The sequence below is a fragment of the Tenrec ecaudatus genome, chromosome 13, assembly GCF_050624435.1.
Source record: "Tenrec ecaudatus isolate mTenEca1 chromosome 13, mTenEca1.hap1, whole genome shotgun sequence".
In the NCBI taxonomy this organism is placed as follows: domain Eukaryota; kingdom Metazoa; phylum Chordata; class Mammalia; order Afrosoricida; family Tenrecidae; genus Tenrec; species Tenrec ecaudatus.
Window position 1 is genome coordinate 55,187,253 of NC_134542.1, and position 66,025 is coordinate 55,253,277.

Here is a 66,025-nt window from a genome sequence, read left to right on the forward strand (position 1 = left end):
CATAAGGCAGTAGTTCCACTCTGTCCTATCAGGCTACTACCAGTCAGATTCAGTTTAACAAGGATTTTTGTTTAGTTGAGCAGAATTCAAAGGGCACTATATAATGTAATTAGGAAATGGTTATGCATCCTCATGGTGGGCAGTTCAAAATCACCAGCAGTTCCTTGGGAGAAAAACTGGGCTTTCTACTGCCATAGACATTTACAGCTTCAGAAACCCCCAAGGAGTTGCTATTGAGCATTGACTCGATGGCAGTGAGGTGAGGGGATATAATATAATAAGGAAGGACTCCTGGTGGCATGGTGGTTACCATTTGGACTGTGATCTGGAAGGTCTACAGTTTGGATCCGGGAGAGAGGCTGGGCTTTCCACTCCCATAAAGAGTGGCAGTCTGATTAACTCACAGGGCAGTTCCACCGTCACCTATAGTCACTGGGAGCAGACATGGATTCGACGGCAGTGAGACTATGATGACCACTAGACTCAGCCAAGAACAAGTGTGTAAGGCTAAAGATGCTTTGAAAACTGAGGGATTCTGGTTTTTTTGTAGTTCCAGAATTGATGGTCTCCAGATCCACAGGCTCTAAAGCACTCAGAGAACTTTGCTTTTAGGACTGACTAGGATTAATCCATAACTGTTAGTGCCTCCCTACTGCCTGATTAAAACTCTCTACCCACAAGTAAGTCTAAGTACCAGCCTGAGTGGAGTGATTGGAAATGGAGTGACTCTTTCAAGCATATGGTTTATGAATAAAATCCATTCCTTCGTCTTCTAAGAATCTGTAGGTCAGTCACTCCAAAACCAAAAAGAAACTCACTGCCGTGGAGCCAATGCTGACTCACAGAGGCCGCCTGGGGGTTTCCAAGACTGTACCTGTTTCCAGGAGCAGAAAGCCATGCCGCTCACAGCCCAACGCATAGCCTCTACACCACAGGGGGCCTACGCAGGCTCGGTGCATACATTTCTTATTTTGCCTTACTTCATTTAATTTAAAAGCTGCAAGTGCAGCAAGTAAAGGTAATTGCAATGAAAACATTGTAGTGATTAAAGTTTGGTTCAATAGTTTCAAAGTGAGGCTATGTTTAAATAACATTAAAGGACAAGTAAGTTCTGAGCCAGACACTCGTAACTCAAGGGCTACCTTTATGTCAAGGTTTACCCAATTCACTAATGAAATCACTGCTTGAAGACTGACCCATTTCCCAAGTTATGTTAAGATGTTGTTTTGAATGTTGTCTTGTTAGGGACCAACTCACAGCACCCCTATGTCCACTAGACCAGAGCGCTGTCCAGTCCGGGGCCATCCCTACAAACGTTATTTTTGAGTCCATTATTGGAGGCACCGTATCAACCCATCTCTTCGAAGGCCTTTCCCTTTTTCACTGACCCTCTACTTTACCAAGCATGATGTTATTGTCCAGGGATGATCCCATTGGATAGCATATCCAAAGTACATTGAATGAAGTACCGTATAGACTCAAGTATAAGCTGACCTGAATATCAGCCATGGTATCTAATTTTGCCACAAAAACCACAATTAAAAAAGTGCTGAAAAACTCGGCTTATACACAAGTATATATGGTACTTGCTTCTATGGAGCATTCTGGTCATACTTCCAAGACATATTTGTTCATTTCTCTGAAAGTCCACGACACACTGACATTCTTTGCCAACACCGTAATTCAAAGGCATCAATTCTTCATTAGTCTTGCTTATTCCTTACCCAGCTCTCCCATGCATATGAGAAGACTGACAATATCATAGCTTGAGTCAGGCACACTTAGTCGTCAAAATGATATTTTTGCTTTTTAAAACTTCAATAAGGTCTTTTGCAGACTTGCAGCAGACTTGCAAAATGTGATAGGTCGCTTGATTTCTTCAATGCTACTTCTGTGAGCATCGACTGTGAATTTAAGTAAAACGAAATATTTGCCATCTTCAAATATTTGCCAACTTCATTTATTGCAATGTTGCCTATCAGCCCATTTGTGAAGATCTTTTCTTCTTTATGTCTGGGCGGTATAAGGGCGTCAAGCCCTGTTCAGTTTCAGCAAACTTGGTTGTGTTTTCTTCCTTCCTCATCTCCTACTGCACTCTTCTGCATATAGTCTGGTTTCTTGGATTATTTGCTTAGCATACATAACAAATAAGTAGGCTGTGTTCTCTAGAGAAATTAGACTAGTGAGATAGATAGATATTGAAATATAACATATATACATATGTATATATATTCAAGAGAGAAATATAAATTTATATCAAGAAAATGGGTGACACAGTTGTAGAAGTGGGTGAGCTCAGTCCAATTTCAAGTACACAGAAATTAAGCTGAAGGCTTCTCCCAACTCCAGCAGCTTCAGGGGCTGATAAATCCAGTATCCATGGGACCTCACAGGCTACCAAAGTAGATGAATCCAAGATTTAAGTCAAAAAAAGCAGAGGTTGATGAGACGGATGCAGGATCCACACCCAGAAAAAAATTCAGCAAGATTTCCAGAGCATCCATGTATAGAAGGTCACACACCAAGGAAAACTCTTTCCAATTGCATCAGAGCTGTGAGCTGAATGAGAGTTACACTCCGCCCTCATCTACAAGTCCGTGCTTGCTCACAGCAGATCCCATCATCGAGTTGATTACATTATGTCAGATGACATCATAGGGGGTTTCTAAGCCTCAATTGCCAAACAACTGAAAATCCTGACCGGGCCAAGTTGACCCAAAACATAGCTATCATATATGGTGAAGAGATTCAACTCTGGCATATACCTTTCCTGATTTTAAAGCATAACTGTATCTCTCTGTTCCATCTGAACTGCCTCTTGGTCTATAAAAGAACATCTGTTATAATTTCCCATTAGTAACAAGAAGTTTTTATTTCACATTAGAAATAACTTTCTTAATGCTTATGTAATAACTGGTGTACATTAGGCACCATTCTAAGCATTTTGTATACATTACTCACTTAATATCTTAAGTAGTCCTTTGTGGTAATTGCTATTATTTCCCATGACATATAGCTAGTGGGGGACAGGGCCTGCCTTCAGAGTCCACCCTCAGAATCACTGAACTTGCTCATCTCCCTGAGAGACACATCACTTGAAGCTTCCCGGAACAGAATGCCTTCTTATAGCAGTAGGTGATCAAAAGTAGAATGCGGGAGAGATATGCCTTTAGAAGGGAACATGACCTTTCCTCACCACATAATTTGAATATAATTACCTGAACATAATTACATGAAAATCGCTGTACTCATTTTTAGTGTGTGTGTATAAAGATAGATAGATACATGCATATATATACTGATTGATTTTTAATGTAAACGTATTTTGGGCAACTAAATTTAGACTTGGACCCTGTGCCAATTACCTATTTCCACAATATTGGTGCATAATCAAGTATCCCAAAATTTACTTTTAAAACAATAATTTCCTTCTCCTGAGTCCATAAGAGATCAGGACAGGCTCAGCTTGCCTCACTCATACCTCTGCAACTAACAGAGGGTCGAGCAGGCAGCTCTGCTAATCTGAGCCAGGTTAAAACAAACACCCACTACCACTGAGTCACTTAAAACTCCTAGTGATCCTGTACCCCAAACTCACTACTATCTAGTCAATTCAACTCAGAGTGACCTTAAAAGACAGTAGAACTGTCCCCACGAGTTTCCAAGACTATAAATGTAGAAAGTTTCACCCCTGAAGTGGTTTTGAACAGCTGACCTGGTGGTTGGCAGCCCAACACATAATCACTATGCCACCATGACTCCTCTACTGACCCTATCAATAGGGCCGAGTAAAATGATCCTTTTAGGTTTCCAAGGCTATAAATATTTAGAGAAGCAGAAAGCGGCATCTTTCTCTCATGAAATTACTAACTGGTGGATTTGAACTGCCCATCACATAGCCCACTCTGGAGTGCCTCCTCTGAGCCAGGCTTCAAGAGTCACTGCCACCCAGTGAATGCTGCTGCCTGAGAAGACCTGACAATACTAACCAGTCACATGATCGTGATTTCAATCAAGGGCACAGGTACGCGAGGTCTAGATTTGGACGTGTACACGGTCATCCACCAGCTCAGAAGCAAGAGGTGGGGAAACGGATCCCATTTTATAATGTAAGAAGTTCCAAAATTACATTGCTAAGGATGTGACTCAAGGGGAATACATGGGCTCAATCCAATATTGCACATTGTATTATTCTGACACATACTAATATATGGTCAATTCCCAACTAATTCAAAGTGAACATGGAACATACAAGATAAGACCATATTCTAGGCACACGACCATCCCTAAAAATTTTAAAGCAATTGAAATAATAAAAAGTACTTTTTCTTTTTTTTTAAATCATTATATTGGGAGCTCGTACAATTCTTATCACAATCCATCCATCCATTGTGTTAATCACATTTGTACATTTGTTGCCATCATCATCATTCTCAAAACGTTTTCTTTCTAAAAAAGTATATTCTTTTAAAAAAAAGTGCATTCTTAAACCATACCGGAAGCCAATAATAGGCAAATGCCTAGAAAAACCTCAAATACCTGAAATTAAGCAACAAATTCCTAAATTATCCCTGGAGCAAAGAGGAAGCCTCCAAAAGAAGTCTACAAATATCTTTAACTAAATGGGAAAAATATAATCATTAAACTTTCTCATCTTCTTGTTATATATATATTTCAAAATTTGTATAATACATCTAAAACAGTGCTTAAAGGAAAATTTTTAGCATTACATGTTAAGAAAGAAGGTCTAAAATCAATATAAAGTTTCCTCTTTAAACTAGAAAAAGGAAAGCAAATTAAGTCAAAGTAAACAGGAGAGAAATAATTATTACAACAGAAATTAAAAACACAAATACGATTAAGAAAAGTCAATAAAAGCTGGCTCACACTAAATGAAGTTGAAATGTTAGAATTTCTATGATTTATAAGATGTTGTTTTTCATTTTTCAGTCTTAGAAAAATTTTACATTGTCTTTAAAGAACTCCAGAGAGTTTTTGTTTATGAGTCATATCTACCTATATTTGCCATGTTAAATTTTTGATTGAGAAATGTTTAAAGCACAAGAATGCACAAGCACATATTCCATTAGCCTTCACAGACATCTTAACATCATATATCATGGACCCTAGAATATTCATTTCCCAATTGAGTAAAAATAAGAGTGCACACGTGGACAATAAGAGTGGTTGTCAGAAGGAAGAAAAACTCTGTTGGAAAGTGTATACTCTAAATGCTCCATAGAAGAATGGCCAGCCTCTGTCTCACACGCTCCGGCCATGGTAGCAGGAGGCATCAGTGCCTGGGACAGGGCATCACACTTGGTACAGGATTATCCTAAAAGAGGAAGACTCTCAGGAGAAGGACTGCTACAGTAGCTCTAACAATGGACTTAAACACATCAATTGTAAGGACGTCCCAGGAAAGGCCAGCGATTTGTTCTGTTGTATATAGGGTAACTGTGATTTCTGACTTGACAGCATTTAGTAACTTTTTTGGGAAAAATGAAAGGCTTTTAGGGATGCCTAGCTGTCCCCAAATATTTTTGAGAGTCTGAAGAGCAAGTTATCCAAAGGTTTAGGTAGATCGACATGTTGAGTTAATTTATCATAGCAAATTTGCTCGGCACTCTCAGATCTAGATCCCCCTGAGGCCAAGAGAACGCTCTTACCAGGCTGTCTGATCTACCTTCTAGAGGGGGTGCCCACATCCTTAAGTATCTGTGGTAGAGACTCTCTGCAAGACACGAAACAGAGCCAGATTGCTGCCCTCAAACTATAAAACTCCTTACCAAGTTCTCATCTGCTTCTCTCCATATCCTGCAACATACAAGGCACTTCCCAAAGTTTGTGGAATTATCCCATTTTCTTTTAATTCCATTTTCCCAAAAACTTTTTGAAGGCCCCTCATGTTGAAGGGGCAGAGGAACAAGAATGTCCGTGTGGTAATTAGAGACCATGTCAACTAGACGCTACTGGCTAGGGGTGGAACTCAGCCTCTGAAACAAGTGGAAACTTGATTGAGTGACCTTTTCTATAAAAGCAAGATTGAACAGAGAGGATTTCTCCCCCATTTCACTTTTCTCCTTGCTAGGATTACACCGGAACTGTATCTGTCTCCAGGGTCAACCCCATGTGGGCCACCAAACCCTGAGGGTTGGCCTAACCCTGCCCTGCTTCCACCAACCTTCGACCCACCTGACTATGTTCGCTGGCCTTGTTATCTCCTGGCTTCCGGCTTCACCTGTCCTCTCATCGGCCACCAGCTCCCAGACTCGGAAAAGGAGCCCCACTAGCATTGAACTTACGGACTTAAGTTAGACTGGCTGGGGTACCTTCTTAATGTATACTTGCTTCTTGATATAAAGTACTTTCTTTTTTGTTTGTTTGTTTGAATTGGACTTTTTTATCATTTTATTGGGGGCTCGTACAATTCTTATCACAATCCATACATACAACCTTTGTGTCAAGCACATTTGTATATTTGTTGCCATAATCATTCTCAAAACATTGCTTTCTACTTGAGTCCTTAATATCAGCTCCTCATTCCACCCCCTCCCTCTCCACTCCCCCCTGCCTCATGAACCCTTGATAATTTATAAATTATTATTTTGTCATATCCAACACTGTCCAACGTCTCCATTCACCCACTTGTCTGTTGTCCGTCCCCCAAGGAGGAGGTTATATGAAGATCCTTGTAATCGGTTCTCCCTTTTTACCCCACCTTCCCTCCACCCTCCCAGTATCACCACTCTGACCACTGGTCATGAAGGGATTATCTGTCCTGGATTGCCTGTTTCCAGTTCGTATCTGTACCAATGTACATCCTCTGGTCTAGCCAGATTTGTAAGGTAGAATTGGGATCATGATAGTGGGAGGAGGAGGCATTTAAGTGGAGGAAAGTTGTGTGTTTCATCGTTGCTACCCTGCACCCTGACTAGCTCGTCTGCTCCCTGCAACCCTTCAGTAAGGGGGTGTCCAGTTGCCTACAGATGGATTTTGGGTCTCCACTCTACACTCACCCATTTACAATATGATTTTTTGTTCTTTGATGCCTGATACCTGATCCCTTCGACACCTCATGGTGAACCAGGCTGGTGTGCTTCTTCCATGTGGGCTTTGTTGCTTCTGAGCTAGATGGCTGCTTGTTTATCTTCAAGCCTTTAAGACCCCAGATGCTATATCTTTTGATAGCCGGGCACTATCAGCTTTCTTCACATTTGCTTATGCACCCATTTGTCTTCATTTATCATATCAGGAAGGTGGGCACCCAGATATGATTTTTTGTTCTTTGATGCCTGATACCTGGTCCCTTCTACACCTCATGATCACACAAGTTGGTGTGCTTCTTCCATGTGGGCTTTGTTGCTTCTGAAGTAGGTGGCTGCTTGTTTACCTACAAGGCTTTAAGACTCCAGACACTATATCTTTTGATAGCCGAGCACCATCAGCTTTCTTCACCATGTTTGCTATGCACACATTTGTCTTCAGCGATCGTGTCGGGTAGGTGTGCATCATGGAATGCCAATTTAATAGACAAAATGTTCTTGCACTGAGGAAGTACTTGAGTGGAGGTCCAATGTCCATCTGCTGCCTTAATACTAAACCTATAAATATACGCACATAGATCTATTTCTCCACTATCCTACATAAATATATTTACATTAATATATTTACATGCCTATATTTAGACCTCTATAAATACCCTTTGCCTCCTAGTTCTTTCCTCTATTTTCTTTTACTTTCCTCTTATTCCACAATCATGCTCAACCTTCATTTGGTTTTCAGTAATTTCTCTGTTACATTCCGCTTGCTGAATCTCTACCAGGCCCCTCACACCCTCCTTGCCACTAATTTTGGATCACTTGTTGCTCCCTTGTCCCTGGGTTGGTCAACAGCACCTCCTTACCCCCGCCTCCCCTTCTCCCATGTCCCCCAGAACCATCGGTACCGTTGTTTTCTCCTCCAGACTGTTCATCCAGCCTATCTTATCTAGACAGATCTGCAGAGATAATGTGCACCCAAAAAAGAGGCATAACTAGACAAAGCAACAAAAGACAACACATCGATGACAACAAAAAAGAAAACCAATGACCTATAAAAGAATAAATTAATTTTTTTAAGTTTTAAAAATCTTAAAAAGAACAAAAAACCTGTAAATAGATCAAGGTCTGATTTTTGACCTCTAGGCATGTCCTCCATCAAGTCCAATGGGGTGCCACAATCTGGCCCCTAAGTCTACCCTTTGCACTCCCTGGGAGCTCCCTCTCTGCTCCCCCCGTTGCTCTACCCAGCCACATGGTCCACTCTGTGCACTGGTTGTTCAGAATTGGGATATCGTCCTCCAGGCCTGGTGGGCCAGGGTGTGCTCCACTCTCTCTTCCTCCCCCTCCATTTACTCCTGTGTGCTCTGATCAGATATGTCCTTCTCCCTGAGCTGCAGCTTCAGTACTGTCCTCTGAAAAAAATTCTTCTGGGGGAAGGGGCAAGGAAAGCACTACATTTTGAAACCATAATAAGATATGCAGATCCAGTGCCATCCTCTAAAAAAGAAAACCTAAAGTAAATTCTTTTGTCCTCTAAAATAAATTCTTCTGGGGGCAGGGACGATTGTGCATATAGCTGGTTAAAGTCCATTGTTGTACATAAATGTGTGTCATGGTTTGTTTCTCTAGACATCCCAGGCTAACACAGGCCTGTTGCAATCAAGTGGATTCTGGCTTTTTTAAAGCATAGAACTTCCCACACAGGGTTTCCAAGTTCATATGCTTCAAGAGAGCAGTTTTTCCCACAGTCTCTAGAAGAGCAAGTGGGTCAAGTGACCAAACTTTTAAGTTAGAAGCTGAGCATGTAATCACAGGATCCCCTAAAAAATAGCAAGGATATATTAGGTAAGTCAGAAAAAGGTTTCAACCTCACACGTTTATTCCAAACAAACCATGATTAATCGGATGTCTGCCATTGGTAGATAACTGCAGCCAAGTTTTCTCAGTAAGACACTGCTCTTATTAGGGGTGAAATAGTGATTACGCCTTGGGCTGCTAATCACAAGATCAGCAGTTTGAAAGCACCAGGTGCTCCATTGGAGATAGATGAGGCTTTCTACTCCCACAGAGAATTATAGTCTCAGACACTCAGTAGGGCAGTTCTACCCTGTTTGATAGGGTCACCAGGAATAGGTATTGACTCAATGGCATTGAGTTTTGTTTGGGTTCAAAATAAAAGTGGCTTCAGAGGTTCAAAACAGTGGCTTCAGAGGGAATCAGCTGGGCCAGGTAAGCTCAAAGGAGAAGCCAGCTCAGAGGGCCATTGTGATTGATTTCTCAGGATTCCAACAAGGTAAACATCATAGATTTTTCACAAAAGACATAAGACAATCATGGGGGCTTATTATGAAAAAGTTTTAAGAAAATTGAATTGACGGTGTGTGGGGGGAGCCTGAAAGAGTAATGCTGAAGAGATATTGCTCATCAAAACAATACACCTGCTAATTTCCACAGATAGCAAAGTCAGTCCTACAAGAATTTAATCGGGAAACCTTATCCTGCCCACCCGACAGGGCCTGATCAAGCCTTTGCAGAATTCTTGTTCCCAAACTCCAAAGGAAATTTAAAAGAAATATTATTTGAGTCACTTGAGAATGCCAAAACGTACGGGTGTAAATCGAAGAATGCACTCTTCCTTGGGGAAGGGTTAGAAGATGAAAGCCTCGCCTTCAGAAGCATATAGACCTGGTAGGAGCACATGTCGCGACAGTCGTTTCACATTTTGACATCTTTGTTTAATAAACATGTCTATGATCTCATAGCATTTATTCTCATGTATAAAAATTCTACATATTGGAGTTCTGGGGTTTTGGAATACAGAATATAGTCGTGAAGAAAAGATAAATGCATATATACTGTAAAGCACTGGAATATGGAACTGAAGGTAAAAGCAAAATCTCACTGCCATCACGCCCATTCCAACTCCTAGTGGCTCTAGGAGGCAGAGTAGAGCTGTGCCTGTGGGTTTCTTTCTTAATAGATTGTTTTGTTGCCCTGTGGATTTCTAAGACTGTAAATCTTTATGAGAATAGTCTCATCTTTCTCCCTTGGAACGACTGGTGGTTTCAAACCACTGACCTTGTGGTTATGCAACCAGGACTCCAAGTAAGGGCAGAATCATAGAATCTTGGCCAGGATTGTACCAGGAGAGAGTGCCTGACTTGACATTGTCAAATAAGGCTTCATCGAGAAAGTGGAAGAACAACGCATCTTTAAAAAATTCCTTTTGTTTTATTTCTCCATCCCCTCTCTTTAAATCTCCACTGAATAGACATTTGAAGTTTTTTGTTGTCTTCTGTTCACAAGTTAGGCTGATAACCAGCATATGTCTTAGTGCCTTCATCAATACTCCTGGTTGTGAACTACAGAAGTCAATTTGCAAAGAAATAGAAGGTACTCATGATGCCAGGGAGTCCCCAGAACCCATGTGCAGAGTCTGGCCCTGTCTCAAGCGGGATTGGCGTGAGAACATGAAAGTCTGCCAGAGATACAGCTCCTCTTTGCACATCTGCTCGATCCTTCTCACTGGGCAGCAGGAATTTGAGCTTTTCTCAGCACATAAAATAACATGGCTTCCCCCAAGTCCAACATTTATGGATCATTGTAGCTGCCTCCTAGACCTGTTTTCAAACTCTCACAGATAAAGTGGCCAAGTTTAAGTCAGGTACCAGCTGACTAGAATTCAGTCAGCTATGCTGGGAGGAGGGAGGCACTGCCTAAACCAAACTTCTGAGGGCAGTAAATGCAGAGGACTGGACAAATACTTCAAAATACATCTAAAAACCTGAGAACCACAACTGAGAAAGGAGAACAAATATGAGAAAACTTCAAAATAGCAGGTCTGTCATGACAAGGACAAAGGGACCCATTTTTCTTACTCACCAGTTCGCCTTTGGACTCTATGGACTTTCTACATGGACTTGGTTCAACCCACATACTCAACAGCCTCGAGGAAAGGGACACAGTGGAGAAGGCTGCTTAGGTGGTGCCATTTAAGAATGCTCTGGCAGGTGCTCCGTTCCCTCTTCCCGAGATAATTCATCACTGTGGCTTAGTCATCGGCCTTGGCACTGATGGTGTCGAAAAGCTCCCCGGGCGATTGTAATGTGCAGCCGTACTAGAGAACCACTGCACGAGCAGAGAATGGGAAGGGTAATAAAGAAGTTATTGCAGAAGGGTGTGTATGCCACTGATGCGCTTCTCCTACCTCAGGGTTCACATGAGCACTCACTGATTTATTTGGCAAGTATTTGAAGTGCTTTCTGTGCTCTCCAACAATGGTGACTACGGTAAGCTTAGCTCTTAGATGTCCTTAGAGATTCTCTAGTGACAGACAAACAATCTCCTTGGGTGCTGGGAAAGTACACAGAACGGGTACATAGTCTAATGAGGGCTGAGGCAGTTAAGAGTCTTACAGAAAGAAATACCAAATGGGTCATTCTTAATTGTTTTAATTCTTGATAGAGATCTCAACATGCCAATTTTTTTAGCCCATCTATCCATAGTGATTTTAAAATATTTTTTCCTCTTTAAGGTGACTCATGTTCTCCACGTTGCATGCGAGTTGCAAATTCTTTCCTCGGTGATTTTACATGAGCATTTCTATATTGGAGCTGTCAAAAACCAATCTGTTATCTTCCAGGAAGTTGAGTTTATTGAACACAGCAAAATAAAACTACGCTTTATTTCAATTCATAGTTCTTCGAAAGCAGAAATTTAAATGGATGAGCCCCTCACTCAGTCTTTAGCAACAAATCTCAAAGAAACATTATAGAATTTCCCCTTCAGGGGAGTGCGTGATGGGGAACCAATGCCCATCTGTAGACAGCTGGACATCCCTTGCAGAGGGGTAGTGGGGAGGAGATGAGTCACTCAGGGTTCAGTGTAGCAACAATGAAACTCAAAACCGTCCTCTGGTTCCTGAATGCTTCCTCCCCTCCTGATTATCATGACCCCAATTCTACCTTGTGTACTTGGTTATACCAGAGGATGTACAGCGGTGCAGTAGGGATCTGGAAACACAGGGAATCTAGGACGGACGAACCCCTCAACACCAGCGGTGGGAATGGCGACACCGGGAGGGAAGGGGGTGTAGAAAGGGAGAACAGATCTTGCAAATCTATGTGTAACCTCTCTGGGAGATGGGCAATGGGAAGCTGGGTGAGGGGAGACACCGGGAAATGTAAGATAAAATAATAATTTATAAACTATTAAGGGAGCAGGGAGGGAGAAAAAAGGAAACCGAGCTGATTCCAGGAACCCAAGTGGAAGGCAAATTTTGAAAATGACGAGGGTAACAAATGTATAAGGGTGCTTTGCTCAATTGATGTATGGATTGTGATAAGAGTTGTATGAGCCAAAAAAAAAAAAAAGAGTTGTATGAGCCCCAATATTTTTTTTAAAAAGAATTTCCCCTTCAACACCATTTTATTCACTCTTAGACAATTATATAATTCTGGCACCTTTTTCTAATGAGGTGTTTATTTTTAACAGTTCAGTTGTTAATTTTGCTGAGAAATGTAACAGAAAATATTGTCACTGAATTTTCCTGTAGAAATGTGTGGCTAGATTTCCTGTGATGGTTTACAACCATCTACCCTCTGACCAATTTGCAATGGAATTGATGGAGCTGTTATTGCGAGGTGCTGTTGATTCAGTTCCTTAAGTACAAGAGACAACATATCGCCAGGGCTTGGCCCATGCCCAGTCATTGCTCTCGAGCCCGTTGCTGCAGGCACTGTGGTAATCCGTCTCTGAGGGCCCTCGCCTTCACTAACTCCATATTTCACTACGCATTATCTGCCCTTCCCCAAGGACTGGTCCCTCTTGAGAACGTTTCCAAAGGACAGGGGCCAGTCCCACCATTTCTCTTCTGCCTGTTCTTCCAGAATAGGTTCATGCGACAAATTTAGGTGCCAGTTATTTTTCCCTAGCTGAATTAAATTACTTTTAGGCTCATTTGACTGTTCCAGGTCATATTAATTTCAATTTCTTGACAATAGAAATGACATATACATTAATTTTGAAATCCACACATGTAGAAATTTTGTTTGTTTTGTTTTTTAACCGCCCCTGGGAACAGGTGAGGACGAGGGACCAGGTGCTGGCTCAGCCTCGGCAAGTGGCTCTAGGCTCTAGGCTCAAGCCTTTGTGCTGGGCCCTGGGTGGCCACCTCTAGACCTCATCCCCGGCAGGGGAGGTAGGTTCCTGGGACAGGGCAAGGCGGGGAGGGCCCAGGCTCCAGGCACCATGCTGTAGTCTGGCAGGGCTGCCGCTTAGGCCCTGGCTCCCCAGATCCTCGAGGGGCCTGCGCCCCAGCCTCCATCACCTACCTCCATGAAGCCGATCCCATGCAGAAAGTTTTTGAAACTGTCAAAATGTAGTGTCTAATGTAAAGGCTGTCCATTACTCAGCTTCTTACTGCCGAAGATGAAAGTTAGTGAGAGAATAATTGGAAAAGGCACTTGTACTGTCAAAAAAGTCATAGAATGTGACTTGTTAAAAGAACTATCTTACCATGGTGTTCCTCTAGCCAGTATCCAACTCCTGGTTTCACTCAAAACGAGTTAGTTTTCCATTACTGCCCAACAAATTACCACAAGCGTGGAGGTTTAAAACAAAGTAAATTTATTCTCTTACTGTCTCCCTAGGTGTGTTAGTCTGGGTAGACTAGAGAAACAAATTCATAGACACTCATATGTGTATAAGAAAGAGCAATTGTATATAAAGAAGACATTCCAGCTCAGTCCAGATCAAGTCCATATAAGTCCAATATGAGCCCATATGTCGGATACCAGTCTATAAATTCCTCTTCAGATTCACGCAGCAATGCAATGGCACTGAATGCAGGAAGATCATGTGCCAGTGGATAAAATGTTGTGGATCCAGTGGTGGTGGAAGTATCTCAGTGCCGGCATGGGTCTGTAGTGGCTCCTTGAGCTCCAGGGCTCTGGTTCCATCAGTTTAGCTCCATGTATATTGTCAGCAAGAAGACGAAGCAGTGTCTCCCACCTCCAGGGAGGAAGACAGGAATTACCAGAATCTTCAGGTCATGCTCACACAGAGGCATAATTAGCTATACCTGACTGACAGGCTAGACTCCACCCCTAACCTATTTAACAAGATAACATGAAATTATATAACTCCCACACCAGGTTAAGGTTGGTAAGCTTAGACTCACTAGGTGGAGTCAAGGTGTTATCAGAGAACTGATGCTTTTCAAAGTGGTGGTGGCTTAGTGGGAAAGGTGCTGAGCAGGTTTCAGGGAAGCATCCAGGCTGACAGACTAGGGCAGTCTGGCTATTGGCCAATGAAGGTACCTAGCAGAGAGCAGAGTTTCCTTCTTCAGTAATGCTGACAGAAGTCTATTCTGTTTCTTCACTGGCTCTCAATTGACAGCCACTCTGCCTTTAGAGGCCAGGCCACCCTTACCTCAAAGTTCCTGTCATCCTTCCTGAAAGGAAGTACAGCAGATCTAGCGCCTCTCATACTTCAAGTGTGCCCTATATATAACCTTAGCTGAATTGGGCTATAGGCTGCTGTTTAAAATACTGAAATCACATTTCCCTAATTATTACTAATTTGTAAAACCAATAGCATTTCAATTCACCAGGGTCAATACTTTATGACTAGAAAAAACCCTTGACAAGGAAAAATGATATAACTATATTTAACTATTTCCCTAGAGGATGCCCAGTGGTCTTGTCAAGTTAAGGACTAAACTGCCAAGATTGGTGATTCAGACCCACCACTCACTCCGCTACAGTAAAACCTTAGAGTACAGACCCTAGGGTCTGTCTTATAGGTATTGGTCAATGGCAGTGGATGAGTTTTCTGATTTATTCCTCCCCAAAATAGTTTTGGTCCCACATCATACAAGTAAATACAAACGGGTATCAAAAAACCCTTGAAACTGCGCTGGGCAGAGAGGACTTTCGTAGTACATATTTTTCCCACCAGGCGAGCATCAAGCAACTCGCTCTGATTGAGTGCATCCAGTGGTGTTGCCTGAGGTTCTCTCTGGTCACAGTGAATTTTTTCGTAAAAGCAGTTTCACTCAAACCTCATTTTTTGTGATGCCCAATTTAAGAGAACAGCAAGTGTCAGTGAAATTTTGTTTCCTACTTGGGAAAAATGCCGTAGAAACTGCTGTGATGTTGAACATAGCTTACAAGGACATTGCTATGGGTAAAACTCAAGTGTATGAGTGATTTTGTTAATGACAAATCACAGTTTGGATGTCTATCAACTTCCCAACTACACAAAAGGTTGACTAGTAGCACATTTGGAGATCATTCCACCAGGTCAGGCTGTTAATCAAACTTTCTATCTAGAGGTTCTGAAAAGATTTCCTAACAGTGTGTGACCAGAAAGGCCTGCTTTGTGGCAGACGGGGGACAGGTTATGCCACCATGACAATGCACCTGTTCACACAGCCATCTTAGTGCACGTCTTGGGGCAAAAAAACAGCATGCCTCTCTTGCTCCACGCACCTTACTCACCTGACCTTGCTCCATGTGACTTCTTTTTGTTTCTGTGAATAAAGAGGGACATGAAAGGACAGTGATTTGACAGCATAGAGGAGCTGAAGGGAAAAAGGGGGATGAGTTTGAAAAATGTTTCCAAGAATGGAATCACAGATTTGACAAATGTATTAAGTGTAATGGAGAATACTTTGAAGGTGATAGATAAGGTTTTGTAAAAAACTTTAAAACATGACTTTAAAAAGAAAATCAGTGGGGTTTTTTGGGTACCCTCTATGTACAAGAAAACTTACTACAAGCCTCAAAAAGGACAGAAAGGTACAGATATGAAAAATAACTTGCCAATATCTTCAAATGCAAATACATCATTTTCTTTTTATCTCAAACACTACAGTTTCTGTTGATTTTACTCTAAAACCTTTTATAATGGACACTTCTGTTGATTCACCACAAGATGGAGACACATCACATGAATTTGAATTTTGTTTCCAATAAAACATGATTTAAATGCACTTTGAAATGATAGCAGGAGCATCTGCTTATGCAAGACTTAAAAACTATAAGCAGCATCCAGGAAAAGATAAAGGTTTAGATTTACAAAATAACTTCCAATGGTTAGGCAATAAGTAACTGACACATTAGCACGTGACACAGACACCAAAAAAATCTTTCGTTGATCTACTTTAAAAGAAAGTTGAGTTCTACCAAGTGTCACCTTCTAGCCCTTTGTCCTATGGTGCCTGCCAGCTTGCAGAAAACTAGACCAAACGAACACATATGTACTATTGCATTCAAAATAAAGAAACCAGCAAATTCAAATGACATTCAACTATTCCCAGTTAGGAAATAGATCCAGTGATTTCTGTTGTGATCATCCTTTATAGATTGGCAACTTCTAGTTAACTCTGTATGACTAAAATAGCTTTACTTGGCCTTATATTCCTCTGAAAATACTTTTTATTTTCCTCTGCAAATACTTTGTCAGTTTTTTCAGTAGAATACATTCTAGACAGGGCTTCAACCCGATGCTACGAATTTGCCATTCCACTGAATCAGAGTTTTCAAGCTTAGCAGAAAATGTAATAGATTACTTACCATATATACTCGAGTATAAGCCGACCCAAATATCAGCCAAGGCACCTAATTTTACCACAAAAAGCATTAAAAATGTGCTGAAAAATTCGGCTTATACATGAGTACATACAATATGTTACTATTAAATCTCATCATCACAAACTGTAAAAATTATTTAGAGATGGGGGTGCATAAATGGTATAGAAAGGATGCTTTACCCTAATGAACCATCCATGCAAAAATCCTTAACAAAATACTAGCCAACAGAATACAAAAGTATATAAAACAAATAATGCATCATGACCAAGTGGGATTCATACCAGGGATGCAGGGATGGTTCAACATACAAAAGACGATCAGTATTATTCGTCACATTGACATAGTCAATGGAGAAAAGACTAACACAAAAAAGGGGACCAGGCAAGTATGCCCTTTGTCCCCCCTCTTACTTAATATCGTGCTGGAGGTTTTAGCTAACAGCATAAGGCAAAGAAGTGACATCAAAGGTATTTGGTGAAGGAAGAGGTGAAACTAGCGTTATTTGCAAATGATATGATTTCATATATGGAAAATCCCAAAAGTTCCACAAGGGGAGTACTGGAAGCAATAGAGGAGGTTCGGCAGAGTGGCAGGATACAAGATCAACAAACACAAGTCCAACGGACTGTTATACACATCGGATAAGACCACAGAAGAGATAACAAAGGTAGTACCCTTCACAATAGACAAATACAAACTGAAATATCTAGGGATATACCTGACTAAAAGAACAAAAGATCTATATGGGGAAAACTACACAACATTATTACAAGAAACCAAGAGTGAGCTCAACAAATGGAAGAATATCCCATGTTCATGGATTAGAAGACTCAATATAGTCAAGATGTCAGTTCTGCCAAAGGCATCATATAAGTTTAATGCAATCCCGACACAATTACCCTCATCGTTCTTCAAAGACATGGAAAGAATGATGACCAAGTTCATATGGAGAGGGAAGAAGCCCAGAATTAGCAGAGAACTCCTTAAGGACACAGTGGGAGGGCTTGCTTTACCTGACTTTAGCCCATATTATACAGTCACAGTTGTCAAAACCGCATGGTATTGGTACAATGACAGATACTCAGACCAATGGAAAAGAACTGAAAACCCAGAAATAAAATCTACAGCATACAGACAACTGATCTTTGATAAGGGCCCCACAAATGTCAAATGGGAAGCAGATGCCCTCTTTTAATAAGTGGTGCTGGAAAAAATGGACATTTACCTGCAGAAAAATGAAGCAAGACCCTTTTCTCACTCCATGCACAAGAATAAACTCAAGGTGGATCACAGACCTTGAAGTTAAACCCCAAACTATTATGGCCATCAATGAGGGAATGGGGACCAACTTGAGAACTTTGGAACAGGGAATACATAGGTTATCAGAAATAGGGAAGGACACACACACAGAGGCACAAATAGACAAATGGGATATACTGAAGATAAAACACCTGTGTACATCGAAAGAATTCACCAAGAAAGTAATAACAGAGTCCATGGACTGGAACAACATCTCTAGCAATGGCACATCAGACAAAGGCCTTGTTACTAAAATCTACAATACTCTGCTAGCTTTCAAAAAGAAAAAAAACTAATTGCCCACTTGAGAGGTGGCCAAAGGACTTGAACAGAAGTTTCACAGGGGCAGAAATCTGAATGGCCAACAAACATATCAGAAAATGTTCCCAATCTTTAGCCATAAGAGAAATGCAAAGCAAAACAACAATGAGGTACCACCTAACACCCTCAAAGGTAGCCCATTCAAAAAATCAGAAAGCAACACGTGTTGGAGGGGCTGTGGGGAAACAGGAACTCTCATCCACTGCTGGTGGACTTGTAAGTATGTATGACCACTATGTAAATCGATCTAGCAATAGCTAAAACAATTGGAAATCAAGTTACCATACGATCCAGCAATCCCCCTATTAGGCATATACCCAGAAGAGGCAAGAAACAAACCAAGACCAGACATCTGTGCTCCAATGTTCATTGAGGCACAGTTCACAATTGCAAGGAGTTGGAAGCAACCCAAATTTCCATCAACTTGGGTCAGTCAGGGTGCAAGGTAGTACCGACGAAGAGCACAGCTTTCCCCCAGATCCTGGATGCTTCCTCCCCCCAACTACCATGATCCGAATACTACCTTGCAGGGCTGGATAGGGCAGAGGTTGTACACTGGTACGTATGAGGGCTGGAGGCACAGGGAATCCAGGGTAGATGATACCTTCAGGACCAAGGGTGTGAGGGACGATGCTGGGAGAGTGGAGGGTGAGTGGGTTGGAAAGGAGGAACTGATTACAGGGATCCACATGTGACCTCCTCCCTGGGAGAGGGACGGCAGAGAAGAGGGGGAAGGGAGACTCCGGATAAAGCAAGATATGACAAAGTAACGATGTATAAATTACAAAGGGCACATGAGGGAGGGGGGAGCAGGGAGGGAGGGGGAAAAAAAAGAGGACCTGATGCAAAGGGCTTAAGTGGAGAGCAAATGCTTTGAGAATGATTGGGGCGGGGAATGTATGGATATGCTTTATACAATTGATGTATGTATATGTATGGATTGTGATAAGAGTTGTATGAGTCCCTAATAAAATGTAAAAGAAGAAAAGGGAAAAAAAAAGAAAGAAAGAAAAGAAAATGATTAGGGCAAAGAATGTACAGATGTGCTTTGTACAATTGATGTATGTATATGTATGAACTGTGATAAGAGTTGTATGAGCCCCTAATAAAACGTTTAAAAAATTTTTTCCATCAACTGATGAGTGAATTAAAAAACTGGCACATACATACAATGGAATACTACACATCACTAAAACACAGTGAGGAACATAAGGAGCACATCGCAGCATGGGAAGAACTGGAGGAAATCATGCGGCACAATAGAACAAGTACATGAGTCTGCTGAGGTAAGCGTTTAAAAAACATGCAAAAGGGGCATAGGGAAACAGCTACTGTATATATTCTTGGTGTGAGGACCGTGTAGTATGGCAGGGACCAGATCAAATGCATGAACATGGTAGACAACAGTGGAGGTGAGGAAAGGAAAAAAAAATATGAAAAACAGGAAGAAATGTGTAGTGGGGGCACAGGGTGCTAACCCACACAAGGGTAGGGTATTGTTTATATCTCCACAGGGAAAGAGGGACCAGACTTCAACCCAATGCCCCAAGGTGTGAATGCAACATTCCAGTGTGGAGTGGGGAACCAGTGGAGAGGTCTGGGGGGCTGGCCCCAGTACCAAAAATTAAGTGAACACCTGTCCCTCCAACCAGAAGAATTTATTTCAAAGGAGGCATTGAATCTGCAGCTCCGGGAGAGGGACATATCTGATCGGAACACACGGGAGCAGATGAAGGGGGAGTAGAAGAGAGTGGAGCACATCCTGGCCCACCAGGCCTTGAGGATGATGACCCCAATTAGAGCAACCAGTCTAAAGAGAGGACCATATGGCCAGACCCACTGAGACATGACACCCCTCACTGACCCATGGCCCCAAGGAGCACGATGCTGGAGACACAGTGTGGGAATTGCTCCTGACCTGATCCCACCACACCGAGGCAAAGCACTGGAAGAGTGCAGCGGAACAGCAAGGGAATGGAGCAGCAAGGTCCGCAGGGAATGCTGAAGGTGGACTTTGGGGCCAGGGCGTGGTGCCCAACAGACTGGGCTGCAAAAAACTCCTAAAGGCCAACAAATGATCCTTGAACTAACTACACGCTTTTCTTTCTTGTTGTGTTTTGTTTTGTTCTTTGTCAGTGGTTTGTTTTTGCTGTTGTTTTGTTGTATATTGTTGCTTGGTTTTGCTGTCTTGTTTTTGCTGTCTTACTTACACAGGTCTGTGTAAATATGATAGGCTGGATGAACAATCTGGAGGAGAAAAAACGGGACTGACAGTTCCGAGTGGACATGGGATAAGGGAAGGTGTGGGGAAAGGAAGTGGTGTTAACAAACTCAGGGACAAGGGAAGAATAAGTGATCCAAATTGGTGGTGAGGTGAGTGTGGAAGGCCTGGTAGGGCATGATCAAGGATCAAGGTTAATGTAAGGAAGAGGTATTGCTGAAACCCAGGTGGGGACTGAGCATGATAGTGGGACAAGAGGACAGTCAAGGGAAATAGAGGAAAGAGCTGAGAGGCAAAGGGCATTTGTCTAGATAAAGACATGTACATATGCAAATATATTTATACATGAGGATGGGGAAATAGATCTATTTGCCTAAATTTATAGGCTTAGTATTAAGTAGCAGAAGGACATTGGGCCTCCAGTCAAGTACTCCCTCAATGCAAGACTACTTTCATCTATTACATTGGCATTCTATGATGTTCACCTTCCCGACATAACTGCTGAAGACAAAGCAGGCGAGTAAGCTAATGTGGTGAAGAATGCTGATGGTGACCACGAGGTGCCGAAGGGATCAGTTATCAGGCATCAAAGAACAAAAAAATCATATCATTGGGTGCATACCACCATGATAAGATCACTTAGGACAAATGGGTGCATAAGCAAATGTGGCAAAGAAAGCTGATGGTGCCCAGCTATCAAAAGAGATAGGGTCTGGGGTCTTAAAGGCTTGAAGGTAAACAAGCAACCATCTAGCTCAGAAGCAACAAAGCCCACATGGAAGAAGCACACCAGCCTGTGTGATCATGAGGTATTGAAGGGATCGGGTATAAGGCATCATCAGAACAAAAAACTCTTACCATAATGAATAAGGCGGGGAGTGCAGGGTGGAGACCCAAAGCCTATTTGTTGATCACTGGAGATCCCTTGCAGAGGGGTCTAGGGAAGGAGACGAGCCAGTCAAGGTGCGATGTAGCACCGATAAAAAAATGCAAATTTCCTCTAGTTCCTAAATGCTTCCCCCCCCCCCCATCATGATCTAAATTCTACCTTGCAAGTCTGGCTAGACCAGAGGATGTACCCTGGTACAGATAGGAGCTGAAGGCACAGGGAATCCAGGGTGGATGACACCTTCAGGATCAATGGTGTGAGTGGCGATACTGGGAGGGTAGAGGGAAAGTGGGTTGGAAAGAGGGAACTGATTACAAGGATCTACATGTGACCTCCTCCCTGGGGGACGGACAAAAGAAAAGTGGGTGAAAGGAGACATCACGCAGGGGAAAAAATGAGGACCTGATGCCAAGGGCTTAAGTGGAGAGCAAATGTTTTGAGAATGATGAGGGCAATGAATGTAAAGATGTTCTTTACATAATTGATGTATGTAGGGATTGTGATAAGTTATATGAGCCCCTAATGAAATGATTTTTTTAAAAGATGCTTTAAATGGCCCTTTAAAAATAAATTTAACTCCTTTTCTTAATTGTTTTAAATGCATTACCATGGGCTAAATCAATGACACTATGAAGAGCACTTTATATTCCAGGGAGATGATTGCTAATGTTATCTAACATACGATAAGAAAGGTGTTTCTAGGTAAACCTCTGGTAATTTCCCTCTGGCCACAATCAAGGGATGAGAATAGCCTGGTTATCCAAGTACAATAGACTATAGATTTTAAAACATTTGATTTGAATGGCTAATATGTAACAGTTGACTTGATCCTTTTTGACACAAACAGTACTAACAGTTTTTTTTTTAAAAGGCAAAAGTGAAGGGGAAATACATCTGGATGAAACCTCCAGCCAAATCCCTCTGAACATGGACCAGATTTGTGAAGGGTCCTGTTATTATACAGAACACATTGCAAAGTGGATTGTGTCTGATGAAACTAAGTCAAAATCCAGTGCCTTGCCATTTCATCTGTTTTGACACATTGGATTTGCCCTAATTTATAACATTTGTTTTCTTTCAACCTGAGTTTATCTCTGTTGTATTTTGTCATTGTTGACAACCTTCTTAACTCTCCATTATGTGTTTTTCTAGCATTTTCAGTATGTGAAACCCAGGATCGGTGAATCTATTACTGGGTGTATGGGAGAGGAAGCTGGGGAAAATGGAGAGCTAATAGCAAAGAATACAAGAAGGAAAAAAATGGTCTGAAACTGATTGTGGTAGCAATATCACTTCTTGATATGACTGAAATAATGAATTATATATCTGGTTTGCGTCCTCAAAAAATGATGTGTGTGTGTGTGTGTGTGTGTGTGTGTGTATTCAAGATAAAGGGACAAATATTGAAGATTTGGACAAAAAAAGATTCAATATGTGAAATACATGAGCTCCTGGAAAAAAACAAACTGTAGAGCAGTGAAAATAATTCAAGAAAACGTTCATGAAATTTAAAGTAAATGAAGATTTTCAGTGACATATGAAGAGTTGTTAGATCTGAATAATTATAGTACTGAGAGTCTTAGTAAAATTTTCAGGTACAACACCGTAGTGTCTAGAGCATGACATAGTCTAGGAAAAAATTACTAAATTTAAAATTTTACTTTTGCACCTAAGTAAAATTAGCAAGTTACTCATAAGGAAAATTAAATTTTTTCCAGGTTTTTCTATGATAATACTACCTCCCACAAAAAGAAGAAAAATGGAATTACATATAGAGGTATATAAGGGAAAAAATTTACCCAATGTAAAAAATTCAGGAAACACAAAAAGTTTGTGGAAAATGAAATTGATGAAATTAAAAGATAATGGGCTTTTTCATGGAACTTAAAAAAAAAAAACCTTATATTTTTTCCATTAATTCCTGGCAGAAATCCTGTGTGTGGCTCAGGTTAAATGTTAACTGTATATTAAAGTTGATCATAGCTGGAATGTCTACTACAGAGATTAAAATGCGTAATTTCTTAAGAATTACAGGCCTACAATATAAAACAACAAATTTTATGCAAAACAGTGTACAAAATTACTGACATAATTAGACCGCCAGGGACATTAAGCATTTCTTGGGGAATGTACTAAAAATGTACTAAATGTACTAAAAAATTAGTTTCAGTAACCAACACGAGCACTTCCATATAATAGTTGTTGAGCAATAAATGCATACTTACTTGTACAAATAAGTTAAACATTTTTTAAGTAAAAAGGGATAGTATTTTAATAATGGTCAAATACTCAAGGTAAATATATAACAAAAAATGCAAGGTAGGGGAGATAGGAAGAACAATTGAAAGCATATATTCAACAAAATTATACAAATTAATAGTTTAGCATTGCTATTCTGATACTGATGTATGAGAGATAAAGTAAATGCTTAATAATGGCATTTTATTATCTCTTTAACAAACAAAAGTATAGGAGATAATAATGAAGATAATGTTATTTGAAAATAAAATAAACATGCTAATGAATCTAGATCAAATAGTCTGAACTCATAAAATACATAACATATAACAACTCAGGAACAACAAGCAACTCCAAGCACCCAAAAGACACTACTGAAAAGCTATTTTCCCCAAAAGGGCAAGGCTTCTCAGAGAAAGAAAAGAAATGGATGATCTCTGCTATAGGACAGAAAATATAAGATGACCCTAAATTATCTTATCATAGAAAATGTTAAAGAAATGATCAAAGACCAAAAGGACGTGGGAGCCAATGATAGAAGATTTGAGCACCCGTGTTTAATAATTACAATGAACTGAAACCATCTAAATTCTAAGAGTTCATAATTAAACAAAATTAATTCATTAGTCACCTTCAGAAACTGAAGACTAATCCTTTATCTTGAAACCTGGTAATTAAATACATATTCTGCTTTTTCTGATTATACTTTTAGCTACATATATACTACAGAAGAGTAAGTGTCTTTTTATCAAAAACCTTCAAATCGAAAATAATGAAACTGAAATAGCACCCTTTCGTAAGCCCCAATAACATCACGGATCCTAGGTGGAAGAACACCTGTAACCTCGTCAATAAGGTCAAGCCTGAATCTGATCAAGCTCTAGAGGCCGCAACAATTTAAAATACAGAGAACAAAAGCATGCAAAGAGCGGAGGGGGGGGGGGGCGGAAACTAACTTTTCAGCATAACATAAACAATAAATCACTCTTTCAAAAATGTTCGGTGCATAAAATTAACAAAGTTTATTATCAAGAAACTTGAGTACTTTAGTGAATTTTTAAAAAGACTGTTTCCATTTTAAAACACGAAAAGATGACAATTCACAATAGAAAGGACACATATAAGCACAGATAATGCAAATATTAAATGCTATTAAAAGTTCATAATTCAAACTGCTAATTACAATGTTGTGTCCTGGTAGGAGCAGCTGTGCAGTTCCACTTCATCAAATTCATCCCCAGTTCTCAAGGAGACCAAGAAGCCTCATGAAAGATGCAATCTTATAATATACAGTAATCAATGCTGACTTGCTGTGCTTACTCATGCACTATCACAGAAAGCACAACATCGTATTTACAGAGATCTTTAGTTTCTTAAAAACATATCTCAAGCATCTTTTAAAGTGCCAGCTACAGATATGCTGTTCCCTTAGCTTCTAAAACAAGTATGAGATCCCATCCCAACATTGCCCAGAGTGGTTATATAACTAACCGAGAGGAACTGGCAGTATGTGGCTGCTTTAGTGTAGCCTGGAGCAGCCTTCGTCTTGTAGAGTTGAGCTTGGCTTTCATTGTACTACCAGCCGAACATATACTCCATTGCTTTGGATACAAGACTTTCATCTTTTTTGGGCGTTTGTCTGTCAGAAACAACCTATTTAAAAACAGACATACCAAAAAATTGTTAGATTATGATTACATCATACCATAATTAATCAAGAGCTAACATAAATGATCTAAACTAAAAAAATGCACTTATATCATTGAACTATATATTCAAAATCTTAAAATGTGGTTTTAGAATCACCCAATTGTCTAAAATGACAACATCTTTTTCTTTTGGCAAGACAAATTATACTTTCTCCTTAAATGAGAAAAACAAGAACACAAAAGCTGTCAGAGAAGAGGGCTTCAAAACAGCAGGACAGTAACAGCTCTAGAAAGATCTCTAAAATCTAGGAGAAATCAAAAAAGTGCCACCAAGTGTCCTACTAAGGCACAGGTGTTTATTTCCTGAGCGTACAGTGAGGCAAGTTCAGAACTACTAGATAAGTAGGGGCCCAAAATATATTCAAGAACCCTCACAATTTTTTGGAAATAAGAATTTTCCTAGGGGAGCGGGGAGGGAGGGGAAAAAAGAGGACTTGATGCCAAGGGCTTAAGTGGAGAGCAAATTCTTTGAAAATGATTAGGGCAAAGAATGTACAGATGTGCTTTATACAATTGATGTATGTATATGTTTGGATTATGATAAGAGTTGTATGAGTCCCTAATAAAATGTTAAAAAAAGAAAAAGAAAAAATTATGGTCACAAATGTACAAATGTGCTTGACGTATGTATGTATGTGTGTGTGTGTATGTATGTATGTATGTATGTATGTATTATATGAGCCCCCAATAAAATGATTTTTTTAAAAAAAGAAGAAAAACCAAGAAAAAAAGAATTTTCCTCTTCGAATAATAGGAGCCAGTCCAAGTGTTCTTTTGATAATCAAAGCTGAAGTTCTTCATTTGTGATAGCATCGGATTTAATCAGGCACTTATAGGGTTCTATACCCTTGTGCTAGAAATGTTCCTAAGACAAACTTTTTATCACTTGATCAAATGCTTTATTTTTTTAAATCATTTTATTAGGGGCTCATACAACTCTCATCACAATCCATACATTCATACATACATACCACATTTGCACATTTGTTGCCATCATCATTCTCAAAACATCTGCTTTCCACTTGAGCTCCTGGTATCAGATCCTCATTTTCCCCTCCCTTCCCCCCAAGACTCATTTTTTTACTTCAAGAAACTTTCCAATTCTGGTAAGGTAGTGGCATAAACCTATCATTCTGACAATACCCCACAAACACAACAACAAATAAAAGGAAATGGTACTCAGCTTTGAAAGACTCAAATGGGGGGGGGGGGGGGGCCTGAACTGGGAATGGTACCAAGCAGTGGGGAAAGAAGACACGTTAGAATCCACAAATCACTGAGTTGTACACAGTAGATAAATCACTTCTATAACCAACCCTGTATCCTCCAGTTACAAGAGCTGCCACGTGTTGTGAACTGGGGTAAAAAGCCCAGAACAAGAGTATATTTCCCTAGCCACCACAGCTCCTAAGTATTCAGAGAAGACCGCAAACTTTTGGTTTAAATCAACAGGCAGACCTCTCGGGGTCTATTTGAAGTGTGCCAGCAACACTGCCACCCAGATACTATCGGTTGCCAGCCTACTGAGAACTGCAAACAGCCCATTCAGTGGACCCTGTCCCCATAATCAGCACTCTGCCTGCCTCCCTGTATACTCGCCCTATAGTTCATGCCTCTGAAATCAACAGGACAGAACTCCCTGGTGATAGGTCTGGGTCCACCTGCTCAGTGTTACATTAAGCACTTAGGATGAACCGCTACTGCTTTGTGGCACAAACTACAGATCCTAAGTGGAGGCCATACCCACAGTCAATATACTATGGTGAGGGCTTGATACCAACCAAGTTTTCTTGAGGGTCAGTTCAAAATTGTGACCATCTCCCCCAACCTTCTGCTGAATTGATAGGATGTCCTAAAGAAGGTTCCATACAGTGGACACAGAAAATCGGTCCCCTAAGTAAATAGGCACTCTTTCCTAAACCATCAAAGGGACCATGAGGCAGTTTATTGTGCCAAACTAGGCGATGAACACATGTGGAATTAAGTGAAGGGCGGAGAGATAAATGGCTCTGTGAGCCTCGCCTTTCTAGTTCTCGTCTCGTGCTTTGTGATGGTCGGACCAGGGTACAGCTGCAGTAGCCAGTTCCCTGCTTCAGCTTGGAAGGCTGACTTCCTGCAAGACATCCCCAAGAAGCTGCATGGACCTACCCCAATGCAGCCCTGGGAGCTGGAGCTGTGTGGAGAGCCCTGCCAGCACTGAGATGCTTACACATTCACTGGTTCAGCTTTCCTCCTGCAGTTGGCATCTTTACATGTGTTTTGTGAGCTGGAGGAGGACTCTGTGGATTAGTGTCAGATGGGCTAATGCTGGACTTGTGTGCTTGGGTAGCACTGGGTTGGGATGTTTTCTTGAGGTGCACTTAACCTTTATATAAAACTCTCTCTTATACATTAGTTTCTGTGGATTTGTTTCTCTAAAGTACCCAGACTAACACAGGCCACAAAGGTCCTAAAGCCAATAAGACAAATCTCCTGAAGTGCCTCCGTCTTCTGAAATGTAAGTAAGTTCCCCCTAAATGCCAACTCAAATATAAACAACCCCTCAAAGCAGAGAAGGAAATCTTGGGCAGAAGCAGGAGCAATATTCAGGCCCCAAAGTGGCTCACAGACAGGTCTTCAACTAAATGAGCATGACTGCAGAAACAAGCGGATACATTATCGTCCTGAGTGGTGGAGGCTGCTGCAACAGCATGTTCGCTTGTGTATTTTAAGACAGACTGAGGCTTACAAAACAACATCTCAATTTTCAATTCCTAATTAATCCAGGAAGGTAGAAGGAGCTATCCCAGATAGGAAAACAGTAAGAAGGTGACACTAACTTAAATAGGGTTTCCAAGACTACATCTTTATGGGAGCAGCTAACCTTGTCATGGTCTATGGGGCAGCTGGTGAATTTGAATTACCAACCTGTGTAACACAGGTCCCCTATAAGGAAAGTAACCACATAAATGAATTATCAATGTAAATTCACAATTTTCTCGAGTCAATGGAAATTAATGCACACTATTCCAAAACTTAAGGGATGAGAGAAAGCAGTACTCAGAGGGAAACTTTTGTCAATACATACCTACAGTAAAAAAGAAATCAATCAATAAAACTAGAATTTTCATCTGTGAATTAAGCAATCAAATAGTATGATACCATAGATGGCCCAATAATTCTACTCTTAGATATGTATGGAAATACGTTAGAAGCAGAGGCTCAACTTGTACACCAATGTTCACTGTGGCGCCATTCACATTAGAAACCATCTAACTGCCCGTCGACAGAAACATGAATAAAGGAAATACAGTTCATACATACAGTGGATACCCCTCAGCTGTTAAGAGAAAGGAAAGTCGTGAAACATGCTACATTAAGGACTTAGTTTGAAAAAATTCTGCTGAGCAAAATCAGACAATCACAAAAGGACTAGGTAGTAGACTGCACTAATACAAAGACAAGGAAAGGCAAATATCTAGAGACCAAAGTTTATTAATGGTTAGGCCTGTGAAAGGAGGTTAATGGTGATAGAAAAATCAGATTAAGGATATGGTTACACAGCTCATTTTCATAATTATGCACTGGTTAAAAAGTTGTCTAATATATATATATATATATATAGGCTTCAAGATCTTCATGGAAAAGTTCCAATTTTCCATGAATTTTTTGAAGTCCCTTTGTATTTATAATGATCAAGAACATGTACACATGCAAGCACACGTACACACACACATTCATTACTTATGTACAAGAAATGAATTCATGGCTTCAGATCCTTGACAAGTTCAGAGTGAGGATTTTAGAGGCATCACAGTTAGTTAGCCTAATCCATGCTTAATGCTTCTATTCTACCTGCAGTCCCTTGGGTAATGCCTGGAATGTTTAAAGCTTCCAAGAAGCCATTCAAGGCAGAATGAATGACTTCTACCCGCCTGTCTTAACAGAAGAAGTAAAGTAATGATATGAAGAGGATAGGGTTGTGTTGGCTCCATAAAACACTGCCTCCTTTGCCATGGGACCAGAAGAAAGGGATGGTGCCTAGGTACCACTACTAAGCATTTCATCAAAATTCACAGAAATTACAAAGCTAAATGTCAAATTATCATGAACTCTAAACATTCCTGAATGGAGGTTAGATACAATTGCCCCTGAGATAATTTTCAAACCGTAAACCAATAATATCCTCTAACATCATCTGAAAGCTGAATAGTAGTTCAGTTTCACCAGTGAAAGCAAGTGCGCCTTGAGCATCATTAAGAACTGCCTGGTGGAATCACTGACAACAACTCAAAAGCTTAGATAGGAAAACTCAGGTGCAGTGAGTGAAACTAATGAAGGAGGAACAGCTCAGAAAAGAAGGGTAAGAATGGTTACACAACTTGATGAATGTAAACAGTATCACTAAATTATACCTGTAAAAACTATTGAATTGATATATTTTGTTGCGTGCATTTTCAGCAAAAATAAGTTTAATTTATATTAACAAATATAAAAATATCCAAATTGGCCAAATTTGAATTTTAAAATAGGAAATTCAAGATTGTAGAGTTAAAAGGTTTTATTAACACAATAAATTCAAAAGGAAATCTTTAATGGCATATTTATCAATGAAAAAGAGTGCAACATGTTATATAGACTTTAGTCATTAAAGTACTTTCATTTTTTAAATTCAGTGCTTAAAGATACCTGATAGTCACTAGTAGAAGCTTTATACGCTGTAGCAAGAGGTCTCATGGTCGAAATCCTAGGAGTACTTCCAGCTTGCGTTGGGGTACCTAAGGTTTTGATTGGTGGTGTAAAGGCTAGAGATGAAGATGATAAAGCACATCTTTCACTGTTTTCCATTACACTCTGGAAAAACAAAGATTAAATAACCCCTCTGTTTATAAGCATATTACATATGACCCAATACTATATCCCAGTTACAATGAAATGTAATTAAAAGAGGCACACTTGATATAATTAACCTTCCAAGTAATTTTATGCTTAAAAAAGATCTTTGGTAGCTAGCATTTCAGATCTAACACTCAGTGATCATGCATCAATAACCTCGAATTTCCTAAACACAATTATTGGCCTACAAAGGGGTCAATTTACAAATATTTATGGACAAGAAGTAAAGAAAATAGTATTGGGGAAGAGATCAACATTTGAGTCTGATGCGACTTAGTACCCAAAATCAAGCCAAACTCACTGCCATTGAGTCAATGCTGACGCATAGCAACCCCATGTAGGTTTGCTGAGAGTAACCGTTTAAGGGAGTAGAAAGCTGTCTTTCTCCTGGGAAGCTGCTGTTGCTTTTGAACTATTGACCATGTAAAACTGCAGCCCAAATACAAGAGCCCTGCCTCTGCAAACATCTTTTTCAGCACATTACACAATTACACAGATAAAATAATAAATTACAAAACAGGTACCACATCATCTTTATTTATTAACGGGCATGCTAGCACAAAACAATACCTAGTATGTAGAAATTCATACAAAGTTGTTCTACGACTGTTCATGATGCTCTTACAAGCCACAGACAAATGTTTAAATATGATTTACTACTTTCCATGAGATATACACACAAAATAATGTTAAAATGAAAATAACCAATGTCTCAGCCATTTTGATCTATCTTTACAGTGTTCAAAGAACAGAAGTGGCGAGAATGCAGACTGGACCTCACCCCTAGACTCTGTCCATTTATCTGTCAAAGAGGTTGGACTGGATTGACTCTAAATTGTTAAGTCCTGTGATTACTGATCTTGGGCTTATGATTAACAACAAGCATACTATAAACATTAACACATTGTACCATCAAAAAGAAAGCCCAGTGAAGCAAAGTGACAAAACTATTAATGTCAATACTTTTGATATGTATAATTTAAAAGCATGTGAACTTCTACTGTATATTAGATTATCCAGCACCTACAGGGCAGACAAGAGTCAACAACAACTCCATGGCGGTCAGTTTGACTTTTGGTTTGGTGTTGTGTAATAAGTATTGGGCAGCAAGGAAAGCAGTTTAAACCCATCACTCTGTGATGTCAGAAATCCTAAGTAGCAGTTCGACTTGGTGCTATAGTGTCCCTATGGCTAGGAATCGACTCGATAATAACAGGTTTGGTTTTATCCTTAATACACTGAGTATCACGTGAAGATAAATGATAAAAATAAAAGGTTCCATGCCTTAAAGAAGAATGCTTCAATTTGTGCACATAAGCTCATATAAAGGGTTATTAAAACACAAAAGCTTCAAAATGAATGGGAAATGAAGAAAGACACTAGGCAAAAATACTTTAATTACTTGTACAATCTTGTGACATGACACCATTACTATGGAGCTGAAACACAGTTGCCTGCCAAGTTCAAATTAAGCCGCTCCCTTTCTGTCAGCAATAACTTACTTTATCTATACACGGTTTTACCCCGATCATGATGGACTCCCCAAAAATCCTCCCATCTTTACTTAGGGCTTTTCGAGCTTGCAGTTTAGATTGATAACGAATATGCATCCAATTTCCTGTATTAGACATCTGTAAAGAATATACATAAATATATAAAATTTGAACATCATGAATTCCCATCATAAAACTTAAGTAGATGACTATAAATCTGCTTTTTATTTGGAATCCTACAAAAAACTGAATAAGGAGCCAACAACATTCCTATGTAAAACATTTCAATAATCCCTTTCTAACTATCATTCCACTAGAATACAAAATATGGAAAATATTAAAAGACAATAGAGTCGAGTGATCCCAAAGGGATCAGTTAGCAGGCATCAAAGAACAAAAAATCATCATATCATTGACTGCACACCTCCATGATAGGATCACTGAAGACAAATGGCTGCATAAGCAAATGTGGCGAAGAAAGCTGATGGTGCCCGGCTATCAAAAGAGATAGTGTCTGGGGTCTTAAAGGCTTGAAGGTGAACAAGCGGCCATCTAGCTCAGAAGCAAAAAAGCCCACATGGAAGAAGCACACCAGCCAGTGCGATCACGAGGTGTCAAAGGGACCAGGTATAAGGCATCATGCAAAAAAAAAAAAAAAATGTGTGTGTGTATGTGTGTGTGTATATATATATATATATATATGTGTGTGTGTGTGTGTGTGTGTGTGTGTGTGTATGTGTGTTTATATATATACCACATTGAATGAAGGGGGAAGTGCAGGGTGGAGACCCAAGGCCCAAGAGTCGGCCAATGGAGATCCCCTCATAGAGGGGCTTAGGAGAGGAGATGGGTCAGTCAAGGTGCAAGGTAGTACCGACGAAGAGCACAGCTTTCCCCCAAATCCTGGATGCTTCCTCCCCCCAACTACCATGATCCGAATTCTACCTTGCAGGGCTGGATAGGGCAGAGGTTGTACACTGGTACATATGAGGGCTGGAGGCACAGGGAATCCAGGGTGGACGATACCTTCAGGACCAAGGGTGTGAGGGGCGATGCTGGGAGAGCATAGGGTGAGTGGGTTGGAAAGGGGGAACTGATCACAGGGATCCACTTGTGATCTCCTCCCTGGGAGAGGGACGACAGAGAAGGGGGGGAAGGGAGACTCCGGATAGAGCAAGATATGACAAAATAATGATGTATAAATTACAAAGGGCACATGAGGGAGGGGAAAGCGGGGAGGGAGGGGGGAAAAAAAGAGGACCTGATGCAAAGGGCTTAAGTGGAGAGCAAATGCTTTGAAAATGATTGGGGCGGGGAATGTATGGATGTGCTTTATACAATTGATGTATGTATATGTATGGATTGTGATAAGAGTTGTATGAGTCCCTAATAAAATGTAAAAAAAGAAAAGGGAAAAGAAAGAAAGAAAAGAAAATGATTAGGGCAAAGAATGTACAGATGTGCTTTATACAATTGATGTATGTATATGTATGGACTGTGATAAGAGTTGTATGAGCCCCTAATAAAACGTTTAAAAAAAATAGAGTCTTATCAAAATATGTCAGCTCCTGCTGTGATTTTTTTTAAAAAACTATATTCATCAATATGATTTTGTATAAGCGTTAAGTAAACAAGTATCTATTAACAGAAAAAAGTTTATTATTTGTGAGTTATTGTGCAGGGCAAGTTAATTTTTTAAGTCTTCTATAAGTTAAAAAAAATTTTTAAAGCCTCTGTAGCCTAAGAAACTTACCCTATCTCCTCAATAAAACAAGCGCCATCTAGAAAACAGTAATGTAATATTTGGCATAATCTACCTTTTATTGTGAAACTAAACTACTTCAGAAAAAGCAGTGAGACTGAAATGCAGTCTCTTGCTTATCTTGTGCTTCGACTTGCAGCCTCCCAAGGAAAACATTCTATCAGCACATAAAAAGAAAGAACATTAACTCTTACATTAAAAAGACAAGCATTAAGAAGTAAAATTACCCTAATCCACAGCTTATCTTTACCTCATTCTAATTCTTACACAGAATAAAAATGAAACCGTACTTACCACATGTTTTAATATATTCCCGTATTGTGCAAATTGCAATAGTATGTAGGAAGCAGACGCTTGAGGAAACCTGTAAACAAGAGTTGTTTAAATAGTCGTACAAAAACGCTCTACACAATTGACGTATATATGGATTGTGGTAAGAGTTGTATGAGCCCCTAATAAAACAATTTTTAAAATGCAAATTAGCACATTTACAAGCGTTTAAAGATAAACTGTCCTCAAATGTGCTGAACATTAATGGTGATGCTACCTGTCCATTCTGCCTCCTCTAAGCCAGCTAACACTGCTGCCGGGTCACGCGCCCAAAAGCAAGCGCCTGAAAATCAGTTCTTATTCAGCTATTCTCCATCTCCAGGCTCCACCTCTGAAATCTTAAAAAGTTCAATATCTTTTTACAGCTCTTAGAAAAGTTATGATGATTCCATTTTATATATAAGCTAGACAGTTGTGCATCTGTGTGTAGGTGGTGTATAAGTGTGTGTGAGAGAGAATGTTATCTTAAATTATTATGCTATGTTTATTAAAAGACAAAAACCTTCAGTTATAAACATGTCTTTATACTCAGTATCATTTTATTGCAATATAATGCATTAAACACATATTCTACAGGGCAAAATACAATTGCCCCTGCAGGTTTCTGAGACTATAAATCTTTATGTGAGTATAAAGTCGTATCTTTCTTCCACTGAGTGGCTGGTGGTTTTCAACTCATGCCTTTGTGATTAACAGTCCAGTTCAAAACCCACTACACCACTAGAGTACTCCTAAAACATAAAGTACCAAAATGTAAATATAAGAAGTAAGATTTTTAAATGAAGGTACTAGCAGAAATACTTCAAAGTAACTTATCTGATCACTTGAGCAATGATTACTACAGCTGAAAAAGAAACATATGTGGAGGTGGACATCCAAATTTAAACACTGTCATTTCATAAGTGGGTAAAATGATCTAAACAAGAAAGAAAAAGGACAGAGGGGGGAACAATGAGGACCTGATGCCAGGGGCTTAAGTGGAGAGCAAATGTTTTGAGAATGACGAGGGCAATGAATGTACAAATGTGCTTTACACAATTAATGTATGTATGGATTGTGATAAGAGTTGTATGAGTCCCTAATAAAACTCTTTTTAAAACAAAAGAAAAATTAAGAAGCCAACATAATTGGCATACCATATATACTCGAGTATAAGCTGACCCCAAAATTTCAAACTAAAATACTTTGAAATCTTTTCAAATTAAAATTTTCAAAATAATTTAGTTTGAAATTTTCGGATCGGCTTATACTCGAGTATATACGGGAAATAACAGAGCTGAATGTGAGCTTTCTTTAGAACAGAAAATGCAATGAGCCTGCGTTTTACAAAAGTGGAATCACACCTACAATCTTTCTGTATGCTCGGTAAATTCTGAAAAGGGTAAATAACAAAAATCTTACCCAAACACAGTCACCCACGTGTCATCAAGGTGATCTTCTGATGTCAAGGAATCTCCTTGAGTATAAAAAGGATCCAGCTGGGCAGGAGATAATGTAGTCTTTCGTGGCTGACCAATATTCGCTGGACTAAACATAGCTTGACCTGTAGTCGTATATTTGTAGGTTAGTCACCAATATAAGCACCCTGGTGGTTTATTTTAACTCGCACAGCTCATTAACTCTAAGTGGGAAAAAGTATGTGAGGCTTGGCAATTACACAATGCAAAGTACATAACTGATAAAATAACAATTTCACACTAGCACACAGTCTGAGAGGAAGTCATTAATGAGTGACATAGTTTATAGTTTTTGAAACACCTGCTACTTTATTATTTATCATAAATGTACTAAATACCCATTTCTGGTTAAGCTTATACCAGAACAAACTCAAGTCAACCTCAGAGATCCCTACTGTATTCATCTTCCGAGCCTACCACTCCACTCTCACCAGAGCCCCTCTGCCCAGTAAACATTAAATCACCACTCAAAATGCCCGACAGCATAGTTAGGTTCCAAACTTCTTTTTCCAGCGTCCTCGAAACAGGATCGTCCTGAGTCCCTAACCCATAGTTCCAGTCTTCCTTCACTCAGGTCATTTCAATCTAAAATGTCTGCTCCTGTTCTTTGAAGTGAGACTACTTTTTACTTCACCTTTGTAACAATAATTCTCAATTAAATAGGAAGCAACTGTCTATTCCAGGTATTGTGGATATAATATTGAACAAACTAGACTAAAATAATAAAAAATATATATTTTCTAATTATTCCCATCCCTCATGGAAGAGAGTCAAATAGTTACTTAGTATGTTTTAAAAAGGGGGAAAAGAGGCTACATTGTCAACAGGTCAGAGTTGATTCTCTCTTGTAGCTGACAGCATCCCTAGTCCAACAGAACAAAACACCAGCTAGGGTCCTACACCATCCTCACAATGTTCTTAGGTTTGAACCCAAAAATGCTTTAGAGAAAAATAAGAAGCATAGATGAGGGATAAGGACACGGTCAATAAATGGAGTCCTTTCCAATCCATACCAACTCTAGAGCACTGCTCCAACTCTGGGTTTCCAGAGCTGCCATCTTTACAGACAGACTGCCACATCTTTCTTCCACTGAGCATGATGGGTTTGAACCACTGACCTTTGATTCTTAACCAAGCACTTAGCAACAGTGTCGCTTGAACTCTTTATACATGGGTGTACAGGGGTGTAAATGAATGAAAAATAGATACAGCAAAGTTTACAGTGAGGTGCCACTAGAGCAAAAACCTAAAGTTGGCTGGGGCAAAATATTCTAATTTCTGCATAAGTGCATATTAGGCAGAGAAAACAGTAGATACAAAGGCCTAAGAAAGCGCGTAGAAGAGACTGTCCATATTTTTTAATTTAATATTTTATGGGCTTTTTGAAGCTCCATTGTACTTGCTGGTTAAGTTATATGGCAGATAGTACGTAGCCAAGGGAACAGTTTGCACAAAGGATGGAAGAATTGAGGTGTGAGCAAGTAAGAAACGAGAGATGTTATGTTATCATAGAAAGGTAACAGAATTTCAGAGGATGAAGAAAGGGCTTAGTAAACCATTGTGACCATTTTGGTTTTCACCCTCAATTAACAATTTCTGAGTAAGAGTGACACAGCAGGACTTAAAATTGTGAAATGATAATGAAAGCTGGCGTTTTAAGTTCTTATTCCTTATGCGTGTAATTGTACTTAATACTAACAACCCTATAAAGTAGGTCTTAATAGTGGTTCCATTGAAAAAATTAAGAAACAGCAAGGATAATAGCATCCAAAAGAAATGTTACCATTCCAAGCTAGGAAATCTGAGTCCCAAGCATGAGCTTTTGCATAGTGTTAACAAATTTGTTAACAGTAGTGATTGAACAAGTACAGTCCAGAAACTCCTAGATCCTTAAGACCTCCTTCAAGGGTCAAAACTATTTTCTTGATAATGTAAGGCTCATTTGCTTTTTCACTTGCATCCTCTCATGTGTGTGCAGTAGACTTTCCCATGGGCTATTTGACAGGTTTCAGAATTCAAATCGGATGCAAAGCAGATATATGATTTGAGCTATATTTTATTAAGCCAAATTTAATATTTGAAAATCATGAAATAACGTCACTCTTCTCTCTCACACACACAATGTTTTCTTTTAGAAAAGTTATTTTTCCAAAAGGTTTTATTTTCATTCATTGTATTCAATATTTTTAAATTTTCTGTTGTAAATTCTAAAGCAGTAAATAGCTGTAATCCACATAAACAAAATATTCTCTGGTCTTCAATTGTCAACACTTTAGGTGTGGAAAACTACGAGCTGGGAAGAGAGTGCATGCAGACAACTTCTCTCGGCTCAGGAGGCCCGGATTCTCGTGGAAGGAGGCCCTCACGTTTGCAGAGTGGAGATGCAGCCGTTACATTCTCCGAAGTAAAGCGGTTCCCCACAATGTCCCCCATAATAGCACCATTTTTAAGGTGCTGCTTGCAAATACATGGTTGCTATACATATGCTTGAAGGTTAACTGCTGGAAGGCTATCTGCCTGAAGGTTGTCTGCCATGAGAGCAATCAGACCCTATTATCCACCTCAACCTAAGTAGGACCCACTCCCTTCTGAGAAGGATCAATTGTTCCCCTGCGGAAGAGCTCCGGGACACTTAAGGTAAAGCCAGCTCAGAGAGGCGCAGGCTTAAGCCACCATCTTAACTCTAGAACCTACCCATCTTGTTACTTATAGGCCTTCCTGTCACACGTATGGTTCTAGTACCTCCTCTTCCTATTGCATGTACACCCCTAGCTAGTGCCCCTTCTGTTAAGTGTATGCCTCTGATATAACCCCTTCCTGTTTGGTATGTGTGCAACGTGGTTTGCATGCCCGAGATTATGGAAGGTTGTGAGACAATACATTACTTCCTCAATCTCGTTCTGGTCACCATGGAAGAAGTAAGCCCTTGCATGCCTTGTCTGCTGTTCCTTTACCCTCCAATTACACAGCCACCCCCAGGACCCATTCAGGTGTGGAGGCTGGTCCCCCAAATGAAGGAATCATGAAACTGAGAAATTTGAGAAGTACCTTCTAACAAGACCTACATAATCCATGTTCCTTTTTATTGATTTCTGGAAGCTCTCTGCTCAGCACATTCTAACTGTATGCTACTTTGCCATTTGTCCTTAATTTCCCTATTGAATCAAAAATTTGCGCTGTCATTTCTAAGTGTTTACAGTCAAATTCCCCAAATTAGTTTGTCAGATATCTAATTCTGGACAAAATGAAGGGGAGGGACACATAAAAATGCTTCCACTTGTCTTTATGGGAGATTTTACAATACACATTGGCATATTAACAATACTCAGATGTTATTCAATAACAAAATATTTATAACTTCATTTAACTCAAAATTCCCTATGCTTAATTTTTATCCTACAAAAACACACATTTTGGTAAATGTTGATCTTGTGTCAAGTGCTTCCTATAAGCTTAATAAATTCTTGACTAACAGGATGAATTATAGGAACCAAGTCTATTAGGAAATGAATAATAAAGCCATTTATTCAAATCCAAAAGTGAAATGCAAACAGAGTTACCTACTGTGCTTTAATTTCCTATTCATGAATACGGAATGATTTCCTCAGTCATACAAAGAAAAGCTTTCATAATAAAAAAAAGTTGTATGCAGTGACTGTTAAAACATTACAAATAGATTAGAAAATAATTTTCAATGTTTTATTTTAATAGCTCTCAAAAAACCATTACCAAAAAAACTAACCTAAACAGTCCCCTAAATGTAGGAACCCCCACCAAAAAAAAAGTTATTATTGGAGAGATAATTTTCTTCTAGTTCTTGGTGTCTCTGCTACTGGTTTAGAATGATTTTTTTTAAAACTTCAATGTATAGGCAGAAAAAAATATTATATAGTATCTTGCCTTTGTGAAGGTGACATAAAAATATGTTAGAGACCAGAACTGTACAGAAGACCAGCACTGCCAGTCCTGAACCATTTGCCTTAGTAAAGATTATCAAGTAGTGGGGAGGCAGGAGCCTTGTAATCCGTTCACATCGTACTTCTATTATTACTGTCAGAACTACAGCGCATACTTGAACCTCACTTTTCCAATATTTTAATAAGGAAATTAAGTAAGAGGGTGGTAGGCAGCATAAACTTATACTATATAGAAAGTACATCCCAGGTACTTTGAAAATATAAGTGATTTATGAAAGAAATTACCATCTGCATTTTACAGAAGACACACATACACACGATCATAAACAGCAATCTAAGCCTGATATTGAAGAATATAGTGATACGTTTCAGAAGATGCACCTAAAAAAAAAAAATCCAGTTGCCTCTGAGTGGAATAAAATAGATTTGGGATCACTTCAGGTCTTATAGAAGTATCTGACATTTATATATTTTATAATATTTTTACAGTATTATGTAATTTTAATGTGACACCCACTTTGAAACGTAGAAAATATTTTTAAATGACTTTTTCACGAATATTTTAAACTAACTTACCAATTACTCCCTTAGCAGGTCTGAAAACAACATCCTTATATAAACACCATCCTTAAATAAACTTAAGTTTTAATTTAAAAGCCATGCCTTTAACACACCACTGACAGTAAAAGGCATTTTATTTTAAAATCTGAAGTCATCTAAACCTTATATTCTGTATTGCCATTAAGAAGGCACAATTTAAAAAAAAAACCAGAAGACACAATTTAGTTATGCTACATCATGTAATAACCTTCAAGCAAGAAATTAAATGAAGGCTCAAATTAAGACAGCCATCATGACCTTTAAAAATAAAACAAATCAAAATTAAGTCTCAAATGAATAAGTAATCTAATTTTTGCCCTGTCAACTACTCTGAAAAATGTAATTACTTATACATAATCTAAAACTATTTACATAACTTTAGCATAATTGCCCCCACCTTGTTAATGTTTAATTGCTCCACAGCGTTTACTTCCTTTCAATCAGACTCTGGCAACCACATGCTAAGCTTTATAAGGTGACAACGTGTGCCTACCAAATCACATCAATTAGAACTACAATGTGTCTACCTTGAGAATGCACCATTCAAACACTTCACAAAATCAGATTAGAACAAAGGGCAAAAAACATTATTACCCTTTATAAAAATATCTCCAAGTAAAGAACAGATCCCATTATTTCAAAACAGATCACTAACCAAAAGAGTCAGAAAGAATGATACATATAAAACAGATATACGGTGAAGGAAACTTGGTACAAAGAGGTTCCTATCAGTATTATCTTGTCTCCTTTCCAAGAAACACAGCAGCCGTGACAAAAGGCAACCAAGCACAGTCAACTGAACCTATGTTCATCTCTTTTCCCTCCCAAAACACCTAACGACAGTCACTGTAGAAAGTTTTGGGTTTGGGAGACCAAAGGCACTATGAAAGGTGAGACAAAGGTTCCTGATTGGAATCAAGGAGAACCAGTTTTAAATGCTCAATATAAGGATTAAACCTTTGCCTCTCATCATCCTAGGCAGCCAGGTAACTAACTACTACTTTCCCACTCTGTCCCGAGACATCAAGAATCTAGTTTCTGAAGAAAAGGAATCTAAAAGGCTCAAGATTCATGATTCCAATCACAGTAAACAGAGCACCGCTAACATGAACAATGGCACCCGGTGTGTGATGTGTTAAACACTGGGCAGCTTGAACACCAGGTATACTCACCATGGTTCAAAGGATGCACAATAAGGCTATCTGCTCCTGAAAAGATTTGATTAAGAGTCCTGGAAACCCAAAGGAGCAGTTCTCCGTCCTAAGAGTCTCAATGGACTCAATGGCAGTGAACTTGGGTAAAGATCTAAGGAAGTGAAAATCTATGTTAGAGAAGCAGACTTCTCACCAGCTTCTAAAGTAAGGCTGGATATTAAAGATTGTTTGTTAGAAAAAAAAATTTAATTTAAAAGCAACAAAGCCCACATGGAAAAAGCACACCAGCATGTGCTATCACGAGATATCAAAGGGATCAGGTATCAGGCATCATCAGAACAAAAAAATCCTATCATAGTGAATGAGGGGGGGGAGTGCGGAGTGGAAACCCAAAGCCCATTTGTAGGCAACTGGACATCCCCTTACAGAAGGGTCTCAGATAGGAGAGGAGCCAGTCAGGGTGCGATGTAGCAACAATGAAACATACAACTTTCCTCTAGTTCCTAAATGTCCCATCCCACCTCCACGCCCCGCTATCATGATCCCAATTCTACCTTACAAATCTGGGTAGATCAGAGGAAGTACACACTAGTACAGATAGGAACTGGAAACACGGGGAATCCAGGGCAGATGATCCCTTCAGGACCAGTGGTGTGAGGAGGATGGAGGGAGGGGAGGCTGAAAGGAGGAACCAATTACAAGGATCTCCATGTGACCTCCTCCCTGGGGGACAGACAACAGAAAAGTAGGTGAAGGGAGATGTTGGACAGTGCAAGATATGACAAAATAATCATTTGTAAATTATCAAGGGTTCATGAGGGAGGGGGAAGCATGGAGGGAAGGGGAAAAAATGAGGAGCTGCTGCCAGGGGCTTAGGTGGAGAGATGTTTTGAGAATGATGAGGGCAATGAATGTACAAATGTGCTTTACACAATGGATGTATGTATGGATTGTGATAAGAGTTGTATGAGCCCCTAATAAAACGATTAAAAATAAAATTTTAATTTAAGATTCTTCCAACACAGACAACCCAGTTTAAAAATGGGCAAAAGACATGAATAGCCACTTCAGCAAAGAGGACATTCAAGCAGTAAACAAATACATGAAAAGGTGATAATGATCAGTAGCCATCCCAAAAAACTAACCCCCCTTCATGGCATACAGTTGATTCCCAACTCTTACCTAGCCTATATAGTTTCCAGGGCTGTAATTCTTTATAGAAGCAGATAGCCTCATTTTGTTCCTGCAGAGCTGCTGGTGGGTTTGAGCCACAAACTCTGTGGTTAGTAGTCCAAAGCTTATCCAACAGTGCTGCCAAAGGCTCCTTAAACAGATGCTACTCAAAGTTACAATGAAATACCAGCTCATCCCTACAAAAATAGCAGTAATTTAAAAAAATCAGAAAACAAAAAAAGCTGGCAAGACTATGAGGAGACTGGAACCATTACCCACGAAGGGTGGAATTGTAAAATGGCACAACAGTATGGCATTTCCTCATTAAAAACAGAACTACCTTGTGATCCAGCAATCCTACCCCTAGGTATGTGTACCCTAGATCTAACACACAAGCATGCACGTGCACCTAGAAGAAACATAAATATGAACATGCATATGCACTCCTGTTTACCAGGGCACTATCCACAACAGCACACAGATGGGCACAGTCTAAGCATGCATCAGCTAGAAATGGAGAGACAAGGAAACGGATTCCCCACTCAGTCTCCGGAAGAAGCCAGCTCTTCAGGACCGGCTCAGAACCCACAAGGGCAGTCCTAACCTGTCTTGTAAGGTCGCTATGAGTCAGAATCAATTCAATGGCACTGAGTTTGTTTTTGTTGTTGGTTTGTTTTATGGGAGGTTTATTTAGGATCGCTGAGTCAAAACCAACTTGATTGCTGTGGGTCTGTTTCATTTTGTTGTGTGTGTTTGTTTTTTCAACAACCCACTACAACTTATATCCACAAACTATTGAGAAACACTCACTGAAATTTCTTTGAGCCTAGTTCCCTCTTTATAGAAAGAATCCTGTCTTTGCTCTAAAGGAGCAGCAGCATCCAGTAATGCAAAAAGATTAAGAAGCAAGCCCAAAGTTTTATAGGGTGCACACAAGGAGCAGCTAACTCAGATCAGAATAAAAATAACAATAAAGTAGCAAAGTAAGTAAGACAAATTAGTCTTTTCCCCCACTTCCTGGGAAAAATAATCAGAACACTGAATTCCTACCATCATCAGCAAAAGTGCTACAGTCTAAAGCTTAAATTGTTAATGTTAACACAAATAAGGACTTATTAAAAATTAAGTGATCTAACATCGAAGAGAAATGACAGATCAATGTAAGACACAGCTCAAGAGAAAACAATATAAATTTTAAAAAGGCAAAGGAGAAGTAAGTATAAAATTGTAGCAGAAGAAAACTCAGGGGTGGTGATGAAGAAAGATAAATCAAATACATTCTTCAGCAGAGATGATAATATAACATGATATAAGTGTTTCTTAAATTATCTAATGCTGATTTCCCACTTTGCCATATGGTTAAGTTGTTTCTGTTCCAGACATTAACATTATGGATAAGAACTTAATTTCAGTTACAGAATCAAGAACAAGCAAAACGAAAGACAACAGTCCCTTACTGTGCATAAAGACGCAAGCATAAAATAGTACTGATGCCGCTAAATCCAATGACATTTCTTTACACAATCTGCTATTCTCAGATTTAAAAATTACACAAGAAACCTTCAGTTACTTAATGCTAATTATAAGAGTTAAAATAAGAGCATAGCTGTCAGTGAAAAGTCTAGGCTTTTACCCCTAGATTTCTCAAAACAATCCCCTTTATTCATTTGCTTGCTATTAGTTACATACAACACACCCCACACTCACCTCATCTTTTTTTTCAAAATACGTACTTTTGGTGTTTCTGTACCATTAAATCTTTCTTTAGATAAAGTCTTTAAACTCAAAGTAGAAGCAGCAGTGGCTCCCAGTGGCCAACTTATGCTAAATAAAATTCCCTTACCATAGTTTGTGTATTTTCATATGATTTCTACTATTACAAGAACTTCACAGAAATCATGTATGGAAGGTAGCAGAGGAAAATTAACTTTAATTCTGTGCTCTTCCATTTAACCAACACTAAGAAAATTATAATTAATGCTTTCCAGTCAGCTAAAAGACCCTTGAAAGCATGAAATTAATCCCTTTGTCTGGTGTGTTCCTAAATTTTCAATGTTTATGAGGTCATTTACTTGACTCAGTTAAAGAATTATACACTACTGTGGGCCTAACAAAGCACTGCCGTCTATCTATCTGTTGTAAGAGTCTAGGCAGGGTGGGGTTGGTCACGAGCAGCACCAATTCCACTGAGACATTCTAGCCCAACTATGTAGCTGAAGAATCAGGTGACAAACTAAACTTCTGACCAGGAGATCCATGGTGTGAAATCCTGCCACAAGATTTCTGGTCCCTGGTATTCAAATCAATACTTCTAAGCGTTGTTGTGCAAGGGACATAGCAGATGAAATTACTCATCAACTAACTATAAACAGGGGAGCTTATTCTAGCTGGGCCGGTCTAATCACATGATCCCTACATAGCAGAAAAGTGAAGACAAAAAAACAAAATCAAAGCATGAAAAAGACTCAAATGATAATTGTTGACTTTTAAGCGTGAAGAGCCATGAATCAAGCAATGAGGGTGTCCTCTAGAAGTCCACTTCCAGCCCAAAAAGCAAGTAAAGAAACAGGGAGCACACTCCTACAAGTACCTAGAATTGAATTCTGCCAGTTCTACTGGAATAGAATTCTGGATGCGCTTGGAAGTGGACTCGTGCGTGGAATCGTCACAGGAGCAGGGCTCTGCTTCAGCCTGAGCTGGGAAACCACACCCAGCTCAGCGCTGCTTTCTTGACTTCTCACTTAGAGGAACCAAAAGAAGTACGCGTGTGTTGTTTAAAGGCAGTGCATTTATGGAAAGTGTTCACAGCAGTTAGAGAAAACAAATACCAATGTTGCTACCTAAAGTGGGGTGCTGTAACAAATACAAAAAAAATGCTGAAGCGACTTTGAAATCAAGAAATGATTGAATGCTAGAAAAATTTTAAGGAGCCATACAAAGCCTAAAGACACTGCCAGTGAGAACTCAGAGTATTTGAAGAAATCTAAACTTGAGAAGAGAGATATAGCTGTATATTGTTTTGCTTTCTATTATGAAAATCGCTACATTTTAACTTAAAGGCTTAGTCTATTTACATCTCATGTAACTGTTGTTTTGGCTAGTTTTAAATGTATTCCCTTATTGCAAACAACAAACTGCATAGTTGGCAAAAATAAATATAAGCATTTTTTGCTTTATAAATGTAGTGTTCCTTTGATATTTACTATTTTCCATCTTTAAAAGGTTTTGCCTGTGTTCAAACATTTTTTCCATGTCTTAACCTCTGCCATCTCCCACCAGAAGTGCTGTATGAGGTTTCTAAGTGACAGTTCTGCTTCCATCCTTGAACTGCTTGCTAGCTCCACTCTACTCTGAAAAGAGCAGTCTCATCCTAATTGTTCTTCTGAGTTAAAACCAGATGCCTGGCCTATAAAACTCTACACAACCTGCTCCCATTACCTCTCTGGTCTCGATTTCTACGACTTTCCGTCTCAATCGTTCTATTTCAGCAATGCTCCTTGCAGCACGCTCAAGGGATTTATGTCCACTGCTCCCTCTGTCAAAACCCTCTCCTCTGCCTCCCAAGAATGCCGCGGCTGCCGGCTGCCGCCGCGCTACAGAGCTGGGGTGAGGGCGCCTGCCAGGGTAGGGCTAGAGAAATGGGAGCCGCACACCTTTAGAAGTGAACAGACACAGATGAAAAGCTATTTCAAGATATAATAGCTTCACATTGATATTTTGGTTTAAGAAAGTCCTATGATTGTGTAGCAGTGCTTTTTTGCTTGCTCTCTTTATAAAGATATTATAAGCATATAAAGACGTGTTGGAATCCCACCTCTATACCTGTAGATATGACTGGTTGTAAATAGTGTATTATTATGTTAATAATAGTTTTCCTTTTTTAGTGCAGTGTGTGTCCTAAACCCAATCACTGCTATGTTATCCAAGGAGCAGATCAGTTGCAGAAGGAAGCAGGCACACAAGGGAGAAGACTGTGGGCACATGATCAACCAAGATCAGCACAATATGTGTGTGTATGTGTTTGTGTGTGTGACATTCTCTTCAAAATGTTAAGAATTTATATATTACACACACACACACACACACACACACACCATATGTACTCGAGTATAAGCCAACCCGAATATCAACTGAGGCACCTAATTTTACCACAAAAACTGCATTAAAAATGTGCTGGAAAACTCGGCTTATACATGAATATATATGTTAAGTAAATCCTTATCATTTTGAGGAGAGCATCACATCTTATTTATACATTCAGAACAGAGTGATAAACAGAGCATTTCCTTCCTGAGAGAAGCTACTGACATTTAAGGAAATCTCATACGTGTACTATTAGAGAAAAGCTTATGGCAAATGTTACCACAGCAAATACTATCTTCATTGAGAGAGTAAAGCAAGGTCTCTCGGTGTTAAAAGTCGTTGCTTACCTGTTCCAGGAGTACCTGTGGCAACTCCAACAAGAGGACTCTGCATTACTGAAATGTTCGCCTACAAGAAAACAGAAGAACATATTCAAGATGAAAAGGTGAAACTATAACCATACAAAACCTAACCAAAATCTTCACTTAACAGACAGCTGACTACCTATCAGGTGCTGGGGATGCATGTCATTAACTCACAATCTAAAAGTACTCTTCAACTTTAAAAAACCAGGAGCAGTGTCAATGCTAACTCTCAATATGCGGTTTTAAAAAGGAAATTAAGACTTGTTTTAAGAAATTATTTTTAATAGAAAGTAGCATGGTGGCTATTTATAGTTCCTAATGTTCAATATTTAAAATTCATCAAGTTTATATTTAAAAGAGCAGAACTTTAGACAGACACTTACAAACAATAAAATGCTACAGATTTATATCTGATTCTACCATAAAAGGCAGCATGCTCTGCCAAGTTGTGGCTGTTAGGGGCCAATGAGTTGGTTCTGACTCATAATGAACCTATATACAAAAGACGAAACACGACACAGTCCTGTACGGTGTTCCGAAGTGTTTATCCACTTGAGCCCACAGTTGAAGGCAATGTGCTAATCCATCTCCTTGGGAGTCCTCCTTTTTCACCAACCTTCTACTTTACCAAATATAATGTACTTTCGCAAGAACTTTCCTGAGAACACCCCGGAGAAACATGCCCCTACCGCGGCCAGTAGAAAGCTACAAAGTCAAAAAATTATCAGCACTAGTCCCTTTAAATATAAGATTAAAGCTATTACATAGCCTGCTAGGAACAATTGTGATAGGCATGCATATTTGCATCTGTAAAAGATACAAAGTGGCCTACTTAAAAAAGAGAAGCCCATACTACCTGTAACTCATAATCGAGAGGGGTCAGAGAAAAAAAGGTGGGGGGAGTGGTCACAGGAGTATCTGCACAGCCAGGCTAGTATAAACATTGGCTCTACAGCCAAGCCTGCATGGGTGGTAAGCCAGGTGATGCCATACCTTCAACACACGGAACACCTTTCTGTGTTCTTGCTTCCTAATTCATAAAATAAAGGCCACAATACCTACACCATAGAATTATGTGTGAGGATAATATATGAAACGCTGTAAAATAAGGATGTGTACACAGTAAGTACAGATTGAAGTATTGCTTTCTGGTCACTGCCGGTTCCATCAGAACAGAGAATGTCGACAGCACACAATCCCTGACGGCAGAAAGAAAGCAAAACACAACCTCGAGCACCTGCACCAAAGGCAGCAGGCCTACTAGACGATCAGTCATCCCCAGCAGGAGGCTTCCTGGAAGGGCTCTGAGATGATACGGTTCTTACACAAAGGGGCTTCCCAAAGTTCATGTGAAAATAGAAGTAAGAGCATGACATTTTTCCACAAACCTCAACAAAACAAAAAGTCTCAAATAATTGCAAAGTTCCCTTTATCTGGATACAATTCTCAATCTCCTGTGTTCTTTCACTAATGTATAAACAATAAGCAATTTTAAGAACTAGATTAACATATTAACTCACACTCTACAGGAACAGTAAGAAAATCAGGGTCATACCAGGAAGCACTGGTGGAACATGGGGAAGTGCTAGCAACCAAAAGTAACCACAGCACTTTGTCACCAAATTGAAAGGCAGGCAATATGCAGCCCACCGAGCAGCTCTGCTGGGGAAAGATGGGGACATCTGCTTCCATAAAGGTCCCAACCAAGGAAATTATGGGGCAGACAGAGTCGCTGTGAGTCACAATCAACCCGACGGCCCACGACAACTACAAGCAGGATCCCACTGGACAAGCGGAAAACACATACCTATAAAATGACAAGTGACTTACATGAGAAAATGATCTCAGGTTCTACTACATTTTTAAGCACCCTTGAGAAACGAAATAATAAATGTCCTTAATGCTTATTTTATGAAATGTGATTATGTTATAAATTGTTTTCTAAGGTCCACAAAAATACTATAGATCTTAGGAAAACTTTCCAATGACTGACACTGACTGTATGGTCACATAAAAACAGGAAAATATATACTATCAGGCTATGTAGATCACCTGTCGTCTTGAAGTTAAAGGTGCTGACCCAAGTCCTGGGCTGGACATGTCGTCGTATATACTTCTAACTGGCGGAGCTCCACTTTTATCTTTGTGAGCTGGGACAACGGGCTGCGGGGGTGATCCACCTAAATGTACAAAAACACAGACATGCTGGTTAACAAAGGACCATCTGTAACTTCTGATCCCTTTTTAAATTTACAAGGGATGTCAAAAGGTTTCAAATCTCTCTCACACATACACACACACACACACACACACACACGTTTATTCCAAACAAAATAGGCACGTCTGTGTGATCAAGTTCTGTCGGCAGCAGTACTTGTCCGGTTTCCTCAGGATGCCCTCCAAAAATAAAAAGACTAACAAGAGCATTGTGCTAAGATCAACTTTCAAAAGATTGATCTATCAATCTTCTAAGAAATATTGAAACTGATGAAGTTAAATTTATGGAAAGACATAATGAGGGGGAAAGTCTTTGGTCTGCCAACACAATCTATTGATCCAACTGACAGAGTGGCTTCCCACAGGTCAGAGGTAAACTCAGCAGGTTATAGTAATGTTTTGGAAGATTTCAAAAGTGCGATATTAATAATTTTTTACAAGTGCACTGATGAGACAGAGGCCCATAAAATGGGAGCAAGAATCTATCCCCCACTCCCACCACAGCAAACACCTGCTCATTTTTCACAGGTAGCCAGAGCTATCCTATGAGAATTTTGTTGGGAAACCTTACCTCATCCACCATACAACCATGTTCTTGCCCTTTAAGATTTGTTTTTGTTATCAAAACTCAACAGTTAAAGAGACCACAATCTGAGTCCTTCGAAGATGGACTGAAGTTGCTGAAAGTGCCATTTTTACATGGTGTGGCTTGCAGAGCATGGGATCCTTTGGAAACAGGTTAGGGAAAAGGACACACAACCTTCAGAAGTGTAGAGGCCTAGATGGAGCATAGGTCTAGAAACGATAGCTTCACACATTGACCATCTGTAATTCCGTACCAAGACTTTTAACTTACCCATATATATATTTAAAATACTAACCTAACACTTGTCTCCTGGTGCTTCTCAAACCTTAAAGTAAAAACTCATTACCTAGGAATCTTGTTTTTTTTTCAAATCTGTTCAAAAGTCTGCGGTAGAACCTGAATTATTTATTTCTCTTTTTCTCTTATAGTTTTAAAAAATTTTATTAGGGGCTCATACAACTCTTATCACAATCCATACGTATACATGTATCAATTGTATAAAGCACATCCATACATTCTTTGCCCTAATCATTTTCAAAGCATTTGCTCTCCACTTAAGCCCTTTGCATCAGGTCCTCTTTTTTTCCCCTCCCTCCCTGCAATCCCCCTCCCTCAAGAGGCCTTGATAATTTATAGATTGTTATTTTGTCATATCTTGCCCTATCCCGAGTCTCCCTTCCCCCCCTTCCCTGCCGTCATCTACCAGGGAGGAGGTCACATGTGGATCCTTGTAATCAGTTCCCCCTTTCCAACCCACTCACCCTCCACTCTCCCAGTATCGCCCCTCACACCCCTGGTCCTGAAGGTATCATCCACCCTGGATTCCCTGTGCCTCCAGCTCCCATATGCACCAGTGTACAACATCTGCCCTATCCAGTCCTGCAAGGTAGAATTTGGATCATGGTAGTGGGCGGGAGGAAGCATCCAGGATCTGGGGGAAAGCTGTGTTCTTCATCAGTACTACATCGCACCCTGACTGACCCATCTCCTCTTCTAAACCCCTCTATGAGGGGATCTCCAGTGGCCGACAAATGGGCTTTGGGTCTCCATTCTGCACTTCCCCCTTCATTCACTATGTTTTATATATGTGTGTATATATATATGTATATATATATATAATTTTTTTTTGCATGATGCCTTATACCTGGTCCCTTTGGCAGGTGTGATTGCACAGGCTGGTGTGCTTCTTCCATGTGGGCTTTATTGCTTCTGAGCTAAATGGCCGCTTGTTCACCTTCAAGCCTTGAAGACCCCAGACACTATCTCTTTCGATAGCAGGGCACCATCAGCTTTCTTCGCCACATTTACTTATGCACCCGTTTGTCTTCGGCAATCATATCATGGAGGTGTGTAATCAATGATATGATATTTTGTTCTTTGATGCCTGATAACTGATCCCTTTGGGACCACTCGATCACACAGGCTGGTGTGTTCTTCCATGTGGACTTTGTTGCTTCTGAGCTAGATGGCCGCTTGTTTATCTTCAAGCCTTTAAGACCACAGACGCTATATCTTTTGATAGCCGGGCACCATCAGCTTTCTTCACCACATTTGCTTGTTTACCCGCTTTGGCTTCAGCAGTTGTGTCGGGAGGGTGAGCATCATACAGTGCAAATTTAATAAAAGAAAGTATTCATGCATTGAGGGAGTGCTTGAGTAGAGGCCCAAGGTCCTTCGCCACTTTAATACTAAACCTATAAATATAGACACATAGATCTATTTACCCATCCTCATATATATATTTGCATGTACATGTCTTTGTCTAGACCTCCACAAATGCCCGTTGACTCCGAGCTCTTTCCTCCATCTCCCTTGACTTTCCTCCTGTCCAACTACCATGCTCCGTCCCCACCTGGGCTACAGCTATACCTCTTCTCTACGCAACCTTACCCTTGATCATTCCCCACCAGGCCTGCCACTCCCCCTCACTACCATTTTGGGTCCCATGTTGTTCCCTTGTCCCTGGGTTTGTTAACACCACTTATTAACCCCCCCACAGCCCCCACCCCAAGTCCTCCTGGAACTGTCGGTCACGTTGTTTTTCCTCCAGATAATTCATCCAGCCTGTCCTATTCAGGCAGACCTGTGGAGACAATAACATGCACGAAAACAAGACAGAGGAAAACAAAGCAACAGTATACAACCAGACAACAAAACAACAAAAACAAACCACTGACAAAGAACAAAACAAAACACTTCACGAAAGAAAAGCATGTAGTTAGTTCAAGGATCGTTTGTTGAATTATACATTTCTAACAAGCTTTGGGATACTAACTGCAAAGTCAGCAGTTCAAAACAATCAGCCACTCCACAAGAGAACGGATGTGGGTTTCTATTCCCATGACGAGTTAGTCTCAGAAACTCACAGAGGTAGCTCTACCCTGGCCCATAGGGTCGATGAGTGGGCAAACTCGATGGCAGTGCACTTGTTTTTCTGAACAAGCTCCAAGGGATGCCAATGCCACAAATCCACACTTTGAATAAAGTTTCAAAAGTACTTGCCATAATCTATTAATTTTCAAAACACACATGACCTTTGCTTTCTGTTTTAATATTTCCAAAGAGAAAAGCTTGATCTTATTTCTCATTTGAAAGTACACATTAAACTGTACCAGTTTACATGCCCTTGAATAAATTTACTAATCCACTGTGCAATTTGACTATCAATATTAAACAGATTCGTGTTTCTCATAGTATAAATACATTTAAGTATATAATAAAGATTTCTAAAAGGAACAATTTTTTTGTGATGTAAAGCTACTTTATACACCCGAGAATTAGCAATGCCAATGAGCGAAACAGCCAAGGGATTCCGGAAAACAAACACCCAAATCCAGGCAGTATAGCATAAACCATTAAGAACATAAGCTATGGAGCAAATATGACCTGGGCTCTAAGCCCCCTGGTGGCCTAGGGGCTTACAAATTAGGTTATTATTCACAAGATCAGTAGCTGAGCCCACCAGCCACTGGGAGAGAAGATACAACTTTCTGCCCTGTAAAGATTTTACAGCCTAAAAAATGCAAAGGGGCAGTTCTACTCTGTCCTGTAAAGTCACTAGCAGTTGGAATCGTCTTGATGGCAGTGAGTTTGGATTTGGATGGCACTTACTAACAAGTGAGCATCAGCAAGTTCTTTCTCAGCTTCTGATTTCTCTTTGAAAAATCTGTCCTTGGTGGCACAGGGGTTAAAGTGCTTGGCTGCTGCTAACCTCAAAAGCCAGCAGTTGAAGCCTACCATCTATACCAGCCCCTCCACAGCACAAACATGCAGAACTCTACCTCCCTAAAGATTACAGAACTAGAAACCCTACTGGGCAGCTCTACCCAGTTCTGCAAAAACCAAACCCATTGTCTTCAACTTCATTCCCACTCACAGTGACTCTACCTGGCAGAACAAAACTGCCCCTCTGAGTTTCTTTGACTGTGAATCTTTATGAGAATAGAAAACCTTCTCTTTCTCTCACGGAGCAGATAGTGGTTTTGAAATGCTGAGCGTGCAGTTAGCAGCCCAACAAATAACCCACTCTGCCACTGGGCCAGGGTCACCAAAACTTAGCATCAAGTCAATGGCAATTGGTTTGATTTTGTAATGATAATTAGAGAAAGAAAGTGAAAAGAACATGTAACATGCTTATTTTACTGCCAGGCTGATAAAAAGTTCAACAAATATTAGCTATAATCATAAAATAATAAGTGGAATATACAATCAGCTGCTGTAGTAAATAAGGTTCTCAAGTGAATTACGTCAAATATAATATTTGATCATTTCTTCCATTAATCCTTTAAAAAACAAAGCACTTTAAACCAAATAATACTCAAAAGCAATTACAGTGGGAAGGGTTGCCACTGTGAAAATGATACTAGTTTACAATTGGAATTCAACTATGGTGTAGGTAATTCTCACTAGTCCTAGTCGTAGTACTTCTTTGATAAAGAAGTTCTGTAATTAATAGATGTTGTGTATTTAGGTAACAATATTCTGTCTTGACCATTAGAAATGCCAGGTAAAAGCTTTCCATACTTGGCAAACTAAGTTATTTCACTAAACGCATTATATGTGACACTAAGGGAGAAAACTGAGTTCTATCTCTAAATTCTAAAATCACACTTCTTTTGACAAGGTATTTGCTTTCCTTATTCGAAATTTAGTTGGCGTTAAAGGATCACATTTCACCATTTCTAAAAGGCAATCACTTCTAACATCTCTGAAATGGAAATATTTTAGAAACAATGGCATCTTAGCACTGTCATATTTAGTGTTTTTCCTCAAAAACTAAACACACTGTCATTCAATGCATATTCGGATGTCAAGGCCAACTCATAGGCCAACCATGGAGTTATAAATCTATACAGGGGCCGAGAGTCTCATTTCTCTCCCGCGGAGCAGGAGGTGGATTTACAACAGCAGCCCTGCCGTTAGCAGTCCAGTGCCTAACCCACAATGCCATCGGGACATAAAATCATGGTGAACCTCACAATCAATGGCATCTTAGATGGGATAAAATTCAGTACACATATTTTTCACAAGTGGTTCTTGGAATCTCAGTGGCTTTTAATCCACACATCTCTATTACCAAAGTCAACTAAAATCAAGGTTATAACTTTGCTTTAATGTTTTGATAAAGGTGAATGTTATACCATTCTGTTTATTTCTAAACTTGTATATTTCTATTAGTATTATTATAAAACTATTTTCAGCACTTTACCTACCTGCAAGTAAAGGTGATCTCATTTCCATCACTCCTACTGATGGACCACTGATTGACCGAGATTGCGGAGTCACTGGAGCTGGCAAATCCCCCATTAGAAATCCAGGTAAAAACTGGGCGTTGACCCCTGGCTTTGGCGACGCAGGTGAACCCAGCATCATTGGTTCAGATCCTAAAAGAACCCAAAATATTAAAAATAATTAAAGACATTTCTATTATGTTAGCAACCAAAAAATGCAACAAGTGGGCATAATTTTGAGAATTACATCAAAATTGTTAAATATTACAGAACCATACTTGAATTTATTATTTTAAAGCAATAAAAATGTAAAATGTTGAAAAGTTTAAAAAAATGTTAAATGTTATCATGTATTAGCAATAGCAACATGTGACAGTTATTCTGAACCAAATTTATGTCACAAATTTAAGAACCAAAGCTTACTTTTAAATTTAAAAAATGCTTAATGACTTTTTCTTAAAAACATATCTAATATAATCAGAATTTTCCATTTCTGGGTCACCTTCTATTATGACGGATGGAGTACACAAAATCTTATTAGCAAATCAGATTCAAGAGCATTAAACCATATTTTGTGATAAAGGTGTAATCATATAGACACAGATGAAAGAACTAGAGAACTAATAATACAGTATCTTAAATCAGAAACATTAGAAAGGCTTATTTTAGCCTTCTTGAAAATAATTTTAAGAGTTAGGAATAAATAAAAGACTTCCTAATATAAAATCAGTTTTAAAAGAGAACTGATAACTCAGTTATTCAAAATTAATTTTAAGAATTAAGTAAAACCAAATAACCCAACTCACTGCCATCAAGTGGATTCAGATTCATAGTGACCCCACAGGCAAGCCCATGGCTGCCTCTATGGGTCTCTGAGACTGTAGATCTTTATGGAGGAGAAAGCCTCATCTTTCTCCCAGGAAGTGGCTGATGCTTTCAAACCGCTGGCTTGCACTTAGCAACCAAACAAGCACTACACTACCAGGGCTCCTTGCATATTAATGTCCCAACTATAGCTATAAAGAAACTCTAATTTTAATTTCAGTACACAATAGCACTGTAAAGAAACTGTAGGATCCAAAGTCAAAGACTTGGATACAAGTTCTCTCAACAAAATGATTATACTCAGCTGTATGAGCTAGCTAAGAAAGAAAGCATTTGACTTTGTACCTAATATATAAAGTTATAAAGGTAGAATTTGCAATTACTGCTTATGAAAATGTAGCTTTTCAACAGTGAAAGGCTTGCATCAGATTTGAGGCACTCAGAAAGGCCAGGTTTTGGAATTTCAAACTTTAAAGAAAAGTTCACTATCTTTGATACATTTTTTTTCATGAACTTCTTGAAGTCCCATCATATTTTTTATAAACTATTCTTTAACGTCTCAACAACCTTAAACATTTGCTTCCAGCTAACCAAAAGCTTCCAATCATTTTTTCTTTCTCATCTCTCATTCGACACTTCAGTATTTCAATGAAAGTACATGAAAGACAAAAGGAAGAGCAATTCCTGGGGAAAAATAAGCAAATACTGAAGTACAGTTTGGAGAATTGTAATTCGTTTTAAATGATAGTGATTAAGTTACTATTCCTATTTCTAAAGAATGTATGCTAAAATAAACCTAAAGTAAAAGCAGAAGTAACATCTAGTTGGTACCCAGGCTTTTAAAAAAATTCTGGACAGATTTTTTTAACCACAGTAATAAAAACTCAGGTTTATGTCAGAGAAGCAATTAGTTTCACTCCTCCATCCTCCCAAAGGGGGGTGGTGTCTGGCTCGCTCTCTCCCCTCTCTCAAGTTCCGATATACCTGGATAGATATACTGAGACACAATAGAAAGCACTACCGATCAAAGGACAAGTTGTCATTAACCACCCCTCATGGCTGAATCCCCCATAAGAGAAAGCTTACATAATTTGTAAGAATCCTCCACGGCTTAGGCTCTACCTCACAAGATAGAATGTTCCTAAATGATAGCTACTGTAACTCGGTTAACAATTTGGTGCACAGCTAAAACTAAAAGACAACAGTTGAATTTAATACACCAGTAGGAGGTGGTAGAAAGTGTATTCCTTGCCTGAACAGCTCCAGAATGTAGCCTTGAAAAATTAAAATAAGCTATGTCTGATTTCTACTCAGGCTATACAAAAGGACAGGTTTCACTGACATTTGTAATCCCAGAAAAAAAACTCCAAAAGCAAACTCACTGTCGATTCATGGCGACCCTACAGGGCAGGGCAGGGCAGAAGTGCCCTCAGGAGTCTCGGACCGGAGTTTACTAGAGTAGAAAGCCCTAGCTGGAGCTTGAGGAGCGGCTGGTGGTTGCGACCTGGGAACCTCGGCGATCGCAGCCCAATGCGAAACCATTACACCACCAGGGCTCCCCTTGCCCAGCAAATAGGCACGCCAAAGTATTTCTTAATAAACACTAACAACTGGATATGAATCATTTTCCGGTATCTCAAATATATTTTTTAAATACTTAACAGTTGTAGATAAATTAAAATGTAGCACAAAATGGGTATTAATGACTGATGCACTTTGTTTCTTATGGGACTAACACAAATCAGGTTGACCTTACTCGTGTCTCATAATAAATACATTTCAGAGGTGCAATTTGCACAAAACTTAGGACGAGCGTTCTTAAGGTACACTTCGTAAGACGCATTCGACAAGATACGGATTGCACTTTTCCAAACGTAATGTTCCCGTTACGTCTCAGTGGCACAGACGGTCTATTTTCTGTTCTAAATTTTTAAACAGGTCTCACAACTCAGCAGCCACAAAAACATGGGAAGGTTGATAGGTGCTTCCCAACGACGAAACATTCCACAAAAGCTCGCCAGACACCACGTGGCTGAAGGAGAACATTCACGCGGCGCGCGGCTACAGGAGCGGACTAAGTGCAACGCGGAGCCGCCGGGAAACGGCGGGGCTTGCTATCCAGCCGTCACCATCACCTGGCGGGTCACTCGTCTCGCGGTTCAGGGGTCCGTGAGGCGCAGAAAGCCCGGAAGAGTCCTCCCATTAAACAGGGGCAGCAGGGATATCACACCAGGAGCTGGGAAGTCCACAGGTGACCCAGAAGCGGCCGACTGTCACCCGCATCCCGGGCGCCGCCCACCCACGTGTGCGGGGTCAGCACCTTTCACCGCCGCTCCCCGGAAGCCCGAGCCGCGGCGCCGGGGCGGGACGCGCCCCAGGCCCGCCCGACTGCCCGCGCGCGGGAGCGAGCCCGCAGCGTCACCCCGACAGCTGTTTCCCGGGGTGCTCCCGGCCGGCGGGCGCGGACGTGGGAGCTGGGGACCGAGGCTCTCCCTCCGGCCCCGAGGCCAGCAAGGAGCCAGACCCGAAGGCCGCGGCGCGACCCGCAGCGCCGGCGGCGGGGCCCAGGGAAGTTCCACTCACCTAGTGCGGGCGCCTGGGGCTCCACGGCAAAGGCTGCCATTCCGGCGGCAACTACACCGGGCCCGGAACGGTCCCGATTTTCAAAAATGGCGGAAACGCCCCACGGCTCGGGGCGGGCCCTTTATGGGGAGCGTCACTTCCGGACATGCGCTCTCGGTTGTGGGCGTGGTCTCCGGGTTGGGGCGTGGTCGCCAAGTTGGACCCTGGCCGCTGTTTGGGCGCAGGAGCCGCTGGCGCAGAACAGGGCTTCCCTGGGAGGGTGGGGGCCACTGCAGGAGGGGAATACGATTAAGGAGTATGGTTCCTTAGGGGATTGGACTGAGTGTAATTGATGGAAGCCAACTGCTTCGTTTGTCCCCTGCCAAGGCGACTGGTGAATTCAAACTGCTGACCCTGAATACACCAGCTGCCCAACTCACTCTGCCACCGGGCACAGAGAGAGGTGGATAGGATTGTGTAAATGAAAGATATGCTAGAAACATTGACATCAGACTGTTCGCAGGAAACATGGACTGGGATTGAGTTCTAGGATTGGTTTGTAAGTTAGTGTACAAAAGACCTTCCAATTATTTTACAAAAGTTTTCAGTGTTCACTCTAGATGATATTCAGGTTTGTTTGTTTTTTCACCATAAAAGCTGTTGCTTTTTGTTCAGAAAGTGAGTCATGGTCTTCACCTTATTTCCAACTTCTACCCTTTCACCTGACTTTCCTATTATGATACACAAATGCCAGCTCTGCCCCATCTTAAAACCCTCTCTGGGTCCTATTCCTCCTCCTAGCTATCATGATCAAATTTCTCTCACATTTTTTTTCAACATTTCAAAAGAAGAATCCACAGATTTTACAAGGTAATTTGTTTTTGCTAAGTCCACCGAATCCTATTTTCTTTTTAATTTATTACACCCTGAAATGTAAAAATCCTTATTAGTAATGCAATTACAAACCTCAACTGTTTTTCTTGTAATTGCCAAAATTTAGCCTGTCACCTTCCCAGCTGGAGTATTCAAAAATTTGACGCTCACTTCCTAAAAAACCTTTTAAAAAGTAAATAAAACAAAGTTCTCTGTTTTTCTTGATGTCACACTGTCCTGTTTGTTCTCATCTTAACTGTTAGTGTTACTCAACCATATCCATCCGGAATTCCCGATAAGGGGTCATTGCAACCCTTTTGTTCTAAAATACTTATTTTAATTATTTTCTTGAGTGCAGGGACCTTAACTTGTTCTTTTCTATCACTTTTCAATAAATTTATGTTGACAAATCAATGACAAGCTCTAAGTAATTCTTGAATGAGGAGTCATCTGACATAATTTTGCATGTATACAATTTTTTAAATCCTAAATTATCACACTAATTCAATTAAACATTGTGATTTCTAGAAACATGGAAATAATTATATTTATCAAATGAACTGTCTGGAGTTTAAATTTTTTGGTTCTTTGTTTATGTTGTTGTTAAAGGAGATTTCTGTAACTTGAATTATCTTTAATGAGAAGCATATTTATAGAGAATTTTCACATTTTCCTATTTATAATTAAGTCTTTAGAAATATTGTATTCTTCTTTACATAAATTCTATTATTTTAATTGTAGCATGTCTCTCGGGGACAAAAGAGTCCATCAAAGTGTTGTCTTTAAAAGCCAATGTTTTCAAATTTAGGTGGGAAATCTTTTCTTAATACTACTGTGTAAATGTTTAATACATACAATGATTGTTAACTGGGTTGATGAACTGAAGCCCACCACCTCAGGGGTCTTGCCTCCTAATCTGCCGTCTCCCTATCTCACACATACCCAAAAGTGGAATTTTTGGACTACCTAAGGCTACAGGAACCCCAACCTGAAAACGGATTGCTCTGTACTATATACCTTTAACTTTCTTCTAAATTCAAAACAATTGTTAAAAGGTCAGACATGAAATCTCGTGCTTATTTGGCAGCACGCATACTAAAATGGCACCTGCAGACTAGCGTGGCCCCTGCGCAAGGAGAACACACATGTTAAGTGTTCCATGCTTATAGAACTATGTGAAATCTCAAATTGTATCCACTTTCAATGAATTTGATAGAATAAAAGTAAAACTGCTTATGTCATATATACTGAACATTCATCAACTTAAATATAAACTCAGCATCTTTCTCCTTAAAGTCCACCCTCTCAGTCTGTTCTACAAAGTACAAAGAGTAAATTGAAGAGGAAAAAGAGAGCCACCTTCAGAGAGACGTTAGTAACAGGATGGATTTTGTCATCATTGGAAAGAGGGTGAGAATCATCTTACGACTCACACTCCATCATCCTAGCCTCTGACCACTTGTACAGTTTGGATGGGTAAATAGCATAGATTGTGATGTCACATAGAACTCAGAGAGGTACTCCCTTGCTCTGTGCCACTTGCTGTTCTGTTGCATGCCCTTTGTGATTTGCCTCAGTGTGGTGGGGTCAGATTGGACACAATTCCCACACTGTGTCTCCAGTGTTGTGTCCCCAGTAGGGCTATGGGTCAGTGAGGAATGTCACGTCTCATAGTGGGGCCAGCCATATGGTCCTCCCTGTGCATTGGCTGCTCTGAGCAGGGATATCCTCAAGGTTTGATAGGTCGGGATGTGTTTCTCTCTCTCTCCCCCTTCATTTGCTCCTGTGTGCTCTGAACAGATATGTCCCTATTCCTGAGCTGCAGCTTCAGTGCTGTCCTCTGAAGTAAATTCTGTTGGGAAAGGCAGCTGTCCAAGTAGTGGGGATTGGGGCCGGCCCCTGAGATCTCTCTACTGGTTCCCTGCTTCATTCCAGTATGTATGCGATACAGAAAGATTTATCCCAAGCCGTTTCCCCCAAATATATGCAAAATCTAGCTGCTTGCTACACATGGTAAATCAACTTGGAAGTCAACAAAAGTAGGTCTCTACAAAATCTCTACAAAAGTAGAGAATATTCTCCCTAAGGGTTATCCATCATCCAGAGCAATCAGACTATATAGTCTGTCCCACCCAAAGTAGGCCCACTCCCTTCTGATAAGGATAGTAGATTTTTTTCCCTGAAGGAGAGCCCAGGGAGGTCAAGCCCACTCAAGGGTAACCAAGGTTAGACTGCCATATTGAATACAGGGTCTGTCCTTGTCACATGTATACCTAGTCCCTCACCTTCCTATTATGTGTACACCCCTAACTCATCCCCTTCCTGTTACACTTAATGCTTATTGTACATCCCTTTCTTAAGATATGTATGCCTACAGTACAAGCCCTTTTTGTTACGAATGTCTTTACCTGTATTTAGGGTACTTGAACACCCCAAAAGATATATAAGACTTGGTTAGTAATAAATATCTCTCTCTTGCCCTCTCTGCCCTCACAGTGCGCAGACCTGGCTGTTGAGATCATGGCTGTCCAGGAGGTGAGCATGCTATCATGAACTGTGTCTTAAAAAAAAAAAAGAAAGAAATGTGTCTGGCTTCTTTGTTACTCTCTCTCTCCCATCTCCCTATTCTCCATGACTTTACTATAATCTTTATATATTTTAACCTTACAATTGCGCCTGTTGAACCTGCAATTAGTTGTGGTATCCCCACAGGTATGTGCATTCACATATTGGAGCACTGGGTTGAAGCCTGGTCCCTCTTTCCCTGTGGAGATATAAACAATACCCTCCCCTTGGGTAGGTTAGTCCCTGATTATGGCAACAAATGTACAAATGTGCTTGACACAATGGATGGATGTATAGATTGTGATGAGTTGTATGAACCCCCAATAAAATGACTGGAAAAAAGAAGAACTCAAAGAGGAACCAGGACTTCATTGAACCCGAGGACGAGAACTCCAAAAGTGATCTCCATATTTACTTGGGTGAGAGGGAAGACCAAAACAAAACAAAAAACGTACTTGAAATAAAGTTAGATGACCAGAAGGGCTTGCCAGAAGGAGCTAGCACCTTGCTTTCCATAAGAGGGAAAAGAAGGCTATTACTTCATTCCTATTTTTAAAAGGTTTATAAGTTTTCCTGGATATGAAAATCAGTGTGCATTATCTCCTGCCTCTTGTGTTTCTGATGAGGAATACATAAACATAAAAGTGGAATTTTTGCCTTCATGCAGGTGTTTCAAAAAGCATGAAATAGCTGAATTTTACCTCTATGTTTTGATGTTGAAATATGATTTCTTTGTAAGTATTCATACATTGAATTCAAAAAATGTTTAAAATGTAGCAGTCATCTCCAGAAAACCTTACAAATCTTGGGTTACTTTTTTTGCATTATCTCACCTGTATAATAAATAAAATTGAGCAAAACCATGACTTTATAAATTTAAAAATAAACTATTTCATGTAGAAATCTATGCACCTTTTCCTCGTTTTATTGCACTGAACAACTGGCAGACAGAGGGCAGTCAAACATCAAAGGAAACATTTGTTTACTGACTTCATTTTTTTATAAAAGAATTAAAAGATTTCTTACACCTGTTACAAAGTGAAAATGCAAAAAATTAAAAAAAATTTTTTTAAACCAAAGTGAAAATGCACCTTCAAAACTAACAGATTTCAAGTGTCATTTTATTTCCTGATGTATTTGAGAAGTAAGTATTTCAAAGTCCATGCAAGTTTATAATAAGTAAAATGGAAAATCTTGAAAAACAAGGGGATTACTTTTAGGCATTTCTATACTTGGGATTTGCTATCAAAGGAGGGGCGGTGGTAGGGGTTGTATGAAAACTATCAGTCATGAGTTAAAAGAATGTAATTTAATCACGCTACTCTCTAACATTCTGTATGGTTGACAGTTTCCTATTAAAATGCTTTTTGAAAGATTAAGACTAAATTCTAGAGTGCTCAAATTAGTATATTCATTCTCATTTTATGTGGAAGATGGATAATAAATTGTAACCTTTCCTAGGTTGACAATGTCTTCATTTAAAGAGGTAGAATTGTGTTGAGTACAAACGTGGGTATAAACCTTAATGTTAGTTATATGACTGTGTGGGGTTAGGAGTGGCCCTAGGCTCTGTATAAATAATCTGAATATAGTAAAAGTAAAATATTTATCAATTTAATCTGAGAGTCAGCAATTTTCTTGATTAAAAGTCAAGATGCTGAGATGTTCCCTTGAATTTCTTTGTTCAATTTATCCATACTAATGCCAACCATCTGATCTTCCTTTAGTCTTAATGTTTTCAAGGGACTAAAATAATAAATCTCCAAACCAAAAAGCCCTTTTCCACCAATTCTATTACAACCCTACAAAACGCAGTAGAACTCTTTAGGACGTCTGAGATTCTAAATCAGTGGTTCTCAAACTGTGGATCACAACCCCTTTGGGGGGTTGAACAACCCTTTCACAGGGGTCACCTGATTCATAAATTATAGGTCAGAAGTAGCAACGAAAATAATAGGGTCACGGCATATCTTTATGAGAGCAGACAGTCTCATCTTTGTCTAACAAAGATGGATTTGAACCACCATCCTTGTGCTTAGTATCCAGTGATCAACCCATTATCCCACCAAAAACTCACTGTGATCCTGTCAATTCTAATTCATAATAACCTTATAGGACAGGGTAGGACTGCCCCTGCAAATTCCTAAGACTGCAACTCTATGAGAGTATAAAGCCTCATCTTTATGTGATGGAGCAGCTGGTGGTTTTGAACTGCTGACCTTCTAGTTAGCAGTTTAATGCATAATCACTTTGCCAATAGAACTGCTTAATAAATCCCCATAGACCTGAAATAATTAATACTTTGAAACATGTCATTCTATTTTTTGACACAGAATTTAACTGTTGAAGAAATAACCATAACCAGGGATAAATATTATTTATTATTTTCGATTAAATGTATCAGTATTTAGAAATAATACAGGGTGCATTATAAATATTTATACAAAATAAGTCAAAGCTTTAGCTGAAGTAGAAAAGTTTGTTTTGTTTTTTTTTAATTTTTTATGTTTTTATGTTTTTAATTTTAACAATTTATTAGGGGCTCATACAATTCTTATCACAGTTCATACATATACATACATCAATTGTATAAAGCACATCTGTACAGTCCCTGCCCTAATCATTTTTTTCTCCTCTTTTCTTTTTTTACATTTTATTAGGGACCCATACAACTCTTATCACCATCCATACATATACATACATCAATTGTATAAAGCACATCCATACATTCCCTGCCCCAATCATTCTCAAAGCATTTGCTCTCCACTTAAGCCCCTTGCATCAGGTCCTCTTTTTTTTTCCCCTCCCTCCCCTTTCCCCCCTCCCTCATGTGTCCTTGGTAATTTATACCTCGTTATTTTGTCATATCTTGCCCTATCAGGAGTCTCCCTTCCCCCCTTCTCTGCTGTCCCTCTCCCAGGGAAGAGGTCACATGTGAAAAGTTTGTTTTTTAGAGATATATAAACTAAAATAAGTCACATTTATTGATTATCATGGTAATTGTATGCATTGCAAAAATACAAAACTTCACAAATATTTTGGTTTAAATTGCTAAGTAACTATGTGGGGCCAAAACCAAGATTTGAACATAAAAAAAAATCAAATACCCAGTGTCCCCTGGAAACAGCGAGCAACTCACCTTGCCATACACTTGTTATTCTCACACACCCTGCAGTCCAGTTCATGAAGGTCTGCATTCACTGCGTCAACCCGCTGGACAATGTCAAAAGGCCATGCTCTTCCATACGCGTCTGCTACATTAAAGGACATTTGGTGACGTCACACTGGAGGGTTCTTCCTAAGTACTCTAGAAATACTTGAAGCTTCCTGCTCCTGTAAAGATCTGCAGTCTCAGACACCAAAGGGATAGTTCTCTTAGTCCTATAGGACCAACTGAGTCAGAACCAATTGACAGCGGTGAGTTTGAGGTTTGGGAAAGGCTCTGTATCATTTCTTTTTAATGTTAAAAAACAAAGGATATTTTCATTTCCTTTAATGAAATGATTTTATACACACAAATGCATATATACTATATAGACAAAATGTGTCCTCTTCCTCAAGACAGTCCTATGTTTTATTTACATAGTTTTTCTTTTTTTTAATACATAATATGTGAAATACAGGATCATAAGGATAAAGTTTTGAAAGCATTAAATGGTACCTAGCTATTGGATAGTGTCTGGGGTCTTAAAAGCTCGTTTTTAAACAAGGAGCCATCTAAGAGATCTCAACTCAGTCCACATCAAAGAAGGACACCATCAATCACCAAAAGATTGTTAAGTCGTATCATCTGAAGTCGAAGGAAGGATAAGTCTCAGAAACTAAATTGTGAGAATCCAGTTTGCAGAAGGCCATGGATGACAGTGGGAACCCAAGATACATCTGTGAGAATTATGTAGGAAATACACCTCTGGCGACCTCCCTCTAACCATAATGCATGGATTGGAGGCAAGTAATTACTAAACAGTGCATTGGATCAATGAATATAGATCCAAAGCATAAACCTGACTTGAAAGCTTAAATCTTTGTCAGTTGACCCACACACTCTAATGCCCACTGGACCTAATCTGATTTTCAACATTTTCTGCATTACTTTTTTGTTTTTTCGTATTAGGATTTATCTCAGATGTGTTATGACAGTGGGGGTCATGCTCTTGGGGCTGCGTTATATGCTTTTCTGGGTTTTGGTCTGTGAAACCCAGGATTGATGAACATACAGGGACGGCAAGGAGAATGAGGGCTGGGGTTGGGTTACAGTGGTGGTGGTGGAGGCATCAAAGGGAGGCAATGTCAAGGAGCACAGGAAGGAAAATAATGGCCAAGGGGAGCAAAGCAATGAAGTCCCCAGGGAATACCAGAAAGGAGACTTTGCGGACAGAGTGTGGCACCTCATCAGACTTGACTGGAAAACACTTCTAAAGGTCAAAAAACAGATCTGGAACTATTTATAGGCGTTTCTTTTTTGTCATTCACTTGCTTTTTGTTGTTATTTGGTTTTTGCTTTTTTGTTGTTGATTTGGTTTTGACTTCCTTTGTTGTTTTGTGTGGCTTTGCCCATTTTTTGCTCTTATTAATGTCTCTGCATGTCTATCTAGATAAGATAGATGGGATAAACAATTCAGAAAAGAAAACAATGGGACTAAGGGGTGACATAGGAGACAGGGAGGTGGGAGAAGGGAAGGAGGGAGGGGTCAACCAGCCCAGGGACAAAGGAACAACAAATGACCTAAAATCAATGGAGAGATGGGCATAGGAGGCCTAGTGGGCTTGATCAGGGTCAAGGTAACAGTGAGGAATTACTGAACCTGAGTGAAGGCCGAACATGACAGTGGAACAAGAGGAAAGCAACAGGAAATAGAGGAAAGAACTAGGTGGCAAAGGGAATTTATAGAGATGTAAATACAGGTATGTACATATGTAAATAGATTTATATATAAGGGAAATAGATCTATGTACTTATTTTTTTGTTGGATCTATGTACTTATATTTATGTTAAGCATCAAGGTAGCAGATGGACATTGGGCCTTCATTCAAGTACTCCCTCAACACAAGAACACTTTCTTCTAATAATCCGGCATTCTGCGATGCTCACCTTCCCAACACGATTGCTGAAGACAAAATGGGTACATAGCAAATGTGAAG

The 66,025-nt window shown here is 39.8% G+C and overlaps 1 protein-coding gene across 2 annotated transcripts; it reads right to left on the bottom strand.

The window, feature by feature from the left end:
- Positions 1-25,098: 25,098 nt before the first annotated feature.
- Positions 25,099-57,597, bottom strand: NUP35 (nucleoporin 35). 2 transcript variants are annotated; one of them, XM_075529459.1, is made up of 9 exons: positions 57,467-57,597; positions 54,041-54,211; positions 48,578-48,705; positions 46,508-46,568; positions 35,178-35,319; positions 33,741-33,810; positions 31,694-31,822; positions 29,985-30,149; positions 25,099-25,260 (listed from the first exon to the last, which is right to left on the bottom strand). In XM_075529459.1, the coding sequence occupies exons 1-9, from the start codon at positions 57,504-57,506 to the stop codon at positions 25,183-25,185; spliced, it is 984 nt and encodes a 327-aa protein (XP_075385574.1). In that variant the 5' UTR covers positions 57,507-57,597; the 3' UTR covers positions 25,099-25,182. The 2 variants fall into 2 exon arrangements, with proteins under 2 accessions (XP_075385574.1, XP_075385578.1); XM_075529463.1 differs by lacking the exon at positions 57,467-57,597 and adding an exon at positions 57,019-57,138.
- Positions 57,598-66,025: the final 8,428 nt, after the last annotated feature.

Excerpts from the sequence above, each read along its gene's own strand:
- NUP35 (XM_075529459.1), bottom strand. The coding sequence starts at position 57,506 with ATGGCAGCCTTTGCCGTGGAGCCCCAGGCGCCCGCACTAG. Across the intron at positions 35,320-46,507 it reads CACAGGTACTCCTGGAACAG|GTCAAGCTATGTTTAGTCCA; the intron begins GTAAGCAACGAC and ends ATACGACTACAG. Across the intron at positions 25,261-29,984 it reads CTTCTACTAGTGACTATCAG|GTTGTTTCTGACAGACAAAC; the intron begins GTATCTTTAAGC and ends GTTTTTAAATAG.